The following is a 72,089-nucleotide window of genomic DNA, read 5'->3' as shown; positions in this document are numbered from 1 at the left end:
TAATTGTCTTTAGTTCTTAATTTGTAGGCTATTAGTAATTTTTTACCTGGTGTCATTGACAGATGCTTGCGTGATGGCAGATGAGGCCGTTTGAGACGGTAAATGTCTGGATTCGTGGAGGTGGTTATATATAAGATTTTTTGATCACTTTGTTATTTTAATCGCTTTTTCAATTCGTTTAAAGTGCACTCTGAATTTAGAAATGTATTTTGTTTAAGTTTTTCGTATTTCAATAAATTAATTAAATTTTTATTACAAAATCAATAAAGCAAAAATATTCACTAACCCTTGGCAGGGGGGTTGACGATGTAATCGGATATCACGATATTTTTTAAGGTGATTATCTTTCAAATATTTTTTTTACCTATCGCCCAGCCCAAAAGGGAAGTGAATTTTTTCATGAACAATTTTATGGAGACCCACACAAACACGTGTACTCAATTCCATATTACAACATGTTACCTATTAATTGTTACATATTTGTTTGCTTTTTGTGTTTTTGAGTAGACTATGGGCATAATAAACATTTCATTTTATTGAAAAACTTATTGAAAATAGTAAATTATTTGTTTGTGGTATGGCTCTTTTGAAAAAAATGCATCAACCAAAAATAATAAAATTGGCTCCTCAGTGAAAAAAGGTTCCCGACCCCTACACTGTATAAAGCTATCAAAAAGCTCCTAGATCACATCTAATTTTCCACAACTCGTGTTGTCTGGAGTGTTTTGTCAACTGGAATTTCTCTGAAAAATATTTTTTTCAATATTTTGTCAGCAGAACAATTCAAAAACACTTTAAACAACTGTACAACCCATTGAAAAGACTGTTCGTCTATCCCTCACAGCGTTGTTGTCATTCCCATCAAATATCAAAGATAAGGTCTATTTTGTGTCTTTTTCATTTATCCATAGTTCTCAAAACAACAATAATAATACAAATTTCCCACAATTTGAAACAAATAAAAATTATGTTTACAGTAATGCACTTACAGTGGAAGTCTATGGTGCACAACATTTCACCTGAATACAAATTAAAATAGAGCACAACAGTGCCCGCCTACTATACTGCTGCAATATGTCGATCGATCACGACCATGGAGACGAAATTCACTGAGATGGTTACAAGAGTTGCGGATGTCGAGAAATGGATAGTTTATCTGGTGTCATCGGAGAGGGAATTAGCTGCTATTCCGCCAGCGACCTGGAGCATGTCTGGGAGAAGTTGGAAGACTTGGAGAATCATAACCGGCGAAATAACATCAGAATTGTTGGAATTCCTGAAGAAGAAGAAGGTCGAGATATGGTGAAATTCCTGGATGGGCTCTTTCCGAATCTGCTTGACATGACAGGCCATAAGCTGGAAATCGAGCAAGCTCATAGAGTCCTGGCTCGGCGATCCGCTGAGGGAGACAGGCCCCGATCAATTCTGGCCAAATTTCTGAAATCATCCGATAAAGATCTCATGTTACACGAGGCGAGGTGTAAAGGAAGGTTTTCTTGGAAGAACCACAGCATTTTCTTGTTCCCAGACTTTGCGAAATCGACAAGAGAGAAACGTGATCGAGTCAAGGAATGCAAGAAACTCTTACATCAATGAAAGGTCGCTTTTGCTCTGATGTTCCTGGTCAAATTGAGAATAGATACTAAGGATGGCCGTAAAGTATTTACATGTCCCCAACAAGCCATGTCCTTCATAAAGTCAATGGACTGAATAAGCCATTGTGTGACACTCACGTTGCAGCCAAGTGAGCCTGACTCACTGAACATTCACTTGACTGTCCGAGGAAACTGAGTGCCTTTTTTGTTTCTTTTTGTGCTGGTTCCGCCTAGCGACTGGAGTTTGTTTTGTGTAGCAGCACTCCTTCGGGATAGTGTTGTGGATGAATCTGCACATTCTTTGTGCTTATGCCTCCTATGGGCTGGAGTTTGTTTTGTGGAGTATTTCTTGCAGGACATTGGAGTGATTGGGTTATTTGTTGCACTCATGTAACAGCCAAATGGGCCTGACTCACTGAACATTTGTTTGACTGCCCAAGGAAACTGAACATTTTTTTTTGTTTTTTTTTTTGTGCTGGTTCCACTAATGGCTGGAGCTTGTTTTGTGAAGGAACACAGTTATGTGGATGAATCTACACGTTCTTTGTGTTTATTCTGCCGATTTGCTGGAGTTTGTTTTATAGAGTATCTTCTGTTATGTAATTCTGTCTCACAAAATTTGTATAGAAACACCGGATGTGAGCAATACGACGGCAAAGTAGTCGCGGGGGCTCTTGTAGGCGTACATGTACTGTTTGAGTTTAGAGGCATGGACGCCGGTTGGCGCTCTCATGTGTGGGGTTAATGTCCACATTTTTCTTTTTCTGTTTGTTTGGTTCTGGGGGATGTTCGGGGTTTGATTGTTGCACTTATGTTGGAATGTGGTCTTTATAATCTTGTTTTTGACACACAATCAATTTTTTCTAATATGTCAAAATGTCAAATGTTAATATGAGTGAATTGTCTCTCTCCATGTGGAATGTGAATGGGTTGGGGCACCCCATAAAAGAAGGAAGGTTATTTATCTTCTTAAATATAAGAAATATGATATAGTGTTTCTTCAAGAAAAGCATCTTTCCCTTCAGGAAGCTGAAAAATTTGGGAAGATATGAGATGGACATGTTTTCTTTAGTGCTGGCTGAAGTAAGAGCAGGGGAGTCATTACACTGATAAGTAAGCATCTACAATTCAAATATCTCAAACAGATTAAAGATAAATTAGGAAGAGTCATTATTGCCCCCTAGAGCAACACTGACACTTCACAGGATGTGTAAAAATCTTGGTCTTACAGATATTTGGAGACATTTTAAGCCATCTGGTAAGGACTATAATTTTTTTTCATCAGTCCATAAGATTTATTCTAGAATAGATTTTTTTTATATTGTTGGGCCTCATGTATTTGGGCTGTGATGTTGGGCCATCACTTCCCCAGGAAAACGGCACACACGTACACGACCGTCCACGTGATGTGAAAGAAAGCAGGACTCATTGGACCAGGCCATCGGACCTTCTTCCACTGCTCCAAAGTCCAGCTCCGCCGCTCCAGTTGTCTGGCCATAACAATCTGGCCCTTGTCATTAAAATTTTCTGTGATTTGTGCCACAGTAGACCTTTTGTCAGTTCAGACCAGACGGGATAGCCTTTGTTGGCCTTGTGCACCGATAAGCCTTGAGTGCCCAACACCCTGTCACCGGTTTGTGGTTTATCCCTCCTAGGACCACTGTCGGTAGGTACTCATACTGCTGACCAGGAGCAGCCCACAAGCCTTGCCATTTCAGAGATGCTCTGACCTAGTCATCTGGCCATAACAATTTGGCCCTTGTCAAAGTCACTCAGGTCTTTACTCCTGCCCATTTCTCCTACATTCAACACGTTGACTATGAGAACTGATTGTTCACTTACCATATAATCTACCCAGACCTTGACAAGTGGCCTTGTTAGAAGATGATTAATGTTATTTGCTTCACCTGTGAGTGGTCATAATGTTTTGGCTCATCAGTGTATATTAAACAATAAATCCAGCTTGAAATTATTGGACCCCAGTGACTTGCATTGTATAAACAAAAACACATCATACATCCTTCAAAAAAATCTTTGTTTGTGTTCCACAGCAAAAAAGAAAGTCATACGAGTTTGAGACAGCATGAAGGTAAGTAAATGATGAGATAATTTCATTATTGAGTGAACTAACCCTTTAACTGTTCTATTAACAATACTTTTAAAACTTGAACTAGTTTTTAGTTGTACTTTAGTAAACCAGGAGCCTGAATTTATTATGATGAGAAAGACTGACTAAAACAAACAGCACGACTGGTGTAGTCCAATCATGAACATATGACTCTTATGAGCAAAATTATCATTCAGTCACTGAATTGGACAAGCGTGGCCACTTTGAAGAAGCTTAAATACAGTACAAGGTAGTTTTGGTTTGTTAAACATTTTGAAAAGTAATAATAAGGAATGAGTAAGTGTGTCCAAACTTTTGACTTGCAGTATAGTTAAAAGCAATTATTGGGGAGAAGCTTTCTGAAAAGTACTAAAAGAATCATTAATGGAATCGTTAAGGAACCAACAAAAATTAAGTGTATTCGGAATCTGAACCAAAATTTCTTACGATCCCCAACCAAACATTGGTTTTCAGACAAGGGAATGAGCACGTTTACTGCACATGCACGACCCAACGTGATATGCTTTATAAGTAGACAATGCGTAAGGTCATGTAAATGTCTTAAACTTGTTCTTGTTTTGTGGTCAGTTCATAAAAGTTTCAAAATAAACCAATTGGCACAGGTTGTTTTTTAGTTTTTTTCTTATTACCACAATTTCTCATTACATGTAAACACCTTTACCGGCATTCTTACCAGCTCAAGTGTTGTGCACATGACTGTTCATGTTTTGTCAAAAGCAGAAAATAACCCAATCATTTCAACCGTGTAAACACAATTTTCTTGCATGGTCTTTTTGTTAATTTTTGGTAGTTATCAATGATTGGTATGCATTTAACAGTGCTAAATGTCATGATAAACACACTCATTATACAGATCATTCATGGGCCACAAAACTACAGGTCTCTCCTTTTCACTTTTCACTTTTTATTTGTATTTTTATGTCTACTAGCTGCATTTTGTCTCTCTTCGTTTTCTCCTATTTTTCCATCACCTGAATCATCTTTCATCATCCATATGACAGAAGGTAATCAGCTATGAATATTCATGTCAGAAGGGAAGAGTTTATGATTGTCAAAACAAACGGCCCATGTGTCTATAGACAAACCATGATTAATGACATTGAGAGAGAAACAGACAGAATCTGAAATCTCAGCTGATCTTTATTCATTTCTGTTCAGAGTCAATCTGGAAAATGACAGCATACAGCAGACATGCAAGACTTTAGTAGTTAACTGGAGAGAACTGCGCATCTCAGTAACTCATAGAACATCTGCAGAGAGCTCAGGCATGATGAAACACTCTCAGGAGAAACCAGCCTTCAACATCTATACTGACTTAAGATAGACAGGTGCCAGTTGAAATTAAACAGAGCCAAGCTGCTTAAAACAATAAAACTTGACAAAATATTTTCAGGCAATGTTCAAGTCACAGAAAGCTACATAGCTAACCTGCATTATGCCACATTTAGAATTGCACGCAAGTAGGGCAAAAATAGAAGCTACTATGCAGCAAACTGACAGTTAATTAAATGATCTGTTCAACACCATAATGCGCTGCCCCACTGTGTACTGTCTACATAGGCAGCTACCTCCTAAAGTAGCACCCTAACTGAAATTGAACTTTACACAAATATCACTCCTCTTGTGAAGCATGCAAGAGACTAGCTCTCACAACTGATCAATGGAGTCTGATGTTTGCCTGTTGCTAAGATAAAAACAGGATTTTCTAATAAGCATAGAATACACAGCACACACAAATCTTTTTAAAATAGTTTAAAGAGATCAATTATTTTTTCAGTACCTTTCAGTACGGAATGAAATAATAAGGATATTTATAATGGACTCTGTATGCCATCTTGAATTAATTTTTTCATTGACCTCAGCACATTGCATTCTGGGACTGCTTTATGTGCAAAGGATACATATGCTGCTGCCTTAACATTTTTGACAAAACAAGGTGTCTTATCAGGCATCATAAATTTGCTACCCACTGGAACATATAGGGAATACGGAGTTCATTTTGGAGGACAGGGAGGGAATTTATTTTCTGAAATTGTTTTGCGTTCCCTCGCAATAAGATTTACATTCCATCACAATAGTTAACGTTCACTTGCAATAGTTTGTGTTCCCTCACAGTAAATTTTGCATTCCCTCACAAAAAGCTTTGGGTTCTTTCGCAATAGTTTGCATTCCCTTTAATACGTTTTGTGTTCCCCACCATTGTTAGCGTTCCCTCGCAATAAGTTTTGTGTTTCCCCGCAATAAGGTTTGTGTTCCATCACAACATATTGTTCCCTCGCAATGAGTTTTGCATTCCCTCACAATAAGTTTTGTGTTTCCTTGCAATAAGTTTTGTGTTCCCTCGCAATCGTTTGCGTTCCCTCTTAATAGTTTTCATTCCCTCGCAATAGTTTGCGTTACTTTGCAATAAGTTTTGCGTTTCCTTAATAAGGTTTGTGTCCCTCGCAATAAATTTTGTTCCCTATCTGTCACTCACTCGAAGTTGTGTCGATGTAGTGACACTAAGGGTCACTCTTGAGAGCCCCAAACACCTCTGCTTTTTGAAAAAAGGCCAATGGGAATTGGCGAGTGGAATTTGCATGCCACTCCCCCGGACATACGGGTATAAAAGGAGCTGGTATCTAACAACTCATTCAGATTTTCTCTTCGGAGCTGAGCGGTTATGTTCAGCGAGCTGAATTACTCTGCCGATCCATTCACCTCGAAAAGCTGTTGGATTTACGCCGCATTACAGTGGCTTCTCCCCCTCTTGCACTGGTGAAGTGCAGAGAACGCCCCTGGGTGCTTCAGCAGCTAAAAGAGTATATTCTTCCTACTAAAAGAGTATATTTTTCCTTCTTGAAAGAGTGGTATTAACGGAGAGCGGTAGTTACCTCTCCTCTTCTGATGGCCACGATCGCGGTCTTACGTGTTTGGGTGCTGCCCACGCGGAGACAGCGTTCATGGACAGGTCATGTTCTCACTGCGAGAGCGTGACCATGGCAACGTTGCGGTCGTGGTTTTTCCTTCATTAGAAGGAAAGACCACCCCAGCGGCTTCCCGCCTCGGTCCTTCTACCTACGAGTTTGAGGCCACGTCGGTTAGCACTGGGGGCGATTTGGGGACCTCAATGGGAGCCACTCCACTGGGTAACTCCCCACGGACCTCCCATTCCCCAGTATGCTCGTTTGACCCGCTGGGATGAGACCGCCGGCTCGTTTCAGGGTGAGTTTGTGACCTCATTTCGGCGCTTGCGAAGTGGATGAGCTCTCAATTGCTGCATCAGAGAGCGGGCTGTCCAGTCTGATGTTGAGGACTCTACTGGGTTCCCACCTTCGGGTGTGGTCGCCCAGTAGTGGCGGGGCCGCCTGAGACCCCCGTCCAGCACCTATAAGGTTATGTCGTCTCAGGCGACTAAGGCCTGCAGTGCTGCTGAACAGGTCACCTCAGCCCTGCATGCCATGGCTCTCCTGTAAGTGCACCAAGCCAAGGCGCTAAAAGAACTGCACGAGGGTAGTTCTGACCCGGGATTGATGCAGGAGCTGTGCTCAGTGACCGACCCCGCTCTCCGGGCAACGAAGGTCACGGCGCGGTCTCTCGGGCAGGCGATGTCCACCCTGGTGGTCCAGGAGCACCACCTATGGCTCAATCTGGTTGAGATGAGAGAGGCTGACAAGGCATGGTTCCTTGATGCCCCCATTTCCCAGGTCAGCCTTTTCGGCGACACCGTCGAGGACGTCTCGGAGGCTATATAGCACATCCTGCCCCGGCACGGCTCAAGACCCCACACCCTGTCTGCTCGTCACCAAGGGCGTCCTCCTGCAGCAACAGCACCGCTCCGCCGCAGCCCGCCCCCACGAACCGGCCCAGGCGTGGAGCCCACCGCAGGAAGCAGACACCACCCGTCTAACATCCTGCCTCAAGAACCCTAGGAAGGCTTCGAAGTACCCCTGAGATGGGTGACCCAGGGACGAGGAGATCAGCTTCTATGGAGCTGGTAGACAGACCACTCCATCCCCCGGTGGAGGGCTGGGAGGAGAATCTTTTGTTTCATTTTTCGCCGCATGCCCAAGAGGATGCGGTACCCAAAACTTCAACAAAAAAATTGTTTCTTTGTTCTCTGGGTTACATGATAGGTGCGTACGGCCGTCGTCACGACCGCTGTCCACCGTCCCATTTCGGCAGGTTTGGCGCTCCAGCGGTGGACCCCCCACCCCTGTGTGCCCAGCTGTGGCACAAACACGCCCACACCGGGTTGGCTCCGACAGACTGCGGGGACGATGTTCATCCTCCCCTCTCCTCGACTAATCTTATGGTGGGTATCAGGAGCCAGGTAAGTGTTTTGATGTCCCTGGACTCAGCATGGCCATGGTGCTTGTGCCCCTGAGATGTGGCGCCTCAGGCTCCGCCTCGCCGCGAGGCCCCACCTGCCGGTATGTCCGATGTGATTATCCCCTCGGTCCCACTCACCCGGAGTTTGGACGCGTGGCTTGCGCTTTCCAACCCATTATGACGGATGCCTCCAAGACGGGCTGGGGCGCCATATGCAATGGGCACACAGCCACTAGCTCCTGAACTTGCCCATGGCTGCATTGGCACATCAACTGCCTCGAATTTTTGGCAGTACTGCTCGCCCTGCGGAGGTTCCAGCCGTTGATCCAGGGCAAGCACGTGTTGGTCCGGATGGACAACACGGTGACGGTAGCGTACATTAACTGTCAAGGCGGTCTACGCTACCATTGCATGTCACAACTCGCCCGCCATCTCCTCCTCTGGAGTCAGCAGCACCTCAAGTCGCTACGAGCCACTCACATCCCGGGCGACCTCAACACCGCAGTGGACGTGCTGTCATGACAGGTTATGCTTAGGGGAGAGTGGAGACTCCACCCCCAGGTGGTCCAGCTGATTTGGAGTCGATTCGGTCGAGCACAGGTAGACCTGTTTGCTTCCCAGGAATCCTCACACTGCCCGCTTTGGTACGCCCTGACCGAGGCACCTCCTCGGTATAGACATGCTGGCACACAGCTGGCCCCCTGGACTACGCAAATACGCAGTTCCCCCAGTGAGCCTACTTGCACAGACCCTGTGCAAGGTCAGGGAGGTCGAGGAGCAGGTCATCCTAGTATCACCCTACTGGCCCACCCAGACATGGTTCTCGGACCTCACGCTCCTCACGACAGCCTCCCCCCCCCCCGGCGAATTCCCCTGAGGAAGGACCTTCTTTGACGGGGCACCATCTGGCGCCCGCGACCAGACCTCTGGAATCTCCACGTCTGGCCTTTGGATGGGATGCGGAAGACCTAAGTGGCCTACCACCCACAGTGATAGACACGATCACTCAGGCTAGGGCTCCCTCTACGAGGCACCTGTATGCTTTGAAGTGGCGTCTGTTCGCTAAGTGGTGTTCTTCCCGACGCGAAGACCCCCAGAGATGTGCAGTTGGATCGGTGCTTTCCTTCCTGCAGGAGAGGCTGGAGGGGCGGCTGTTCCCCTCCACCTTGAAGGTGTATGTAGCCACTATAGTGTCACACCACGACACAGTGGATGGTAAGTCCATAGGGAAGCACGACCTGATCATCAGGTTCCTGAGAGGTGCTAGGAGGTTGAATCCCTCCAGACCACGTCTCATCCTCTCGTGGGACCTCTCTGTATTCCTTCGGGCTCTACAGGGAGCCCCCTTTGAGCCCCTGGAATCAGCTGAGCTTAAGGCACTCTCTTTGAAGACTCCCCTCCTGACTGTGCTCACTTCCATCAAGAGGGTAGGGGACCTGCAGGTGTTCTCTGTCAGCGAAACGTGCCTGGAGTTCGGTCCGGGCTACTCTCACGTGATCCTGAGACCCCGACCGGGCTATGTGCCCAAGGTTCCCACGACACCGTTTAGGGATCAGGTGGTGAACCTGCAAGCACTGACCCAGGAGGAGGCAGACCCAGCTTTGGCATTGCTGTGTCCGGTGCGTGCTTTACGCATCTATTTGGATTGCACGCAGAGCTTTAGAAGCTGGGGCGGGCTGTGGCGGAGCCGGTGCAGTCACCGCAGGAGGACGCCCTTGGCGATGAGCAGACGTGGTGCGGAATCTTGAGCCATGCCGGGGCAGGATGTGTTGGATAGCTTCTGTCTGCTGGTTCACCACCGAGAACTGCTGGGCAAAGTCCTTGACGGTGTCGCCGAACAGGCCAACCTGGGAAATGGGGGCACCAAGGAACCGTGCCTTGTTGGCTTCTCCCATCTCGACCAGGTTGAGCCAAAGGTGGCGCTCCTGGACCACCAAGGTGGACATCGCCCACCTGAAAGACCACGGCGTGACCTTCGTCGCCCAGACGGCGAGGTCGGTCACCAAGCACAGTCCCTGCATCAATCCCGGGGCGGAACTACCCTTGTGCAGTTCCTTTAGCACCTTGGCTTGGTGGACTTGCAGGAGAGCCAAGGCATGCAGGGTGGAGGCGGCTTGTCCAGCGGCATCGTAGGCCTTGGCCATCAGGGACGACGTAAACCTACAGGCCTTGGACGGGAGCTTCGGGCGCCCATGCCAGGTGGCGGCGCTCTGCGAGCATAGGTGCACCACGAGCGCCTTATCCACCGGGGGGATCGCCGAATACCCCTTGGCCGCCCCACCATCGAGGGAAATGAGGGCGGGGGAGCTGAAAGATCAGGACCAGGCAGTAAAAGGTGCCACCCATTTCCTTGTCAGCTCCTTGTACACTTCCAGGAAGAAAGGAACTGGGGCGGGGCGTGGCTGTGAGCGGCGCCGCGAGCCCAGGAACCAATCATCGAGCTGCGAGGGTTCAGGGGAGAGCGGAGGGTTCCACTCTAGCCCGACGCTCGGGGCTACCGGGAAAGCATGTCCGTCATCTCCGCGTCAGCCTGTGACTAGGCAATCGTACCCGAGGGGAGGAAGCCCGATCGGGCCAGACGAGCGTGCTGGGGAATGGGATGTCCATGGGGGGATACCCGGCAGAGGTGGTCCCATTGGGGTCCCCAAATCGCCCCCCAGTGCTATCCGCGCTCGCCTCATACCCGTAGGTAGAAGGACCGGGGCGGGGAGCCGCTGGGGTTGCTTGCTTTCTTACAAAGGCAGCCGCGACCGCAACATTGCCATGGTCATGTTCTCGCAATGAGTACATGACCCATCCACGAACGCTGTCTCCGAGTGGGCAGCGCCCAGACACGAAAGACAGCGATCGTGACCGTCAGAAGGCGAGAGATAACGACCGCAACCAGGAATAACACACAAACGGAAGGGCATCTTTAAAAAGACATTCTGTGTGTGCCGCTCTTTTAGAGAAATATACTCTTTTTTTTAGAATATACTCTTTTATTCCTGCCGAAGCACCCGGGGCGTTCTCTGCAGTGCACCATTGCAGAGGGGGGAGAAGCCACTGAAATGCGCCGTCAGATCCAGCAGAGGTGAATGAACAGTCGTGAGAATTCTGCTCAGTGAGCATCGACCGTTCGGCTCCAAAGAGAAAATCTGAATGAGTGGTTGCATACCAGCTCCTTTTATACCTGTATGTTCGGGGGAGTAGTATGCAAATACCACTCGCCAATTTTCATTGGCCTTTTTTCAAAGACCAGAGGTGTTTCGGGCTCCCAAGAGTGACCCCTAGTGTCACTACATCGACACAACGTCGAGTGAGTGACAGATAGGGAACCAGGATTATGTAAAGCCCAGGGTTTAAAATGACACTGAATGCGTTATTTCAGTGTGAAAAGCCCATTAGAAAACCTATATAGAGTCTATCAGGTAAATAAAAAGCATTCATGCTCAGAGCTTAACATGCTTTAAATCACATCTAAAGATGCACTGGTCAATTTTAGCGAAAATATTATTTGAAAGTATTTTTTTAAACAGCTTAAACAGTATGACTCTCGATACAGCTACTGGCTGAATTTTGGTTTAGAGCAAGTTTGCTTTCAATTAATAACGAAAAACATCAAATGAATCTTGAAGCAAAAATAATTCCAATCATATATTTAAATAAATAGTGCTAAAAAAACAAACAAAGAATAAATAGAAGTGAGTACTTGCATTAGAGTGAGGTAAATCATGCATGCCAAGCCTTTAGGGTTAAGCTACAAAACAAAACACAAAAAAAGAGAGAGCGTTGTGAGAAGAATGAAGAAAGAAGCGAGATGAAACAGAAGATAACATGCAGAAACACATGCAGCAGCAAAAACAAAACATTTCCATACAAACCTCCAACATTAAATTGCTATGTCTGATATAAATATTTTCATTTCAACCCTCAATTTTCTTAGCTCTTTTCTGTGAAGAACAGATAAAAAAAAAACAAAAAAAAAAACAGAGTTGGCAGTGTTTGAATCTAGGGAAAGTCTCAAAATGATTCTTGGGTCATTTTTACAGTTTGATTTGCAGTTGCATACAGCGTGTGGGGACGTGACTGAATCAAATCAAATATGAATGAACCAAAAGAGCCACAGCCAGGCAGAGTGAAGGGGTCAAAGATAAGGGATAACTGTGCAATGGGTAAAGTTATGAAAGTGTAATGAGAACAGTTTAAAATACACACAAGCTCCTCTTTACCATCATTTTTTTTTTAAACACTGTGTATTCATCTTGAAGACTCTTGATTCATTTGCAATAATTTGAACTCTTGTCTTGGAACTGCCTTTTAGATCATCTTGGTTTAAAGAACATTAGAGTGTTGACCATAATTATGCCATAAACTATGGTATATAAAGGTATATATACAGCAAACATCTCAGTGACTTTGTTCTGCAGTTCTATTATGCTTTATAAGCAGTTGAGATTACAGCAGAAACAAATTGTGTATCCCTTCTGCTCTAAAATGCATCTGTTAAACAGATATCCTACTCCACCTCCTAGTTTTAAATTAATGTTTTGGGTCCAGTTAAAGTGAAACTCTATTAAAACCATCTGTGACATTTAACACAGAAAATAATTTTGGCTAGTTTCTCAGTTTAAAAAACAAACAAAATTTGCATTTACAATGAAAGTCTATGGGGCAAGGCATTGCACCTGTTTAACCAGTAAAATACACAATGTTTCAAAACATATAGTCAAAAGACTATTAAATATACTTGCTTACATACTGTATATTGTATATATATATATATATAATATACACTATATGTTAACATTATCAGACAACACTAGAGTGCTAAACTGCCTACTAACCTTGTCTGTGCAAAGCTTTATTGAATCTTTCAACTCCTGTCATGACCATGTAAAGGCTGTAAACCAGTAACTTTCAAACAATATGTGCAGGGACAAGTTTACAGCTCAAATAACACATATTTGTAAATGTAAAACTAATATAAGTGCTTTAAAACAATTCACATTTCTGCTTTTAATCCCTCTTTTAAATACCTTGCCCCACAGACTTTCATTGTACCTTCATTACTATAAACAATTTTTGTTTGGTTTTACAAACTGCAGAACAAGCTAAAATTACTGTATGAGGTTAAATGACAGCATGTCCCAGATCATTAATTAAATATGCTTTAAGTGGCTTTAAGTTTTGTTTATAAAAAGGTTTAGAACCTAAAAGTTCAACTTAAATGTTTATGTGAATGTTTTTTTCTATTTGATCACAGTTGGTTCTAAAGGAAGTGTGACTCATATCTACAGCAGGACAGCACAGTTTTGCCAATTTTAGTCTGCATCTATGGAAAAGACACAGCATGACAACAGACACTGCAGCATGATAGAGGTAATGTAACAAAGACAATACGACTCCTATAAGGTTCATTTGTAATCCACTCTTGCATTCCGCAAACCTCATATCATGCTGACTCACTGTCGCTGCCAGAAACAGGCATATCCGATGGCCACAGCATTATCTAGCCAAACTTATACAAGTGCAATACAGCAAGATGCAGCCAAAACAAATGAAAATAATAATAAAATTATATTTATTGCTGTAAAAAATGGGCAGTGAGTAGATGATGAGTATGATGGCATCTTCCTCCTGTTGTGATGCCCATGCAAGAATGAGCTCTGACCTTCCTCATGCGCACCACCTCTTTGTCCACTCGTGGCGACTGTTCGGACCACCAAAGGGTAGGAAGAGGGAAACATGCGAGTGTCAATAATACATGTTATCGCTTCCCAAACACACTCACACTTACTAGATCAGGTCTAATTATTTTACAGTCTTTAATGAATGTATGTCTTGTAGTATATTGCATGAACAAAGAAGATAACTAAACTAATGGTTTAGGACTAGTACCTTATGTTGAACAGTCTTTAAAGTCATATCACTGCTTTGTCAATTACATAAAGCACTTTCGCATATACACTGATGAGCCAAAACATTATGACCACCTGCTTAATATGCTATTGGTCTTCTGCGTGCCTCCAAAACAGAGCCGACCCACCGAGGTATGGACTCTACAAGACCCCTGAAGGTGTCCTGTGGTATCTGGCACCAAGACATTAGCAGCAGATCCTTCAAGTCCTGTAAGTTGCGAGGTGGAGCCACCATGGATCGGACTTGTTGGTCCAGCACATCACACAGATGCTCAATCGGATTGAGATCTGGGGAATTTGGAGGCCAGGGCAACACATTGAACTCTTCATTATGTTCCTCAAACCATTCCCTAACTATGTGTGCAGTGTGGCAGTGCGCATTATCCTGCTGAATTAGGCCACTGCCATCAGGGAATACCATTGCCATGAAGGGGTGTACCTGGTCTGCAACAATGTTAAGGTATGTGGCATGTGTCAAATTGATGTCCAAATGAATGGCTGGACCCAGGGTTCCCAGCAGAACACTGCCCAGAGCATCACACTCCCTCCACCGGCTTGTCGTGTTCCCACAGTGCATCCTGGTGCCCTCACTTCCCCAGGTAAACGGTGCACACGTACACGGCTGTCCACATGATGCAAAAGAAAACGGGACTCATCGGACCAGGTGACCTGGACAGGGGTCATCATGGGCACTCTAACTGGTCTGCAGCCCCATACGCAGCAGGGTGTGATGCACTGTGTGTTGTGACACATTCCTCCCGTAACTACCATTCAAATTTTCTGTGACTTGTGCCACAGTAGACTTTCTGTCGGTTCGGACCAGACAGGATAGCCTTCATGCCCTCACGCATCAATGAGCCTTGGGCGCCCAACACCCTGTTGCAGGTTTGTGGTTTGTCCCTCCTCGGACCACTGTTGGTAGGTACTCACCATTGCTGACCGGGAGCACCCCACAAGCCTTGCCATTTCAGAAGATCTCTGACCCAGTTGTCTGGCTATGACAATTTGGCCCTTGTCAAAGTCTCTCAGGTCTTTACTCCTGCCCATTTCTCCTGCAATCAACACGTTGACTACGAGAACTGATTGTTTGCTTACCATCTAATCTACCCAGACCTTGACATGCAACCTTGTTAGGAGATGATCAACATTATTCGCTTCACCTGTGAGTGGTCATAATATTTTGGCTCATCAGTGTATACAGTGGCCACACTTAAAAATGTATGAAAGTCATTGCATTAGATAACACATTATCAAAGCAAGTGGCATTTAAAGAAAGAAAGAGGTCTACTACCCAACCCAAGTCCTAAGGTAGAAGTATAACTTTGGCTTCAGGTTTGTATTTAATGAAAAATGACAGATGAGTTAGAGGCTGTTCACACAGAGCATTTTTTTTTCGATGTTAATATGCGCTTGACGAATGTTTTTTAATTTTAAATGTTGTTACATTTTCAAGAATGATTAACAATGTTTCAATAAAATAGAGCATTTTGCAACAAATTTACTTATAAATGATTAAACAATAAATACCTTTTATATGCTACTATTGAAATGAAGACTATTTGAACACTTTCTAGTTGTCAAACATTCGAAGAAATATGCTCATAGTTAATGTGATGAACCTGAGGGTACTCTGCGAGACACCAGTTGCTTAAAACACATTACAGAAATGGCTCAGAAAAGTGAAGTTAGCGCTGCAAAAGCTCTAGCAACATTTGTTTTTAGATGCCACTTGGTTTGATATTTAGACTTCAGTGTTCTAAAACTTGTTAGGGTCACTGTAGAAATGGCATTAGTGAACGTGCCTAACAAGGTAAGCCAACTGTTGTGCATGCTCTTGTTAGGTCTGGCTGAAATTTTGAGCACAAACTCATCTCTTTCTCTCCCCGTTGGTGGCCGTCACCACCGCGGTATCACATTGCCATCGTTCTCACTGGGCTACTGTCTGCAGACACTTACTGTCTCACACACACCTTAATATTTGGTATCATTTTATAGAAATGTTTAAAGAAAAAATTAATGATCTAGATTAAGATAAATTCTGAGACTCTCAGCCTAAGACACTGATGAAAATTCACATAAACTGCTTTTGTTTGTTCCCAATCATGTCACCTGTAAATGAGTAAAATGTTGTGTTGATACAACAAAGCAATCAAAAGTTATAACATTACACAAATAATTTACCCTAGTGTCCCAAAACATCTCTGTACTATGTCCAAAAGCCTCTCCAAACAAATAAAACATAATAATTGTAAAAAAGAGCTAATTATACATGCAAATACAACAATGACTAAAGGTATGCTCTCTCTCCAAAGCAGGCATGAGTAATGAGATCTCATTCAGTTCCATTCTGCGTCATTTGAGCCATCATTGAGTCTGAGTCACGTACTTGGCGCCATCTCCTGGTGGCCATATGTAATTAGAGTAAACATTCCTATCTGCCCATATTTAGATGACTGCCACCTCTGGTTGCAGCAGTCTGAATCCTTACATGATTGATTTAGCATTCCATGACATAGGACAACATACTACATCATTACCAATAAAGTCATCAGATCCAGGAAATCATGAAAAAAAACAACAACAAAAAACTAAATCTAAAATAAAATATGCATTTTAGCCTATTCAGTTAAGTGCCGAAGTTTGCATAACCCTTTTGTTTTTATAAGTTTCCGCACCCCTTTCATAATGTATACAAATAGCCTATAGGAGATCAAATATATTTTGTATGTAGTATGTAGCTACATAACACAAAATTGACTCTTATTCACACAAATCATCCTGTTCAAAAGTTTGCGCCCTTTTGTTCTTCTTGTGTTACCTTCTTGAGCGTCAATACTTTTTTGCACCTTTTGTAATAGAGTCCCTCAATTGTCCCAAGTGTCAAAAGCTGTATCACATCAAATAGCCACTGAAGAACTCAGATGTACAGAGGATGCTGAGAAACCAAATAATTGTGCATTATTTTGGGCGGGGGTCTTAAAAAAAAAAGTCTTAAATTTAGCTTCATAAAACCTGCAGAAACCATGTTATGTGCTGTGCACATTGTGCTTCGTGTGGATTATCTAATGATCTGTGCATCTGTTTACATTGTGTGTGGGCTCATTGTAACGATAATTGCCTCATCTAAGTAACTGTATGTGAAATTTTATATTCCATTTATGTTTCTTGAAGTTATAAGCAAAAATTTGTATTATCAGCAACACCTGTTTACATGTAACATGTATGTCAAAGATATTTACTTAGCAATTACACACTATATTTTTGTCTGTGAGTAAAACAGAATAGGCTGGTTGAATTCTACTCTGAGAGCTTTCCATCAACATACGACACATGGCTATTTGATTAATTTGATGTTTTTACTGATTACAATAATGTGTGCAGTGCAAAATTATTAATCAATTATCTAAACATAACACTTCTGATTTGTCTACAAATTGCAAATCATTAAAATTCAAATACTACCTATTTTGTAATGGTCAAGATTATAGTTATTAATATTTGGATAATTATTTTGTTCTCAGCGGGCCAAGGGTTAAAGCAATGCAACTGGATTTCGATGAGAAACAGACCACAATGTAACTAGTTTTTTTACTACAGATTTTGACATCTGCAGTCTTCCATGATTTGAAGCATGATTGCACCTCCTCTGAGTTATATTTTGGTTAGTTTCTCACCCAGAACCAATCGTATTTCTTCAAATCACTTTATGCAGGCTTTATGTCCTTTTTGGAGCTTGAAAGTTTCGGACTCCATTGACTTACATTGTATTGATAAAAACACATCATATACTTCAAAATAACTTTGTGTTGCATATGAAGAAAGTCATACGAGTTTAAGACAGCATAAGGGTAAGTAAATGAGAGAATTATAATTTTGGTGTGGACTATTCCTTTAACAATACTGAGTACTATGTAGACAAATTCAGAAAAATTCTGTTTACTTTAATGAATTAATCAAGATCAAATGAGGCTCCTCCCTTTTTATCAGAAATGCATTATACATTTCTTTAGCCAATTTCACAGCCTTCTATGATTATACTAGAGCAGGGGTCGGCAACCTATGGCATGCGTGTCGTGGAGGGGTAATCACTGGCACACCAGTAATGGTGAAAGAAGAGTAGACTATTTTATTTATATAAATTACGCACCTGCATTCCAGTCTATATCTTGATGTAATCCTTCCTCATGATCATGCAGCGTGTTTTCATGTGCTGAATGGGAGGCTAAACAAAATGTTAAAACGTGACGAGTCTGCAGTATACCAAACAGACTCATGCAGCGCGTGCAAACCATTCGCGCATCACGAGCCGGCAGCGCTTCACTTTCAGTTAATCGCGTGAGTAAACGAGCCCGCTTTGCTTAGGTCAGACTGCACAGATGACAGCCTACATTCTGTGTTTCAGTTGTTTCTTTTTGCTTTCAGAACAACATGTGATGTAATAAGGAAAACACCACTATTAATCCTTGAGATTTCCAACCCAGCATACAGGTACACCCTCCTTAAACCATAGTCACACTCAAAATTACATTAAACGTTTAAAAGAGAAAACATAAACCCACATCGTGGGGTTCAAAAATCTGAGTCTACTCAAAATATACATTAAACCTGGAAATAATGTTTTAGGATTTTGCAGGTGCGATTCACCGAAAAGGGCTAAATAGTTGATCGGCTTGTGATGCGCGAATGGCTTGCACGTGCAGTGCGAGTCTCATCACACTTTAATAGTGTTTAGGGTCTGCACAGCCATTGACCAGCAAAATAAAAAAATGGCACTCCATGTCAAAAAGGCTGCCGACCCCTGTACTAGAGACTGATATACTGTAATTACTGGATGTAAACACACAGTTCATCCAGATATTATTAAATAATTCCAGAGGTGATTCATATAATCCAATCATTTCTTTCTCCATGTTTGACAGCGACAGAACAAGCACTTTTCAGACCTAGCAACAGTAACCAAGGGGGTGGGGCTTAGCGTATGTGTATGTCACTTTATGGTCCGTGCGGGCGGCGGATGCCACCACTGGGGAAGGGGCCACATCGTTCGGGGAGATGGGAGACATGATGGGAGCACTGATGGGATGGGCATTCTTATCTGGACATTTTTCAAATGTCTGAAGAAGAAATCAATAAGTACACTTTTAATTAAGTTTAACTTTTAACACCAGTTGGCAATTTTGATTGCATTCTGTCTGTAAACAAGACACTGTTGCTCGACTAGTTTACCCGACTGGTAATAGAAGCTTGAAACAGTTTGTTGGGTAGCAAACCTGTAGTTCATCCCAGGATTGTCAGTCAGTTGCAGATAAAAGGTTTATGACAGGAAGTTAAAAGTGACCCCAAAAAAATGAATGCAGTTTGGTTACTGGAAAGATCAAAATCATGGTCGCCACAGTTATGTATAGAAAATGTAAATGTCCTTCAAGCTGCCCAAACAAACCTGTTCTAGTGTTAGAATTATACAATAAAGAGAAAAAAAGTTTAGGTATTTGTTGCACGACTCTATTGCCAATATACAAAGCTCAGTTGATGTAAGGCAGACATAAAGTTTGTACTTTCATACTAAAATATATATTGTTTTTAGGAGCAAAGGAAGAAGAGTGACCTGTGGCGAGATGGGTTACTAAAAGAGTGCGGCTCAAAGAGCACTTAGAACAAAACCATCTTTTCCTACCAGAGGTAGAGAGAGAAGTTTGGCCCATTGCTGCATGGGACACGCTTAACTCGTAAAAAAACACATTGAAATGCACTATAAACCTATTTAAACTGTTTGCAATATAGGCTTTTACTGTCAAAGCTTAGGCTATTTTAAGCATTTTACCCAAACGGCTAAAACATTATGCAAGCTGAGATTTGTTTTGCATAAAAGCTGTGAGAGCTTTAATTTCTTTTCAAGTGACATTTCTTCATGTTCAGCGGATTGAATTAGTGGTGATGGCAGTGAATCTAAGAACATTATGTGTGATTATAAAGGCATTGGGAAGACTTCTTATTTTAAAGTAAGAAATTATGTGCTCAATTTATATATTAGAAGTCTAGCATCCAGCAAACCAATGACAGGATGAAGATGAATTTCTTCACAGAACGTCTTTTTAAAGACGCATCTTTTTAAAGATGCCTTTCCGTTTGTGTGTTATTCCTGGTTGCGGTCATTTTCTCTCAACTTCGGACAGTCACGATCGCTGTCTTTCATGTCTGGGCGCCACCCACGCATAGACAGCGTTCATGGATGGATCATGTACTCACTGCAAGAACATGACCATGGCAACGTTGCGGCCGCGGCTTGCTTTTGTAAGAAAACAAGCAGCTCCCCACCTCGGTCCTTCTACCTACGGGTATGAGGCCAGCGTGGCTAGCACTGGGGGCGATTTGGGGACCCCAGTGGGACCACCTCCGCCGGGTATCCCCCCGCGGACCTCCCATTCCCCAGCACGCTCGTCTGCCCCGATCGGGCTTCTGGATGAGTCCGCCGGCTCGTTTAACGGCGAGTTCGACCTCTTGTTCGGAGAAGCAGCAGACATAGGCTATCCGGCACATCCTGCCCCGGCGCGGCTCAAGATCCCGCACCCCGCCTGCTCATCGCCAAGGGCGTCCTCCTGCGGTGACTGCACCAGCTCCGCCGCAGCCTGCCCCTTCGGCACGGCCCCGGCGTGGACCCCACCACAGGAAGCAGATGCCACCCGTCTCATGGCTGGCCACCAAGAACACGTGGAAGGCTTCGAAACACCCCTGATACGGGCGAACCAGCGACGACAAAACCCACCTTGGAGCTGGTAAACAGACCACTCCATCCCCCGGTGGAGGGCCGGGAGAAGAATCTTTTGTCGCTTTTTCATTTCATTTTGCCGCATGCCCAAGTGGCTACGGTACCCAACAGTTCAGCAAAAGAGCGATTTCCTCATTCCCTGGGTCACATAACTGGTGTGCACGGCCGTCATCATGACCACCGTCCACCTTTTCACCCTTGCAGGGTTGGCGCTCCAGTGGCAGTCTCCCTGCCCCTGCGCGCCCAGCTGTGGCACAAATCCGCCCCCGATGTGACAGTCTCCACAGGTTGCAAGGACAGGCCTCTTCCTCCCCCATCCCAGGCTGTTCCGGGGGTGGTCACAAGGAGCCAGGTAAGTGCTTAGATGTCCCTGGACTCAGCACGGCCACAACATGGTGTGGCACCTCGAGCTCCGCCCCGCCGTGAGGCCCCACCTGCCGGTACGTCCGACGAGATTGTCCCTTTGGTCTCCCTTGCTCAGAGCTTGGATGCCTGGCTTGTGCTTTCCAATCCGTCGCGATGGCTGATCTGGACTGCCCGACTCGGCTACGTGATTCAGTTCGCCAGGCGTCTGCCCAGGTTCAGCGGCATCCACTTCACCTCTGTGAAGGACGAAAACGCTGCTACCTTAAGCGCGGAGATTACTACCCTCCTACGGAAGGAAGCGATAGAACCTGTCCCTCTGGCCGAGATGAAGAAGGGGTTTTACAGCCCCTACTACATTGTACCGAAAAAAGGCGGTGGGTTGCGGAAATCTTGGACCTGTGAGTACTGAACCAGGCTTTACACAGACTCTTGTTCAAGATGCTGATGCAAAAATGCCTTCTGGCGAGTGTCCGGCATCAAGATCACGAACGAGCACACACAGTCGGTGCTGACCTGTTTGAAGGCGTTCAGACAGAAAACAGCAGTTCCACTGAAACTCTTTCAGAGGCTCCTGGGGCATATGGCATCCTCAGCGGTGGCCACTCCGCTCGGGTTGATGCATATGAGACCGCTTCAGCACTGGCTTCCGACTCGAGTCCCGAGATGGGCATGGCTCCAGGGCCGATCTGTCACCACCTCTTCAGTCCTTGGACTGACCTCACATTTCTACGGGCAGGAGTTCCCCTAGAGCAGGTCTCCAGGCACGTCGTGGTCACGACAAATGCCTCCAAGACGGGCTGGGGCTGTTTGCAATGGGCACACAGCCACCAGCTTATGGATGGGCCCACGGCTGTGTTGGAACATCAACTGCCTCAAGTTGCTGGCAATTCTGCCCGCCCTGTGGAGGTTCCGGCCATTGATCCAGGGCAAGCATGTGTTAGTTCGGACAGACAACATGGCAACGGTTGCATATGTCAACCGTCAAGGTGATCTGCGCTCCCATTGTATGTCACAACTCGCCCGCCGTCTCCTCCTCTGGAGTCAGCAGCACCTTAAGTCGCTGAGAGCCAGTCACATCCCGGGCGACCTCAACACTGCAGCAGACGTGCTGTCACAGCAGGTTACCCTCAGAGAGTGGAGGTCCAGCTGATCTGGAGTCAATTCGGACAGGCACAGGTAGACCTGTTCGCCTCCCAAGAATCCTTCCACTGCCCACACTGGTACGCCCTGACCGAGGCACCTCTCGGTATAGATGCACTGGCACACAGCTGGCCCCCTGGACTGTGCAAATATGCGTTTCCCCCAGTGAGCCCACTTGCACAGACCCTGTGCAAGGTCAGGGAGGATGAGGAGCAGGTCATCCTGGTAGCACCCTACTGGCCCACCCAGACGTGGTTCTCGGACCTCAAGCTCCTTGGGACAGCCACCTTCCCCCTGGCGAATTCCCCTGAGAAAGGACCTTCTTTCTCAGGGACGGGGCATTATCTGGCAACCACGACCAGACCTCTGGAATCTCCATGTCTGGCCCCTGGATGGGACGTAGAAGACCTAAGCGGTCTACCACCCGCGGTGGTAGTCGCGATCACTCAGGCTAGGGCCCCCTCTACGAGGCGCCTGTATGCCTTGAAGTGGCGTCTGTTCGCTAAGTGGTGTTCTTCCTGATGGGAAGACCCCCAGAGATGCGCAGTTGGATCGGTGCTTTCCTTCCTGCAGGAAAGGTTGGAAGGGTGGCTGTCCCCTTCCACCTTGAAGGTGTATGTAGCCGCTATAGTGGCACACCACGACACAGTGGACGGTAAGTCCTTAAGGAAGCATGACCTGATCATCAGGTTCCTGAGAGGCGCCAGGAGGCTGAATCCCTTCAGTCCGCACCTCGTTCCCTCATGGGACCTCTCTGTAGTTCTTCAGGGTCTACAGAGAGCCCCCTTTGAGCCTTTGCAGTCAGCTGAGCTTAAGGCACTCTCCTTGAAGACTGTCCTCCTGACTGCGCTCACTTCCATCAAGAGGGTAGGAGACCTGCAAGTGTTCTCCGTCAGCGAAAGGTGCCTGGAGTTCGGTCCGGGCTACTCTCATGTGATCCTGAGACCCCGACCGGGCTATGTGCCCAAGGTTCCCATGACCCCTTTTAGGGATCAGGTGGTGAACCTGCAAGCACTGCCTCAGGAGGAGGCAGACCCAGCCCTGACATTGCTGTGTCCGGTGCGCACTTTATGCATCTATTTGGATCACACGCAGAGCTTTAGAGTCTCTGAGCAGCTCTTTGTCTGTTTTGGTGGACAGCGGAAAGGAAGCGCTGTCTCCAAGCAGAGGATCGCCCACTGGCTCATTGACGCTATAACTATGGCATATCACTCCCAGGACGTTCCTCCCCCGGTAGGGCTACGAGCCCATTCTACCAGGGGTGTAGGGGCCTCCTGGGCCTTGACCAGGGACGCTTCTCTAACAGACATTTGCAGAGCAGCAGGCTGGGCAACACCCAACACCTTTGCGAGGTTCTACAATCTCCGGGTGGAACTGGTTTCATCCCGTGTAGTGGCACACACAATCAGGTAAGTCTGGGACAGCCAGCCGGGTGTATCACTTGCGCATAGCGCCTTTCACCTCCCCTGAGCTGAAGACGTGTGCCGTTATCTCCCAGGAGTGTTCACAAACTGTGTTCCCTGGTTGATTTCCTCCGAGCCCTGTGGCAGACAAGTTTTCGGAGAGACTCACTGCCGGCCCAGTACACGTGCTAACTAAAGCAGGTGCTCTGCATGTGGCGGTTCCCTGTAGGTAACCCCATGCAATGTATATCTTCCGCTAATTAGTTTCCCTGTTGGCAAACTGCGTCTTCCTTTGGCAGGAAGTCTCCATGCTTGTAGTAACTCCTCCCCCGTAGGGTAGGACCTACCATGGGACTTCTCCACATGGCATACTTCTGACATAGCTCAGCAAAACCATGTGACGTATTTCCACTTAAATACTGCCCCCTCTCCGCGGTGTCCTCCCCTTGTCCTCTCCTTGGGAGGGACACCCCCCCAACTAGACCTGGTCGGCCCAGTCGGTTACTCCCCCTTTTTTTTTCCACTCCCCAAAAAAGAGGCCACGACTGGGCTAGCCCGTCTCTATCCTTTGGGTAGTCGACTTGTCCCAAAGGGCCATTCGACACTCATAACAGTGTTGGGGGAGATTACATGTCAGCCTGGTGCGCTGGCTACGAGGCACACAGTGGTCTGCCCGTCACACACCGCCAGTTCACGTAACACAGTTCAGCCAGTTGCGGCGTTTTATATAGGGACCCCTAGTGTCACTACATCGACACAACGTCGAGTGAGTGACAGATAGGGAACGTCCTGGTTACTTGTGTAACCTCCGTTCCCTGATGGAGGGAACGAGACGTTGTGTCCCTCCTGCCACAATGCTGAACTACCCTCTGAAATGGCCGGGACCTTGTCTCGGCTCCTCAGCATAAAACCTGAATGAGTGGTTGCATACCAGCTCCTTTTATACCCGTATGTCCAGGGGAGTGGTATGCAAATACCATTCGCCAATTTTCATTGGCCTTTTATCAAAGACCAGAGATGTCTCAGGCTCCCAAGAGTGACCCCAAGTGTCACTACATCGACACAACGTCTCGTTCCCTCCATCAGGGAACGGAGGTTACGCAAGTAACCAGAACGTTTTTCATTTACGTCATTCACAATGGGATTGTAGTTCATTCACTCAAAAAAATGAATTAGTACAGTCTTGTACCTTAATCTCTTTTCTGATTTTCAAATGTTTTTTTTGCTTTTTCTTGAAATATTGTATTTTATCTCATAGCTGGTTGGATTGGTTAAGGGATTTTTATTTAAAAGGCCATTTATTTAAGTTTTTTTTTTATCCTTATGGAGAAAATGATTTATTAATTTTTTTCCCGGAACCACAGCATTCACTATTGCACTCTATTGAAAAAGCAAATGTAAAGAATAATGCAAAATGAAATGACATAGATATTAACATACCTCCATCTAAGCTACGGGATGCCCTCTTACAAGCTGAGCACTGAAAATGGGTCAGTCATGGAGCTGGCCTGATGGGTCTGAGCCTGAGTATGCCCGCTGTAGCGAAACTTTGATCCCAGAGCCAGGAACTTCCTGGGAGTGGTGGCCACCTCTGTGGACGTCAACCTGAGACAGAAGAGATTGTTTACATCTGATAATGTACGAGTACTAATATCCATTTATAAAAACAAACAATTAACACTTGACCTCCCACATTTACATATCAACGCCTAATCAGTATTCAGCAACCTGGCCCTCACTGATGACCAACTGTGTGCATTATCCCAGTACATGGAGGTCAGCAATCATAACAGAGGTCATTACATAGAACTCTTTAAGGTACAGTAGCAACTACATCCTGTTTAATTCGATGAACAGAAACACACATTGTGTTTTTTCAATGTGTCAGAATGCAATTCATAACATAAGGCAAATATGTATTGCGTTTCAGTGTAGTATAGTGGGCATTAGCATAAACTTTCTTCTACAGTCAGCTTTCTCTTTCAGGTGAACTACTGGAATGGTACTACAGACTTTTGAAGGTGACTCAAAAAGGTGCACTGTTAATGGTGCATAAAAAGACAGCACGATGGTCATGTAAACCTAAATTATTATTATTTTTTTTGTTGTTGCAAGAAACCTTGACTGATATTATATGTGGATAATAAAATGCTACAGAGCAGGTTATGTCCCCTTTAAATAAGTGAATATGTCAAATGCATTTGTAAGCTAATGTATTGTTTGGTATCCATACCTAAAGAATGTGTGATGCTCCACGCACACTTTCCACAGTTTCTTGTCAGCCTTATAGTTGGGCAGTTTAAAGTCGATGGCGCTACTGTTATATAAAACAAAACATATACATGTAAATGTACAGTGGTGGCCAAAAGTTTGGAATAATGTACAGATTTTGCTCTTATGGAAAGAAATTGGTACTTTTAATCACCAAAGTGGCATTCAACTGATCACAATGTATAGTCAGGACATTAATAATGTGAAAAATTACTATTACAATTTGAAAAAAAAAAAAGTCAGAACTTCTTAAACTACTTCAAAGAGTTCTCATCAAAAAATCCTGCATGTGCAGCAATGACAGATTTGCAGATCCTTGGCATTCTAGCTGTCCGTTTGTCCAGATACTCAGGTGACATTTCACCCCACGCTTCCTGTAGCACTTGCCATAGATGTGGCTGTCATGTCGGGCACTTCTCATACACCTTACAGCCTAGCTGATCCCACAAAAGCTCAATGGGGTTAAGATCCATAACACTCATTTCCTATTATCTGTTGTCCAATGTCTGTGTCTCTTTGCCCACTCTAACCTTTTCTTTTTGTTTTGTTTTTTGTTTCAAAAGTTTCTTTGCAATTCTTCCTATTAGACCTGCACCCCTGAGTCTTCTCTTTACTGTTGTACATGAAACTGGTGTTGAGCGGGTAGAATTCAATGAAGCTGTCAGCTGAGGACATGTGAGGGAGGTGTCTATTTCTCAAACTAGAGACTCTGATGTACTTATCCTCTTGTTTAGTTGTACATCTGGCCTTCCACATCTCTTTCTGTCCTTGTTAGAGCCAGTTGTCCTTTGTCTTTGAAGACTGTAGTGTACACCTTTGTATGAAGTGATTGACAGACGAGTTTCTAGAGAAAGCTGTTAATTTTTTGCCATTTTTGACCTTATATTGACCTTAAGACATGCCAGTCTATTGCATACTGTGGCAACTCAAAAACAAACACAAAGACAATGTTAAGCTTCATTTAACGAACCAAATAGCTTTCAACTGTGATAAAATGGCAAGTGATTTTCTAGTACCACATTAGCAATTTAGCATGATTACTCAAGGATAAGGTGTTGGAGTGATTGCTGCTGGAAATGGGGTCTGTCTAGATTTGATAAAAAAAAAAGACGTGATGGTGCTGTTATTCACATCAGTAATGTCCTGACCATACTTTGTGATCAGCTGAATGCCACTTTGGTGAATTAAAGTACCAATTTCCTTCCGAAACAGCAAAATCTGTACATTATTCCTTCTTGTACATATAAAAAAGATCAGGAATTAATATTTTGCTGTTTATTTTTACAGAATTTTGCAGTTGATTTCTCATTACAATTTAATTTATTTATTTATTTATTTTTAATGTAAAATAACTTTGAAGTTTATATGGATAATATAATAAAATAATTGTTAAAACTGAAGAAATAAAATAAGTAAATATGAAATAATTATTGTTAAATATTTTTAGAGTCTCTTTATTGTTTTAGTTTATTTTTACATATAAATTAAAAATAAATGTTTTTATATATATATTTATATATATATATATATATATATATATATATATATATATATATATATATAATTAGCTTTTAATGTCTTTTGAGTTTTGTTGTTGTTGCGTAGATGAGATTTTATCTATTAATATTCCAGAAAATATCTAAAAAAATGTAAGGATAATGTAAAGAAAATGTTTTCAAATATGTCATAAAATTACATTTATTCATTTAGCATAATTTTTGTAAAATTAATGTTTAAAATCATTTCAGACTTCTCTCTTCATGTTCAAAAACAAAACAAATGAAATCCTTCATTTAAAAAAAAAACAAACAAACAAAAAAAAAAAAAAACCTAGCATGACCTGAATAAATTCAGTTTTTCATAAGAATAAGCCGTGTGTGTTTAAGTGTGTGCACACATACGTCAGACGGACGGATCTTGATAAAGCAACTGCTGCGTTTGTAGGAGACTTTGAGAACTTTGGGCCAGGGGAAACGATTAATCCTCATTTTGTCTTTATACACCATCAGACCACTGGAGCAAACCCCCAACATTATATCCACCCCATCCAGATCCTGAGAGAAATCATGGAAAAGGCAAATGCTCATTACAGATATCAGTTCTTGTCTTGACCAATCACAGATCAGGTTTTCAAAATGTTTGTTTCTGAAATCCAAATTATTTTTGGAATTGAATACTAGAATACTGCTTATTGCATACTATACATTATATACTGTGTATTACATACATTTCATTTTTTATTTTTTAAGTAGTACGTGAAACGGTATGCATTTTGCAGAATTTAGTTCAGTGAGTGGCCTGAATCTCAGAAACATACTGTATATTATTACTTTGTGTTTTTAATTTTTGGTGGTTCAGACAAAAATGAGTTGAGAAAGAAATAAAAAAAAAAAATGTGGCTGATATTACTTACAGTTTATTTGTCACACATGGAAATAGAAGGGTTATGTTTAGTGCATTGAATTGCTGAATACAGTATTACATGTACAGTACTGTGCAAATGTCTTAGGCACATAAGATGTTTCACAAAAGCATTTGTCTTAAGATGGTGGATTATTTCTTCAGTTTTAGTGTGTCAGTAGGAAATATAAATGTTAGACTCCCAAACATTACTTTTGCAAATAGAAAAGATTAGAATAGAAGAACAGGGAGCCCTGCAACAGATGTCATGGCCCCCACAAAGCCCCCCACTGAACATCGTGTCTGTCTGAGATTACATAAAGAGACAGAAGCAATTGAGACAGCCTAAATAGATAGAAGATCTGTTGCAAATTCTCCAGGAAGCTTGGAACATCCTCTCTGCCAACAACCAAGAAAAACTGTGTCCAGGTGTACCTAGGAGAATTGGTGCTGTTTTAAAGGCAAAGGTGGTCACACCGAATATTGATTTAGCTTTTTTTTTTTGTTTACTGGTCTTTGTATGACATTAAGTGATAAATGAAAACTATTTATGTCATTATTTTTGAAGACATCCTCACTATGCAACATTTTTCACAAGTGCCTAAAACTTTTGCACAGTACTATAAACATTGGATATTGCAGAAATAGTACGAGTAGTATGGTAATATGCCATTCCCAAACATAGCCCTAGAATTTCAACAGTGGTTTTGTAATCACACATCTCAACCACTAAGGGGAGTCCCTGCCCTTTCTTTAAAAATAGTGAAATCCATAATTTATTTAAATCATGGCTTGATGCAAACAGATTGACCTGGTTTCAGCAGCTAAATCTGAGCATTGACAGGCCACACAATGCTTTTAGTCAGGATAGACACAAGCACTCTGCTCATGTGATACATGAAGTACATTTAACTCTTGTGTCAAACTGATATCTTTATGACAACTGAAATTCATGACGTTACATAAAGGAGGAGCTTTTTTCAATGCCTGGAAAAGACACTTTGTCCAAAGTCTGTAACTGCAGTGTGTAATTTAATGCATTTTAAATCACTGTACACTGCTGCAGTCTTTAAAATATAGTTCTATATTATTAATCATCTACAAATATGATGAACCTCTACTGTTTTTAACCCCTGTGCTGTGTTGACATTTTTACCTAATTTGGTGTTCCTGGTCAAAAATGTCCTGCCTATTAAAAATTGCTTATAAATCTCTCGTTATTCTATATTATCACTAAATATTAGATTAGATATTTTTGTTAACTTGTTTCCTTTCAATTAGCACAGGTTTTGTATTTCATTTTGGAGCTTATTGATCGTAGGCCTCATTTACCTGAGCTTATGCACCTCAGTTTTTGAGTGAAAAATAACATTATTTGTGGATAATTTTGCCAGTATTGAATAAAATATGAAAACATTCTGTACTATTTAGCACACTAGTGTGTTTTAATGTTGAAAGTTTGTTTTGAAATGCTTTTATTTTGTACAAAATGGCACAAATTCACACTTGTGGTGTTCCCGGTCAAAAATGACCTGCCTATAAAAATTGCTTATAAATCTGTCATTATGCTATATTATCACCAAAATGGCACAAAGTCACACTTGTGGTGTTCCCGGTCAAAAATGACCAGCATTGAAAATGAATGAGGGAGATCAAAAATAAGAGAAAAATTGAGTGTTCAGGAGCATGTTCATGTTCACATATGTGCATGTGTACTTGCAAACATAAAGTCCTCAGACCTGTGCACACACACATACACACACACACATGCTTAATAACACACATGCGCGCACACACACACAAACACACACACATGCTCACGTACACGCACAAACTCTTTTGAGTATTACATGCTTGATTACATTTTTCATTACATGAATTACATGATTAACTTTATCCTACCCTGAACTGCATCCAACATCTATTCATCCTTCCAACATTACCACACACACATACAAATACACACACACACATGCACGCACACACATGTTGGTGCAGCTATCATTATGAGGACTCTCCATAGACATAATGATTTTTATACTGTACGAACTATAGATTCTATACCCTAACCCTACCCCTAAACCTAACCCTCACAAAAAACTTTTTTTTACTATGGTGCATTTTTACATTTTCAATAAAACATCGTTTAGTATGTTTTTTAAGCGATTTGAATTATGGGAACATTAGAAATGTCCTCATAAACCACATTTATAGCATAATACCCTTGTAATTGTAGTTTGTCACCTTAAAAAAAGTCCTTGTAAACCACTTAAACCTGCCACAGTGACCCCTCTCCAATAGAATCTTTCTTTTATAATCATTCTTTCATCAAGAATTGTGTGTTTCAAATGCAGAGCACACATTTGCGAGGCACATGCAAAAAGCTATTGTCAGTCACGTGCATGAGGACACAAAACCACCAGGTGTTCATTGATTTGGTTTGTTGTTGATTAGAAAATATAACAGAAATTTGAACAATGTTGGTATTTTTGTTCCATGAAATTTTCTTTATATGACAGTGTTAATGTGTAAATAGGTTTAGGCCATGTGTGTGTTTGTGTGTGCGTGTGCATGTGTGTTAGTGCACATGTGTGTGTGTTAATGTGCAGGTGCACTGGTCCGAGGCCTTTATGTTTGCAAGCACACATGCACATATGTGAACATGAACATGATGAACATGTTCCTGAACACAACATTTTTCTCTTATTTTTAATCTCCCCCATTCATTTTCAATGGCCGGTCATTTTTGACCAGGAACACCACAAGTGTGACTTTGTGCCATTTTGTACAAAATAAAAGCATTTCAAAACAAACTTCCTGTTTAAACATTAAAGCACACTAGTGTGATAAATTGTACAGAATATTTTCATATTTTATTTAATATTGCCAAAATTATCCAAATAATACAAATAATGCTTTTTTAACTCAAAAACAGAGGTGCATAAGCTCAGGTCAATGAGTGCTACGATCAATATCAATAAGTTCCAAAAAAGAAAAACAAAGCCTGTGCTGATTGAAAGAAAACAAGTTGACAAAAAGATTGAATCCAATGTTTGGTGATAATATGGCATAATTAGAGATTTAAATGCAATTTGTAAGAGGCTGGTCATTTTTGACCAGGAACACCACAAGTGTAACAAGGTGAAAAAATTCTAACATTGTGACATCTTTGGGCACTTTTAACAGCATGACAAGAATAAATGTTGAAGGGATAGAAAATTATCTCATCGTTTACTAACCCTCATGCCATCCCAGATGTATATGACTTTCTTCTGCTGAACACAAACAAAGATTTTTAGAAGAATATTTCAGCTCTGTAGGTCCTTACAATGCAAGTGAATGGTGGCCAGAACTTTGAAACTCCAAAAAGCACATGAAGGCAGCAGAAAAGTAATCCATAAGACTCCAGTTATTAAATCAATGTATTCAGAAGCGATAGGTATGATAGGATGATAGGTGTGAATGAGAAACATATTAATAATAATGATTAAGTCCTTTTTTACTATCAATCTTCACTTTCACATCTTCTTCTTTTGTTTTTGGTGATTCACATTCTTTGTGCTTATCGCCACCTACTGGGCAGGGAGGAGAATTTATGGTAAAAACAGATTTAAATATTGATCTGTTTTCACCTACACCTATTATATCACTTCTGAAGATATGGATTTAACCACTGGAGTCTTATGGATTACTTTTCTGCTGCCTTTATGTGCTTTTTGTAGCTTCAAAGTTCTGGCCACCATTCGCTTGCATTGTATGGACAAACAGAGCTGAAATATTCTTCTAAAAATCTTTGTTTCTGTTCTGCAGAAGAAAAAACAAACATCTGGGATGGCATGAGGGTGAGTAAATGATGAAAGAATTTTATTTCTGGGTGAACTATCCCTTTAAAAATCTAATTTCATTTTCTCATTTTTTAACACTCAATTATTATTAAAATTTTCAATTATTATTAAAGTTTTTGCCAAAAAAAAATATCAAAATATTTTCTTTTATTGTCTTATATTTGTAGGAATTGTTGATATAAGAACCCTGTTACCCATTCTGGAATATTATTATTATTATTTTATTATTTGTAAAATTTTATTTTAAACTTATTTAGAAAAGTATTTATTTATTATACTATTTATTGAAAGTGCTCTCTGTTGATATACTGTACCTTTGCCTTGTTGGGCCTCATGTATTCGGATAGAAGACAAAGGCAGGCCTAACACAAGTCGTAAAACCTAACTCAGCCCCCACACATTCCATGTCGTAAATTTTACTGATAAAAATCGCGCCAAAATCAAACAAAGGGAGTCCAAAACAGACTACAAATCCATGAAGCCTTGCTCACTAAAGGATCGAACTCTCAACTCCTATTGGATGAGGCACACAACAGAACGTCCCTCAAACATGACATCATCAGGAGTTGAAATACCTCTGAAATGTTTCGTAAGTTGCTTCCAGCGACTTTGTTCACCGAATATAGACATAGGTTTTTTGCTGCTCTACGGTGCAACCTCGTGGCACAAGGAAGTAATGTCCAACTTGAAACTGTAGCCATACAATCTCCATCTCGCTGGACGAGTTGAGATTACTCTGTGTTCAACCAAACACTCTAACGGATCCGAAGGAGACTGCCAAGCAATTCGCATCTTCATCCGTTTGCCTACAGAAGTGAAGAGATTAAAGATTTCTCTTCCATCTTCAATCAAGTCGACATTTCTGAGTTCTCCGCCAGCCCGCCGAGAATCAACACCATACCGCCCGCTGACAATCAACACCCGTACCGCCCGCCAACAGAGCGAGGAAACGGCCTCCCGTCATCACACGAGCCTCAAGGAACCGGGTCAAAGTTAAAGGACGGAGGAAAACACATTCTACTTGTGTCCTCATGCGATTCAAGTAAGAGGTTACATCTGGGCAGAGATAGAATGTTATAGTGTGTTATTCTTGTGTTTCAAGGTTTTCTTATACAGTTTACGGACCGCCATGTCCGCTCATTATTAATACTCAGGGTATTAATTATCACGAATTTGTTTTGCTGTATTGTGGTCCAACCAAATTGGATTGTTGTGCAATTTCGCCATGGCGGGTGAGACAGCAACTGAGTTCATCCACTAAATAGTCAAAGTACTGTTTACGAGCCGTCCACCGCGTCTCTGAGCGATGAACTAAACAGCTGCTTTCTCTCCCACGATCGCGAAATCAGCTTTAGGGCCGACATTTCTCTCTCTCTCGTACTAACCACACACACACACACACACACACACACACGCAGGCACGCGACCCCTCACAAACATTCTGGCACACACTTTGGCTCGTAGATAGCTTAAATGCTAAAGCCCAGCTTTGTCCCTAAGCTATCGTACAAGCGGATATACGCGGTAACTGGTAGACGCCATCTCCGCCCCCATTCGCGGTCATATTCCCTGGCCGGAAGTCTCACGTGACATACTCTCCATGAGAGTCACGTCCGCTATTTTGTGCGCGTCCCTCCTTACACACACTGTCACACACACACACCCTATGTGTTATAGAATTATTTTTATTTCCATATCTAATCATATCACTGTTTAGTTTGTAGTTGTAAGTCGGAAGTTTATTGACTGCATTGTATTAATTATTAATTGATATTACTGCATAAATAAACTTTTGTTTATATTACAAAGAGAAGTGTTTTGGTTTGTTTTGCATACGCCTGTGTCATGCTGACGGGATGTCAGTGCTCGGATTCAAACCTTCATTCATTGTTTTTTTTTTCCCGAAAATCGATATTCTTCGGATGTCGATTTTCCTAAGAAAACAATCTAATATTGAGACTGTTTTACTATTCGGTTATTAGTCCCTGATTTCAGGGTGGTGCCCCGTCAATGTTAATCCTTATTAATATTCTATTGATTTTTGATAATTGATAATTATCTTTGATGATTGAATTTGAATGGTCAATAAGCTAGTATTAATTTTAATTAATGTTTCATCGTTGTTAACAATTAACGATTATCTTTGATAACTGTTGATTTAAGGATTAAAAAAGCTAACATTGATTCTCATCAATGTTCTATTGATTTTAATAATTAATAACTATCTTTGATAATTATTAATTATTGCTAATAACCAAACTTGCTCCTAAACGTAGCACACTACATTTACTGGAGCCCCATATGAGGTTTTAATGAGTTAGATTCAATTGATTAATTTAAATATTAATTAATAACTACAGAAATAATAATTAATTATTTCTGATAGTAACACTGATCTAAACCACAAGTAAAGCCCTACAGCCTGGTGGAGGTCAAGCCCGTACATGGCAAGTTTTTGTCATCATATCAGCTTGATCTGGACTCATAGACCTACAGAAAAGCATCATAAATTTATAAACACAAGGTCTGTCTCAAAGAGGCTAAAATATCCAAACTAACTGTACAGTTTTTCAGCTTTTCATGAACAGTTGTTTGTTAAAATGCAGTATTTCTACGGCCACCATGAGTCTTTTTTTGTATGTGTGATTTACTGCTTTGAGTTAATGAACCATGATTTCTATGTAAAAACATTTGTACACAGGTTTTACGCACTGTTGGTGACGTACAGTACAGTGTTACTGAATGAGACCCACTGTTTTATCATGATCCATCACTAATGTCACTTGGGAGCTTGTGCCACCCTTAACATGAATCAAAATTATCACCATATTGCCAACCAGAATCTGTTATGATCACCTGTAAGTGCGGTCAAACTCTATGACTTTCTCCTCGAGCTATTGTGTCTGTCCTGGGATCAAGTGAAACTCTTTGGTGTAGTCGGTGCCATGGACCGCTGGGTCGTCCTTGCCAAGTTCAGACTGCAGGGTGTATGAGCTCAACAAAGCCAGGATCTCGAAAGAGCAGGGCAGGCGACCGCTCTTGACGACAGGATTTGCTGGAACATGTAATATACAGTTCAGTTTAAAACTACATGAAAACAACAGAAAAAGGAAAAGATGATGTCAGTGTGCTGCCGTAATTATTCAGAGTAAAAGGGCTTTTGTAATTTACAAGTGTGATAATGAAACTGTCTAGAGAATAACTTGCACACTTGGTAGGTAACAGCAGGAGACTCGCCATTTTATTAATGATTTTTAATCTGGCAAGTATTGGAGATTAGAATTAACATCAATGAGCAATGTATGTGTCTGGATTTTGACATAAGGGACAGGGAACATTAAAAGTGTGTAATTTGTGCACCACTAACATCACAAAATGGAAGTGATATCAACCTGGTGATGTCCTCTGATAGCTGAGCTGGATCGGGAGGGTAAAACTTCACATTGAATGTGAAATCATAGTTGGTGCCTAGACAAATACAAAGATGAAGATTTAAAACAGAGATGACTGCAAAGATAACTAGATTTGTACAATCCCTGCTACAAAGACCAGCTTAACCAGCATGCAATTCCTAGGCTTGTTAGTGGTGGTCTAGCTGGTGGACCCACATAGCAATGCTTTTCACCAGCAAAAACCTAGCTGGTGAAGCTGGTTGTCCAGCATGGTCTTTTTTATGAAGCTGGTTAAGCTAGTTTAAAAGCCTGGTAGGGTTACCAGAATACCAGCATCCCTTGCTGGATGACCAGCACCCAAAACACAACATAAGCCGGTGACCAGCAATGCTGGTCTTTTTTAGCAGGGATTTCTGATGAAAATGTGAGTGGTGTTTGTTTGTGCAAACCTCGCTGCCACAGTGCTAGAGTGTAGTTGTATGTCGGGTGTCGCATAGCAATGCCCTGCTATGATGCTGCTAAGGGATTCTTTGTGGTCCTAGGTGATTGTTACAGTTTTCTGGGTGGTTTCTAGGGTGTTGACATGTGGTCACTATGGTGTTCTAAAGTACATGGTTGCTAAGGTGTAACTAAGGTGGGAGCTAGGGTGTTCATGATGGTTACCAGGCATATCTCAGGTAATATGGGTGGTTGCTAGTGTGTTCTTGTTGGATCCTGGGGCGTTGTTAGGATGTTTTGTGTTGTTGCCAGGGCATTGCTATGCGGTCGCTAAAATGTTCTACAGTACATGGTTGCTAGGGCGTTACTAAGTGGTTACTATGATGTTCTGTTAGTTGCTAGGCGGATGCTAGGTTGTTCCTGGTGGTTGCCTGGCATTGCTAGGGTGATATGGGTTGTTGCCAGGGCATTGCTATGTGGACGCTAAGATGTTCTACAGTACATGGTTGCAAGGGTGTTACTAAGTGGTTGCTAGGGTGGTGCTATGGTGTTCCTGATGGTTACCTGGCATTGCTAGGGTAATATGGGTTGTTGCCAGGGCACTGCTTTGTGGTCGCTAAAATATTCTACATTACATGGTTGCTAGGATGTAACTAAGTGTTTACTAGGGTGTTCTGGTAGTTGCTAGGTAAGTGCTAGAGTTTCCCTGGTGGTTACCTGGCATTACTAGGATGATATGGGTTTTTGCCAGGGCATATCTATGAGGTCGCTAAGATGTTCTACAAAACATGGTTGCTAGGGCATTACCAAGTGGTTACTAGGGTGGTGCAAGGGTGTTTCTGGTGGATACCTGGCATTGCTAGGGTGATATGGGTTTTGCCAGGACATTGCTATGAGGTTTCTAAAATGTTCTACAGTACATGGTTGCTATGGCATTTCTAAGTGGTTACAAGGGTGTTCTGGTAGTTGCTAGGTGGGTGCTAGGGTTTTCTTTGTGGTTACCTGGCATTGCTAGAGTGATATAGGTTGTTGCCAAGGCGTTACTAAGTGGTTTGTTTCTGGAAAAAAAATTATTTGGTTATTTTAAAAAACAGTTTCAGAAAATGTGTTTTATTAACTAGTGTTTTTCAAGATACAATCTGAAACAGTTTGTCAGTGTATTTAATGAAGTTTGTGGCAATTTCACCAACCTTTAAGACAACCTTGGGAAAAAAATGTAACAGGGAAGGACATTTTTCATAATATACTGAATAAATATATTTTTATTCAAAGACTTAAGGGTTGTGATATGAAATATTTACAGCTAATTATCAAGGTATGAATTCACCCAATATTGATGAGTGATATGAATTTTTGTCCTTATTAGTAGCGTAACCACCCATCCATGATTTTCCTGGACAATCCCGGATTTTGATTGTCTGTCCTGGAAAAAAATTATCATTATTATTATATAAATTATTATGCAAATTATCCTGGAATTTTAGCATTTTCAGATGTTTATGCATTAGTATTGCTTGTGGGAGGTTAACAGACTGTTTTGTCTATTTAACCCCCGCCCCTCTACGAATATCCTTTACGTAGCATATGTAACGTAACTATTTTGGGAAGGTTTTTGGCGGTTTGGTTAAATCGAAGATGCTGTGAAAATGGGTGGTGAGACAGACGAAGAGCATAGTGAAAAAATAGGCCTATAAAGTAAACATCCAGGCAAAAAACTGAAACGTTTTGCATCATACAGCAAAGAATGAGAAAAGGACGAGCGTTACGTTGAATGGTTAAGGTCTACTCCACATGATCAGTATTCGGCGATGTGCCAAATTTGTCCCACTAAAATTAGTGTTAAATATGAAGGGAGAGGGGCTATTGATGCTTACACGAAAAGAGACAGACATAAACGTCTGATGAAAGAGAAATGAAAATGAACAATTACAGCGTTTGTAACAAAAAAAGGTTTGTCTGAACAAGACAAAATCACAGTAGCTGAACTGACATTTCAGCATGGACATTCATTTCTGAGTTCAACATGGACATAGCTATCTCTCAACTGATCGTGCTGCAAAGGTCAGTGCAGTGATTTTTAATGACTCAAACATTGCCACCAAAATGGCTTGTGGGCAAACTAAAAGCGAAGCTCTTGGGCAAAATGTCTTGGCTCCGTATAGCCAGAGGAACTTATCAGAGGAACTCAAAACCACTGCCTTTTTCGGAGTGTGTTCAGGCACATCAAACTCTGGTAATGTGAAACTTTTTCCATATACTGTTCAGTATTTTAAAGAGACAGAGGGCATCATTTATGGTCTGTTTGATTTTTACGATGATTCAGATGAGACGATCAATTTATCAACAACTCATTGATATTACAACACGTAATGGGTTGTCTGTTAGTAAGACCAGCACTTATGGCATAGACAATGCATCTGACAATTACAGGAAACACAACTCTTTTTATCAGAAGTATAAGGACCTCAATCCCAAAATTCGCAAAGGAAACTGTAAATGTCATGTTATACACAACACACTCAAAACCGCTAACTGAGTACTGAGAGCAGCAGGATTTGATGTGGAAGCATCTGTTCTCAAAGTCTATAGCAAGTTTTCATGCTCTGCAAAGAAAGCTGAAACTTTGAGAGAATGTTGCGAGTGCACCTCGACTCTGTACAAAGACATATTGAGACACGTGCCTACACAATGGCTCTCTTTTGCCTGCCATTCAATGGATTCTAGAATGCTTGCCAGCACTAAAGTCAAATTTTCTGTCACTGGGCCCGACTGTCCAGCCATCTTCTGGAAGTTCATGGCTGGGTGTGCTGATGCTGATGCTGTGGAGAGCAGTGAGAATGCAGCTACAATCTCTGAAACGTTTTTATTGTTCACGCACAACATAATGCAGGAATTTGATTCTGCCATTCGAAAGCTGGAGACAGACTGCATCAATTTTTGATCTTCACTCCATAATGAGCCATCTATGAAACCAGCTCATCTCTCTTCAATCTGACAAGTTCTATGGAGCCAAAATCAAGATTGCACTGAGAAGTCTTCGGTCAAGAGAACAAGAACATTTCAGAATGCTGGCTGACAATTTCTTTATCAGAGCAGTTAAGTACTTGGAGGACAACTTTAATTTTGAGGACTCACTGTTGATCAAAGTAAACTGTTTACATCTTGATGGTGCCTTACTGTGGAACGAAATAGAGAGCCTAGCAACAGAACATGACCTTGGAATTAATGAGGACAAACTCTAACATGTTGTTGGTGTACTGAATGAGGCAATTTCCTTCATCCCCAAGGATGCAAGCCCAGAGAAGAAAAGAGCATTAATCTTCAGCTAAGAAAAATAAGCAACGGAATTATTCAAGATTTTCTCGTACATCTCTTCAATTCCTGTGGCCAGTGCTTACTGTGAATGTGTGTTTAGTCACATGGAGCATCTCTGGTCTGGCCAAAGAAATAGGTTGTCGGGGGCTTGGGTAGCTCAGTAGTAAAAGACGCTGGCTACCACCCCTGGAGTTCGTTAGTTCGCTAGTTCAAATCCCAGGGCATGCTGAGTGACTCCAGCCAGGTCTCCTAAGCAACCAAACTGGCCTGGTTGCTAGGGAAGGTAGAGTCACATGGGGTAACCTCCTCGTGGTCATTATAATGTGGTTCGTTCTCGGTGGGGCACGTGGTGAGTTGAGCGTGGATGCCGCAGTGGATGGCGTGAAGCCTCTGTGGCAACACGCTCAACAAGCCACATGATAAGATGCGCCGGTTGACGGTCTCAAACACGGAGGCAACTGGGATTTGGATTGAGGCAAATCACTATGTGGCCACAAGGACTTAAAAGCACATTGGGAATTGGGCATTCCAAATTGGGAGAAAAGGGGGGAAAAAATCCACCAAAAAAAAAAAAAAAAAAAATAGGTTATCATTGTTAATGGTGAAGTCAGAACTTCAGATACACCTTAACTTCAAAATATCTTGTGTAGAATTCAAGAGGGACATTTTTGATGTCCATCATTTGTTGAGGGACAGAAAGACCTTCTGCAGGCAGCAAAAGACAACAGAAAGTACACATGAAAAAGAAGGTGTGGAAAGTAAGCAAAGATAGATTTTAATCTATTCTTCAAACAGTAGAGTAGGCCACAAAGAATATTATAGTACAGATAGTGTGTCTGATCTATAGCAGACTTTTAGTAACCAAATTATTTTTAAGTCTATTTAATTTTAACCACTTTATAACAGTAGTAAATGCAATCATCAAGTGCATGTTGATATCCAGTGTGTGTTTAGTGAAGGCATTCCACCAGATGTGTGCAAGGCAGGAGGTGCAGCAGGAGCATCATATTCGTGGAAGGTGTTTTCAGGATTTAGGAAGTTTAGGAAGAAAAGATTGCTCACTGGAATATGTAAATGTTTTAATGATTGATTACTTTTCTCTTAATTGGAAGATAATTTACGTAGATGTTCATGATTCTGTTCTTATGTCCACTGAAGCTGGGATTGTTGTCAAAACATTAACATAACATTTTAAATCTAAAAAAGTTTTTAAAGCTAACAATTCATGTTACAATAAATTTGTAAAACAATTCTCATCTGTATAGAATTAGACATAATAAAAAGGCTTGAAAAATGTGAAAGTAAATTTTTTTTTTTTTAAATGATGCTCAAAAAAATTGGTTATGGAATGGCCTTTGTGTTATTACATTAAACTAGTAGGTAAATTATATTACATTTATATATAATAGAAGTATCAAATAATTTTTGTTAATAAAGGTTGTGCTGTTATGTATGTGATAATTTACTTATTAGCTTAGTAAATATAGGCCCTGCTGGGGATAAAAACAGCTTAAGCCAGCCAAAAGTTGTTTGCTGGTCTTGGCTATAGCCACCATAGCTGGTCTTGTACACCAACTTACAGTAGCTTAGCTAGTTAGAAGAATTAGCAACGGAATGTTAAGCAAGACTTTTGTGTCTTTAGATTGAGTTGTTAGCTTAGCTAGCCACATGCAACTTAACACATAAGAATGCAAGAATTATCCAATGAATGTAAAGCAAGACTTGTGTCAGTCACTGTAGATTGAACTGTTTGCTTTGTTAGCAACATGCTATGTAACGTAAGAACATAAAAAAATTAGCCTGTAAATGAGTGAACACAAGCAGGGTTGCAAACGTCCTGGTTACTTTCGTAACCTCCGTTCCCTGATGGAGGGAACGAGACGTTGTGTCGATGTAGTGACACTAGGGGTCGCCCTTGGGAGCCCCAAACACCTCTGATCTTTGAGAAAAGGCCAATGGGAATTGGCGAGTGGAATTTGCATGCCACTCCCCCGGACATACGGGTATAAAAGGAGCTGGCTCGCAACCACTCATTTAGTGCTGTGCACCAAAGCAGACAAAGAGCTGCTCAGAGCTTCTAAAGCTCTGCGTGCGATCCAAATAGATGCATAAAGCGTGCACCGGACACAGAAACGACAGGGCTGGGTCTGCCTCCTCCTGGGGCAGTGCTTGCAGGTTCACCACCTGGTCCCTAAAAGGCGTCATGGGAACCTTGGGCACATAGCCCGGTCGGGGTCTCAGGATCACATGAGAGTAACCCGGACCGAACTCCAGGCACGTTTTGCTGACAGAGAACTGCTTGCAGGTCTCCTACCCTCTTGATGGAAGTGAGCGCAGTCAGGAGGGCAGTCTTCAAGGAGAGTGCCTTAATCTTGGCTGACTGCAAAGGCTCAAAAGGGGCTCTCTGTAGACCCTGAAGAACTACAGAGAGGTCTCATGAGGGAACAAGGCACGGTCTGAAGAGATTCAGCCTCCTGGTGCCTCTTAGGAACCTGATGATCAGGTCGTGCTTCCCTAAGGACTTACCGTCGACTGCGTCGTGGTGTGCTGCTATGGCGGCAACGTACACCTTCAAGGTGGAAGGGGACAGCCTCCCTTCCAACCTCTCCTGCAGGAAGGAAAGCACTGATCTGACTGCGCATCTCTGGTGGTCTTCACGTCGGGAAGAACGCCACTTAGCGAACAGACGCCACTTAAAGGCATACAAGCACCTCGTAGAAGGGGCCCTAGCTTGAGTGAACGTGTCTACCACCGCAGGTGGTAGATCGCTTAGGTCTTCTGCATCCCATCCAGGGACCAGACATGGAGATTCCAGAGGTCTGGTCGCGGGTGCCAGAGGATGCCCCGTCCCTGAGAAAGAAGGTCCTTCCTCAGGGGAATTCACCAGGGGCTGTCGCGAGAAGTGTGAGGTCTGAGAACCACGTCTGGGTGGGCCAGTAGGGTGCTACCAGGATGACCTGCTCCTCATCCTCCCTGACCCTGCACAGGGTCTGTGCAAGCAGGCTCACTGGGGAAACGCATATTTGCATAGGCCAGGGGGCCAGCTGTGTGCCAGTGCATCTATGCTGAGGGGAGCCTCGGTGAGGGCGTACCAGAGTGGGCAGTGGGAGGATTCTTGGGAGGTGAACAGGTCCACCTGTGCCCGTCCGAATCGACTCCAAATCAGCTGGACCACCTGAGGGTGGAGTCTCCACTCTTCCCTGAGGGTAACCTGCTGTGACAGCGCGTCCGCTGTAGTGTTGAGGTTGCCTGAGATGTGAGTGGCTCACAGCGACTTGAAGTGCTGCTGACTCCAGAGGAGGAGACGGTGGGTGAGTTGTGACATACAACGAGAGCGCAGACCGCCTTGGCGGTTGACATATGCTACCATTGCCGTGTTATCTGTCCGAACTAACATGTGTTTGCCCTGGATCAACGGCCGGAACCTCCGCAGGGCATGCGGAATTGCCAACAACTCGAGGCAGTTGATGTGCTAATGCAGTCGCTGACCCATCCGGAGGCTGGCGGCTGCATGCCCTTTGCAAACAGCGCCCCAGCCCGTTTTGGAGGCGTCTGTCGTGACCACGACGTGCCTGGAGACCAGTTCTAGAGGAACACATGCCCGTAGAAATGAGAGGTCGGTCCAAGGGCTGAAACGACAGTGACAGACTGGCGTGATGACCACGCGATGTGTCCCATGGCGCCATGCCCATCTCGGGACTCGAGTCTGGAGCCAGTGCTGAAGCGGCCTCATATGCATCAACCCGAGCGGGGTGGCCACCGCTGTTGGGCCTCATGTATTCAGATAGAAGACAAAGGCAGGCCTAACAGGGTCGTAAAACCTAACTCAGGCCCCCACATAACAAGTCATAAATCTTACTGATAAAAGACGCACCGAAATCAAACAAAGGGAGTCCAAAACAGACTACAAATCCCATGAAGCCTTGCTCACTAAAGGATCGAACTCTCAACTCCTATTGGATGAGGCACACGACAGAACGCACCTCAACCATGACGTCATCAGGAGTAGAAAAACTCATATTATGAATGAGATTTGCTGTATTGTAGTCCAACCACATTTGACTGTTGTGCATTTCCGCCATCGCGGGTGAGACCGGCACACTGAGTTTATCCATTAAAGAATCAAAGACCGCAGGACAGTTTACAAGCTGTCCACCGCGTCTCTGAGTGATAAACTGCTTTCTCTACCATGATCGCGAAATCGGCTTTGGGGCCGTCACTTAATTCTCTCACTCTCTCTCGTACTAACCACACACACGCTCTCACACACACACACCCTCATGTGTTATAGGATTATTTTGATTTCCATATCTAATCATATCACTGTTTAGTTTGTAGTTGTAAGTCGGAAGTTTATTGACTGCATTGTATTAATTATTAATTGATATTACTGCATTAATAAACTTTGTTATACTTCAAAGAGAAGTGTTTTGGTTTGTTTTGCATACACCTGTGTCATGCTGACGGAATGTCAGAGCTCGGATTCAAGCCTTCATTCATTGTTTTTTCCCAAAAATCAATATTCTTCAGATGTCGATTTTCCTAAGAAAACAATCTACTATTGAGAGTGTTATACTATCTGGTTATTAGTCCCTGATTCCAGGGTGGTGCCCCATCAATATTAATCCTTATTAATATTCTATTGATTTTTGATAATTGATAATTATCTTTGATGATTGTTGAATTTGAATGATCAATAAGCTAGTGTTAATTTTAATTAATGTTTCATCGATGTTAACAATTAATGATTATCTTTTATAATTGTTGATTTAAAGGATTAGAAAAAGCTAACATTGATTCTCATACATTTTCTATTGATTTTAATAATTAATAATTATCTTTGATAATTATAAATTATTGCTAATAAACAAACCCGCTCCTAAACGTAGCACACTACATTTACTGGAGCCCCATATTAGGTTTTAATGAGTTAGATACAATTAATTAATTTAAATATTAATTAATAACAAAATAAATAATTATCAATTATTTCTGATAGTAACACTGATCTAAACAACCAGTAAAGCCCTACATAATAACTGGTGCCCCCTGTGAGGCATCCTACGTGCCAGGTTCGTCACAGTGTGTATGCATAAGAATCCAAAGTAATAATTTCAAAGTTTGGTTCTGTTTGACAATTGACTTCTCACAACTTGCCAATCATAAGCCAGTGTGGTGTGAAAGTGCTCTTAAGAGTGAATTAGAGGTTGGTGAATTTACTATAGTCTGCTTAAAATGTGCTGTTGTTATTTAACTCCTAATGCTTTAATCTAGATGTTACAGAGAGATGCCAAGTCACTTCATTAACCTCTACCAAAGAGAGAACGCAGTGAAATTTGCACATTACATAACAGTAGACCGTAAGCCACAGGTTGAAGCCTCTCACCTGTGCATTCATGTTAGCATTATAGAAACTGTAAAACAACAAGCTATCAGAGCCACTGTGTCGCAAGAATTTTTACTGCCCCAGTAAAATGAGTCACCAATCGCCCCGCGTGACTGGAGCTGAAGCTCCACAGAGGACAGTCGACCCAGCACTGCAAGATGTGGTCGCTGCTGTCCTCCGTCTCTCCATAGAGGAGAGAGATAACCTTAACGGCTACAATATTAGTCATTGTGATGAAGCATTGTAGGAACTAGTTGATTATGTCAACAACCCGGTTGGGAAGCCAAAGAGCACAATCCTGGACCTAGTGGGCCAAATGTTCCTTCTTCATCACCGCAGAACCCAACTGCAAACCGCAGAGCACCAGGCCCAGCTTGCCCAGCTGCAGAGCAGCTACAAAGCAGTGCAGAGGGAAAATCTCAACCTGCACCAAGAAGTTAGGTGCACCCAAGCTGAGAAAGTCCAGGCACAGGAAGATAATGCCTGGATGGAGGAGGAAAACAAAACCCTGCGCAGGCAGCTTCAAGCTGCCCAGCTAAGAGTAGAGTCAGATCAGGTAAGTGCAGCTGAAACGCACAGCACAACATAGAAGAGGGCCCCCTCTTTAGCGGTACGCATAGAAATGTGCCCCTGAGAAACCCAGGGACACACACTAGGAGCCGAGCTGCCCCTAGTGGTACAGTCTCTGACTTTGTACTCCAAGACACCTTTCAACCTCCTCCAGCGGCCCGCTGGTTGGATGCAGGTGCCCCTCCTTATAGTTGCCCCCCCAGTCAGTTTTCAGTCATGCCACCTTGCATTTCAAACCGACTGATTCCATACCATGGAGGGAGGACAATTATTTCCAAGCCCAGAGTGGTGTAAGTGGCTCGAAGATCCCATTAGCCAGGGAGCTGTACGCAAACCGTGGTCCACCCCCACGCGTCGACTGGACTCCTACCCCACCGCGAAGGGGAGGAAGTCGTCCTCATCACTATAGCGATCAGAGTGACTATGGTGTTTCGGATGACTCGGACGACCCGTGGTCATACCGACGCCAAGGCTTGCGCATCCGACAACTCGAGTCCCTCGCAGGGGACATAGAACGCTTTGACCCAAGTAATCAAGATTCAAACATCGACAGTTATCTTAGGGAAATTGAGCACTGCCTGGTTGACTTGCCTGTGCTTCGTCGCATGTAAACTCAAGCTCATATGGAAGACCACGGTAAGGAGAGTCCATGCATTCATGGAAACACTACCAACTGGTACCCGAAACCGCTACTCAGCGCTGTGTAAAGCCCTACGCGAGGAGTATTCGCTGTATATCGACGAAGCCTCCACTACCATAGCTGCTTTCGCCATCACCCAGGAGAGGCACGAGCCTCCGCATGAGTATTACAGAAGCCTGAGAACCATGTACTTCCAAGGAAGTAACACACCAGATCTGGAGGAGGAACAAGCTTTCAAGTGTCTTTTCCTTCACAACCTCCACGAATGTGTGCAATATGACATCACGATGCACTGCAGAACGGGTAACCCCACTGTACAGGAAATCCTCTGAAATGCTTGCGGCATTTCCAGCAACTTTGCTCGCAGTGTGTCGATGCAGCTTATCGCTGCTCTCAGGGTGATTGGTGACTCATTTTACTGGGGCAGTAAAAATTCTTGCGACACAGTGGCTCTGATAGCATTATAGAAACTGTAAAACAACAAGCTAACATGAATGCACAGGTGAGAGGCTTCAACCTGTGGCTTACGGTCTACTGTTATGTAATGTGCAAATTTCACTGCGTTCTCTCTTTGGTAGAGGTCAATGAAGTGACTTGGCACCTCTCTGTAACATCTAGATTAAAGCATTAGGAGTTAAATAACAACAACAGCACATTTTAAGCAGACTATAGTAAATTCACCAACCTCTAATTCACTCTTAAGAGCACTTTCACACCACACTGGCTACACCGGTACAACCAGTAAAGCACCGCCGAGGATGCCATATGACCCAGGAGCCTCTGAAAAAGTTTCAGTGGAACCACTGTTTTCTCTTTGAACGCCTTCAAATAGGCCAGCACAGACTGGGCGCACTCGTTCGTAAGGTGTGCCATCAAGGAGACTGAGTCCACACCAAACCGAGAAAAGAGATGCTCTGAACCGGGAGGAGCTTGCTCTTTTCCCTGTTGACCCGAAGCCCTAGTCGGCTGAGGTGTGAGAGCACCAGGTCCCTATGTGCGCACAACATATCTCGAGAGTGAGCTAGGATTAGCCAGTCATCGAGATAGTTGAGAATGTGAATGCCCACCTCCCTTAACAGGGCAAGGGCAGCCTCTGCGACCTTCATGAAGACGCGAGGAGACAGGGACAGGCCAAAAGGGTGGACTTTGTACTGATACGCCTGACCCTCGACTGCAAACCGCAGGAAGGGTCTGTGTCGAGGAAGGATCGAGACGTGGAAGTACGCATCCTTCAGGTCTACCGCCGCGAACCAATCTTGATGCCGGACGCTCGCCAGAATGCGTTTTTGCATCAGCATCTTGAACAGGAATCTGTGTAAGGCCCGGTTCAGTATTCGCAGGTCCAAGATTGGCCGCAACCCACCGCCTTTTTTCGGTACAATGAAGTAGGGGCTGTAAAACCCTTTCTTCATCTCGGCCGGAGGGACAGGTTCTATCGCGCCCTTCCGTAGGAGGGTAGCGATCTCGGCACAAGCGTTTTCGCTCTTGACCAAGGTGAAGTGAATACCGCTGAACCTGGGTGGGCGTCTGGCTAACTGAATCGCGTCTGGGTCGCCCGTCTCAGGGGCGCTTTGATGACCTTCGTGGGTTCTTAGGTGCCGGCTGTGAGACGGGTGGCGTCTGCTTCCTGCGGTGGGCTCCACACCGGGGCCAGGCCGAAGGTGCAGCGGGAAGCCCTTGGTGACGAGCAGACAGGGTGTGGGATCTTGAGCCGCACAGAGGCAGGATGTGCCAGATTGCCTCCATCTGCTGCTTCACCATCGAGGACTTTGCCCAGCAGTTCTCGCCGAATAGGCCCGTCTGGGAAATTGGGGCAACAAGGAACCGTGTCTTGTCGGCCTCGCCCATCTCGACCAGGTTGAGCCAAAGGTGGCACTCCTGGACCACTATTGTGGCCATCATCTGCCCGAGAGACCGTGCCGTGACCTTCGTCACTCGGAGGTGATGCAGTTCCTGCATCAAATCTGGGGCGGAACTACCCTCATGCAGTTCTTTCAATGCCTTGGCTTGGTGGACCTGCAGGAGAGCCATGGCGTGCAGGGCAGAGGCGGCTTGTCCAGCAGCGCTGTAGGCTTTAGCCGTCAGGGATGACGTGAGCCTACAGGGCTTGGATGGGAGCTTAGGGCATCCGTGCCAGGTGGCAGCGCTCTGCGGACATAGGCACCGCAAGCGCCTTATCCACCGGGGGAATCGCCGTATAGCCCCTGGCCAACCCGCCATCGAGGGTAGTGAGAGCGGGGTAACTGCGGAATCGGGGCTGGGCAGTAAAAGATGCCTTCCACGACTTCGTCAGTTCCTCGTGCACTTCTGGGAAGAATGGCACTGGAGCGGGGCGTGGCTGCTTTGAGCGGCGCCGTGAGCCCAGGAACTCATTTTTTTCTGTTTTTCTTTCTTTTGTCTTTTCCACACTTGAATCACAGAGAAAGAGAAAGATTTCTGCACACTGCCTCACAAATCTAACTCCTAACAGAAGAAAAATAGAGAGCTTGAGAAGCTGTAGAAGCACAAACACAACACAGAGTGGTCTGAAGACAAAAGACCTGATGATGCACCTGTGCCACATCTATTTATAGCCCCTGGTACTGGCACATTCTGATGATGTCACCAACAGAGGCTATAAAGGTTCTAGTCAATTTCATTGACATGTTGCACACATATTCACAGCTGGTCACTTCTAAAGACGTTCCCATAAGCGCTTAATCAAGCGCAGCATTAAGTATAGCTTTTGACAGGGAACTACATACACAGCTATATATATATATCATTTCTCTGTATTTACTATTTATAGGTATGTGTTTGAGTAAACTGAACATTTTTGTTTTATTCTATAAAGTACTGACAACATTTCCCCCAAATTCCAAATAAAAACATTGTCATATAAAACATTTATTTGCAGAAAATATCAAATGGTCAAAATAACAAAAAAGATGCAGTGTTTTTAGACCTCAAATAATGCAAAGAAAACAAGTTCATATTCATTTTTAAACAACACAATACTAATGGTTTAACTTAGGAAGAGTTCAGAAATCAATGTTTGGTGGAATAACCCTGATTTTCAATCACAGCTTTCATGCGTCTTGGCGTGCTCTCTACCAGTCTTTCACATTGCTGTTGGGTGACTTTATGCCACTCCTGGAACAAAAATTCACGCAGCTCGGCTTTGTTTGATGGCTTGTGGCCATCCATCTTCCTCTTGATCACATTCCAGAGGTTTTCAATGGGGTTCAGGTCTGGAGATTGGGCTGGCCATGACAGGGTCTTGATCCGGTGGTCCTCCATCCACACCTTGATTGACCTGGCTGTGTGGTATAGAGCAGTGTTTTCCAACCACTGTGCCGCAGCACACTAGTGTGCCGTGAAAGATTGTCAGGTGTGCCGTGGAAAATTATCAAATTCCACAAAATAAATAAATGCATGAAAAAAAAAAATAATAATTTCAGTGATCCAAACTCCTCACCTTTCGGAGAAATTCGCCGTTTTGAAACCATAATCGGTCACTTTTGTGTCTTTCACATAACTCGTGTCAGCGCTGCAGAATACATTGAAGTCTATGAAGTGACGCCACTTTACACCAAAGTGTTTTTCACACACACGTTTTTGCTTCACCAATAATGTCTTTGAGAGTACTAAGCAACAAGAAATATATAAAAACTGTCCAAATTTGTAAAGAGACATAGAATGTCTCATAATTTCTTTTAATTAAATATTACCTTATCATTTACGAATATCAGACACCCCAGTTATTGAACTAATTTAAATTCACCAAGAAAATGCTTAGACCTAAAAATAAATGAGTCCTTTTATTACTTTCTGCTATCAAAGCAACTGATCATGGTTATGATATTTTTTTCTCTCTTCCAAATACATGTTTTCAATGTTTATTGTGCACACCTCCTGCTTTTTTACGTGGGAAACTCATTAAATCGCCCCTCTGTGACGCTTTCTGCAACTCTTGTCATGTGGAGGGCAATGGCGCCTGATGCTGGCGTTGAATGGAGCGTTGACGCCTCAACTCAACTCATGTGAAATGCACTTTACAATGACGAAAGAACATTATTGAAACTCAAAATTATTATTTGTCTATTATTGTGGTCTTTTCTGATAAAAGCCATGCTTAGCAGTTTAAATAGGCTACTGTAGGAAAATGATACCTTAGATCTGCTTTGTGTTTATAATTCTTATACTGAAGTCAGTAGATTTGTAGCCATGCAAGTTTTAATAAAGGAGAAGGTAAGGACATTATTGAAACTCACTATTATTAGACTATTATTGTTGTCTTTTTGGATGAAAAATGATGCTCAGACTGAAGGAAGACTATAGATCTGCTTTGTTCATTTAATGCTTAAACACTAGTCTCTTGGTAGATTTCGGTCATGAATGACTCAAAATGATTCACCGACTCACTCATAGCACATAAGACGCTCATTTGTCGCCACCTAGTGACATTTCCAGAAGGGGTCACTGAACTAATCAGTTAATGAAATTGAACAAATTTGTGAAACAGAAGCAAGCCTCATCAAAATACTCTTTATTTTGCAGCTAATTCTGCACAGTTGTAAACTTGAATAAACTTGAATCACTAAAATAGCTGGAATTTGTGCTTTTAACTTATTCTTTAAAAAAAATATCCCCAGAAAAAATGTTCGTGGACCAGTGATTGTTTTACCTTTTTCGCCCCTCATGAGTTTGCATCCCTGTAATTTGTTGTGGCATTGCAAGAACAAATCTACAAATTAGAAAACTAGCAAATTTGTTGTTTTTTTCATTACCCATTTAGCACTCTTGCCACCTGTGACCTCACACAGCGTAGCCTACCTATGTGACTTTCTTTTTTTTTTTTTTTTTTGCATAGCCGAATTTCAAACATTACAAGTAAAGATGCTACTAAGATGGACAGAAAACATGGACAAGTTCTTGAAAAGGAAAAATATTAACGATGGTTAGCTTATGTGGGATAGTGGTGTGCCATAGAATTTTTTAGATGTAAAAAGTGTGCAGTGGCAGAAAAAAGGTTGGGAAACACTGGTATAGAGCATTGTCCTGCTGGAAAAACCAATCCTCAGAGTTGGGGAACATTGTCAGAGCAGAGGGAAACAAGTTTTCTTCCAGGATAACCTTATTTGTGGCTTGATTCAGGAGTCAATTGATTTATTCATCCCATCTTGTAGGGGGATGATTACATCAGCTCACCTAAACACACAGGTACACACACACACACACACACACACTCCATCATCCCCTCTTATGCATCCACAACAGATACACACACTATAATCCAATTATAGATTTCTACACACACACAGACACACTCACACTTTATAACAGTTCAATGCACTCTGACAGGAACAGGAAACACACCCACAAAACAACAGTGTACAAGCTTGCATCAACTAGCTCATATTTTCCTTATCTTCCACACATACACGTCAGATGGTGCGGAGGTGACAGATGGTGGATGTGTGTGTTGGGGGAGGGGGGCCTCAGAGACAGTGAAAAGTGGACATATGCATGATGCTTTGCCTCTGACCTGACCAAGACCCTCAGAGACCCTCTATATAGAAGTACACACAATTATTGACTTCAAGTAATCCATATATGAATCACTTTTTAAAGGGTTCCTGATCAGGTTTCATTTGACACATCAATTCAGGCACTGCAACAACACTACTAATCAGTAGCGACCAGTGTAATCTGATTCCCAAACTTATGAGTTGGTTCTTTTGAATTTACAGCGCAAAAAATAAAGTGCGGCCAGTATAATCAGATTCCCGAAAGAATGACTCTTATGAGCCAGTTCTTTTGAATCTACAGTGTGAAACACACAGCATGACCAGTGTAGTCTGACTGCCAAACGAATGACTCTTATGAGTTGGTTCTTTTGAATCTACAGTGCAAAACACACAGCAGGACCAGTGTATTGTGGTTCTCAAACAATGATGTCCAAAAGACTTTCATCATGTCCAATTTGAAATGAAATAAGAACTGTTATAATAACTGCATTTCTTATTTCCAAATAATTCTTCATTAAAGAATGAATTCTTCATTACATATTGGAAGTACTAAAAGAATTGTTAATGGAACCATTAAGGAACCTGAATCGTTAAGTGGAATCGGTATCAGAACCGGAATCATTTTGAATTCCTTACAATTCCCATCCCTAACTAAAAGGTACAAAATATTTAAAAGCCAAGTAAATGATACTGGATGCCATAAGTATGTTTGATGAAATTAAATGTACTGTATGTTTATGAAACTACAGCTAAAATACAAATGGAACTGTAAAATATCCTATAATGTCAGAATGTCAATGCATGCTGCCTTTTTAAAATCCACACTATGCATCTGCAGTCTACCTATTGCTGTGTTGTAAAACACTCAAGTCTACACAAAAGAACACTAAAACAAATTACTATAAAATTAGACTCAATTAGAAAAGGCTCATTTTGTTATGATGGGATCAGTCAGACATTATGTTTACAAATCAACAGAACTTTGGCTGAGATTAGAGTGCGTTTGCGCTGTCCAAGGTAGCCAGTGCTGTGGAGTGTGCCAGTATGTTAATGTGTGAGTTTTGAACCCATGAGTTTGAGTATATGATATGAGGGGTGTTAAGTTCTGTTTGGCTAAATGCCTCTGAGAGATTGCACGTAAATCTGTAAGTATGCATAATATTAGACTCATCTTTAATGCACAATTTAAATATACATGCATTTTAATGCTGTAGAGCACTAACATGAGCTTTAGGCTTTATCTAGAAAGACATAAGGCTTTTGTCAAAAGTAAAAGAGAGTGAAAGAGACAAGTAAGAGGTAAAGAATATTATGGGTGCTGAAAATCTAAATTTCAAAACCCAGGAATAACAGCTCCAGCACTAGAACACTGCTCTCTGATTGGCTGCCAGGGGCGGGAGGTAAAACAGAAAGTGGGCACAGGACGGCGTACGCACAAGCCCACGGAGTCATTTGATGATGACAGTGCCAGTACACAGATTTACACTCACACACATATATTTACAGATGCTGAAACACAAACTTGCCACTTTCACCACATCTTAAAAGGACAGTTCATTTGAAAAAACAAAACAAAACAAAAATTCTGCCATTCACAATCAAACCTGGTCATTAAAGTCAAGATGTCAATTATGATATCTTTTGAAGATTTTAAATATCAGTCTGTTCCTCACACAAATGTATCATATGGCTTTAGAAAACTTTGAATTTAGTGCACAAGTAGTAAGGACTTTTTATAGTACTTGTACAGCCTGATCTCATTAAAATTACATGTATGTGGCAATATTTTTGCTAAATAATATTAAGTGGTTCATTAAACATATCACAGCAGTTCCGAGGTGAAATGTCCACTGTGTGGCACTAAAAGTAAGTTAAATATTCTACCAAACAGATGATGTTTTTAAGGCTTATGCTATATTAAGTTTTAAATCAACAAACCCTTCCTCCCTACCCTAAACCTTACACCTAAACCTATCCACCTTCTTTTGCAACGCGTAAGTATGCAAGCGATTACATTTCTGTTGTCAGTAGCCTCAATGTAAATAATTAGAAGGATATACCAGCATAAAGTGTTGTGGGCTTATAAACTATCACACAAACACAGAATGTACAGCAGATTAATATGCTAATGTTGGATCATTTTGTAACGCCCTGTTATGTTGAAAGATAAGGTGGATAGTGTCATGAAAAGCATGAATGATGAAGCGACTACGTCATTTTGTAGTGCTTCTATGAAACTTTCTGCTCACATGTCGGCTTTGCATCGCAAGTGCAACGCTCAGTTGAGCTAAAGGGCAATTTGATCACACTTAAATAAGCTCGTAAATGTAGTTAGTTATGTAATGCAAACGTTAAAATGTATCGTAATACAATACAATACACTTTCATTATTGATTTGTTTCTTACACCAACCTAATTTTGCTTCAGAAGACATTAATTGATCGACTGGAGTTTTGAGGATTACTTTTATGCTGCCTATAAATGACTTTTGGACCGTCAAATAGCCAGCAGACTGATGGCACCTTTTTACTTTCCTTGTATGGACAAAAAGAGCTGAAATGTGCTTATAAAAATCTTAATTTCAGTTCTGCTGAAGAAGGAAAGTTTTACATATCTGGGATGGCTTAAAGGTGAGCCAATCATGAGATTTTTATTTTTGTGTGAACTAATCTTTGACTGAAAATTTTTTTTTTTTTTTTTTTTTAGCTTTATTATTCCATTATCTTGGAAAAAAAGCAGTGTGAGCATTCTCCAAAACAACTTATTTTGTGTTCCACAGGTTTGGAACAACCTAAACCTACCAATAACCAAAATAATGACAATTGTTTTTGCTGAACTTTTCCTTGCATGCTATCATGTATCATGCCATATATTTTCATGCCCCAGTGCTACCCCACCTCGAATCTCACTTACACTGTTATCACACTCACAGTGACACCTTCAGAAGATGGCGACAGTAAACAACAGGGAGACAGTGAGTAAACACTGTAGTACAGAGGCTGAGTGCTGTGGGCTTTTGTAACTGGATGCAAAAAGTGAGCTTAAGACTGGAAAGCCGCTTTAAAATGAATCAGGCTCCTGTGCAGGATTAGATAGAGGCTATCTCTATCTCTCTTTCTCTAGATGTACTGATGTAGCGAGAGCAAGCAGCTGGATCTCTCACTTCCTGTCTTTCTGCTCAACCTGGGCTAGTGACAGAAACTGGCTGTGAATGACACAGAAAACTCTTGCCTCAGTGACCCCAATGTATGCTAAACAGAAATGAGAATTAAAATGTGTACAGCACATTGAAATGCAGGGAGGTGGTATGTTTCAACGAGCCTGATCTCATGAAAATTTTGTGATTGTGGCGACATTTTTTGCAAAGTGATATTACATGGTTCATTACACACATGTCCATTGTGTGGGGCTAAAAGCGATTTGTTGTTCTCCCAAACAGATGAGGTTTTTAAGATTAATGCTCTACTGAGTAAATCAACAAAACCTACCTCCCTACCATAAACCTTAAACCAAAAGTGTCAGAAAAAGCAAATATGAGATGAAAAACACATCATTTTGTGGTGCTTTTATCACACTTTTGGCTCATGTGTCGACTCACGTGCTCGTACCTCGGTTCAATGCCCTATGAGTTGATGAGAACTTCATCGCAGTCAAATCAGCTTGTAAATGTAGTTGGTTATGTAATGCAAATGTTTAGATGTATCACCTTACAAATCATGTATTGTGTGAGGGAAAGTATGTGTTTATGCAGTGTTAATTTGCAGTTTTACTCTTGATTTGTGTAAAAGTGTATAAAAGTAATTGTTGTTTCACCTCCAGTGTTCATTTCACCAGGAAACTGCTGTGATTCATACAACAAGCCAGGTAAAAATAACTTTGCAGTAATGAAGGTATAGTAACATGATTCCATGAGACCAGGATGTTTTCGATAGTTTTTTAATGTTAAAATTCTGTCTCGTATCCCAGCATTTTGTGCTGAGGCAACTGTACTTTATAAAAAGGCAGTTATAGATTGACTTCCTGAAAAGTTTAAAAACTGTGGCACTTTCAGCTTTGCTCTCTTTGATTGGTCCAACATGAGAACTTCTGGCTCAACCAATGGCATAAGTGGGGCAGACAGTGTTTGGAGTGTTTCGGAAACCCATTGATAAACATTCCTTAATGGAACAAAATTCTAATCTCAAGTATTAAACTTTGGAGCTTAACTCGTCCCATATCGTGTACTGTTGCTTTTCTAAGGAATCGGACTTGTGATTTTTGCCTGGCAGACCATAAAATGGGCAAAAATATCCCATAGACTACATTGAAGGAGGGACCAGAGGCATATCTAGGGACCAGAATATCATAGAGACTCTTCTGACTTGGGTCAGTATAAGCAACCGCCGAGCAACCTCCTATTACACGTTGTTATTTTTTTTCCCAACTGTGTTCCTGCAGATCCCGCCATTGATACAATCAGACTTCAGATGATTGGTTGATAGTTGAAAATGCATCACCAGCTTGATGATGCCTTCTGATTGAATGGTTATCTTGTGTGGTTATTGATAAAGAGTCTGTTAAAGAGAAGTATTTATACTATGTCCAGGTAAAGTGCACAAAAATGTGAAAGATGGAGGGAATAGATGAACAAAAAAAGATGTAATTTCATATCTTTTTGTTGATCATTCCATAAATGATTGTTTCATACAGTATAACTTAAATTTTTGGCAAAAAATGTATCCACCTTCAAGATTATTAAGGTATCAGGGTGATATTATAACTTCTGGCACATTGCAGTTCCAAATAGTTCCAAAAGGATAGTTCCAAAATGTAACTATCAGCACCTATTATTTTGTAAAACCGAAACAAACCCGTAAAAACCTTCGTTTTGGCCAGATTTTGTTCTAAATGATGTTACACTTGTTAGTTAATTTCAGAAGATATGAGCATTCAAAATCTGCAGTCTCTTCCGGCTAAAAAGTCGCTCCATTGAGAGTGGAATATTGACTGACATTCAGAAGTATGAAGGTGATCCGATCGCCCAAAATCACTCACGGATCTTCTTCATCCGAATGAAGAAGATCTCTGAAGGATCAAACAGATCACCCAAAGTGCATCTTAAATATACAATCTCGAAATTCATTCCCAAACTCATGCACATAGCAATGGGAAAGTTTATTTGTTATAAACTGTCATCAAACAAAATGAAAGAAGGGCTTGCACCAGTTTTTTGCATTGATTTGCTCTAAATTAAAAAAAAAATTTAATTATGAGAGTGCAGGCAGGGAAATGTGGGGGATGTTTTATCTTATTTTATTATTATTTTTTGTATCCTGCTTCCCAATAACTTGCTCTCCTTGTGCACTCTCTCTGTATTTCATTGGCTTTTGCTAAAGTCCCTTTCAAGGCAAGTCAGTCCACTCGTCGGTCATCTTTGGTACGCTCCCGGGCAGCTATTTTCTATAGATACAAGCGACATAGAAGTACAGCTCCTATCTACTTATGGGGAAAAAGAAATCTCTGAAACAGTTGGTCAAGATTACTATCAAAGAACATATTTCAAATTAGCAGTTAAATCTGACAACAATGCTATCATAAATTGTGCTTCTTTAGCTCTGATTATGCTAAAAAAAAAAAAGACATTTTTCAGGCAGGTCCAGCTAATGCACATGTAAGTTCTCCATGGACACAGAGCAATGTCTGACAGTCAAAAATTTGTGTAATTAATTATCAGTAATTTGAAATAAGTTAGCATAAAAAAGCAGAACCACCAAACTGTCAGTCTCAGTGATGTGGTAATAGTGATGCTTACCTTACTAAACACCACTAACAAGAGGGGAAATGGATTCAAAATGTGATTATTGTAATAGAATGCTGTTTGCAAACTTCAACGCAGATCAGTGAGTATAAATAAAGAGCAAAGGAGTTTTTAATTGTATAAATGTATATTATAGACTAACATTTCAGGTGCAGTGGTATGGTAAACTCACACACTGTGATGAGAAATCTATGGATTTCTAATTCATCATAACCAGTCATGCATCCACAAACACACATACAGATGTGATGTACCCTGATGGTGTGTTAAACTTCCCTCCCAACTGAAATGCTGCATTATATTACATACCTGGCCCATTTAAGAATATACAAACTACAGAAAAGACCTTTAGGAACTGTAACTGTAGTTTATTTCCTGCAGACAAGGGAATGTCACTTGCGCCATAAGCATGCATATTCCCAAATGCTTTTGCTGTATGTCAGAACAATAACAAAGACCACATGCGCGTTCAGAAAATCACATCAGGGAGAACATTGTTCAATAATAGAGAAAAGACGCTTTTTATTATGCTTCTCTGTTTTCCCCTTTTTCATAAAATGACATGGAAAGGCTTACAGCACTTCATTTATAAATGGGCTTTGACTGCATATCACATTTGAATGGGCGCAAACTGTGGGCAAAGCACAGAAACAATAAACTGAAGGCAGCTATTACAATAACATGCCCTGTGGGTTTTAATCAGGAGTGTAAAGTCTCCAGGACTCAATGCATGTGATTTGTAGACTTCACAAGACAATTCATCTTTAAGAAAGATCCAGTTTACAGGGCCAAGATATTATAATATCAGCTGTGCAGTTCTCAAATAGACTCGTGGGATACACATAGGATGACAGAGACAGCAAAATGTTGTGCTTTTTCTTTCTCAGAAGAACACAGTTCATTAATTTACCAAAACATAATGTATAATTTAGAAAAATGAAGAAAGAAAGAAAGAGTATGGGGAACGAGGTAATTTGAGCACCTTTTAATATGAGGTGAGGTAATCTAATTATCCAACTCATATCAAACCACGTAATAACCGTGTTATTCACACCGACCTCTAGGTAAAAATGTTTAGATAGGAATTTATCATTGTGTTTTGTGAAGTACACCTCTATGAAGTAGCCTAAACATACGCTTCATTGTAAACCTTTTGAGACCATTTCCCACGCAACGACTGAACGGACATAAAACTCATCTGAAACGCTCTTTCTAGAGTCAGTTTAAATAAAAGTACATTTTCTCAGTGTAAATCAAACATTTACTTGTGTTGAACCAATCCACGCAATTCATACAGACTAATCCCCAACAGTGCACAGAAACAAAAACAATAAATCACAGCACTCATCAAATGAATGTAAATGGTTCGCAAGTTGGATCATCACGTTTATCCCAAGCGGAACGAAACTGACAGTCGCGGGACAGCTCTGCCTGTACTGGGGGTTGGCAGACCACAAGTTAACATCCTGGCCTGTCCATCCTCCTCACCTGAGGGTAAGTTCTGTTCAGTGCCCCACAGTTCATAAATGACCCCTTCTTCATCCAGTCACCCTCACCAGCCCAATCACCTCATGCAGCACCTCTGCTCTTGTTGATTCAGGCTCTGCTAGCAACTTCATATCCCTGTGGGATATGAAGTTGCTCCAGACTACAAGTTCCACTAAAACCCTGTTCTGCACCAATGCCCATCTGTTCGGTGGATGGCGAGCTGCTGAGCGGAGGGGTGATCACCCATCAGACGGACACTATTACCCTCCAAGTAGGGTCTCATCACACTGAAACCATCTCCTTCCTCATCCTTGAGAGCTCCATCACTGTACACCCAGGGGTCACCTGAATTATGGCATTGGCATGGCCCAAATACTGGTGGCCCAACATGCTAGTGGAGATAATGCAATTTGTGAAGTCCTTCCCCGAATGCGCTAACTCCAAGGTTCCACGTTCTCTCCCCTCCAGGAGACTCCAGCCTCTCCCTGTGCCTCAGCATCCCTGGTCCCACATCGGCATGGACTTTGTGACTGATCTCCCTCCGTCTAACCATAACACCTGCATCCTTGTGGCAGTGGATTGGTTCTCAAAGGCCTGCCGGCTTATTCCATTCAGAAAGCTCCCCACATCCCTGGAAACTGTGGAAGCCTTGTTCCACCACCTCTTCCGCAACTTCGGCCTGCCTGAGGACATCGTCTCTGACAGATGTCCCCAGTTCATTTCCAGGGTGTGGTACTCCTTCTTCAGTCTCTTGGGGGTCTCTGTCAGCCTCTCCTCTGGCTATGACCCCCCAAACCAATGGACAAACAGAACTGACCATCCAAGAAATCTCCTGATTCGTCCGAACCTACGGCCACAAGAATCAGACGGAGTGGAGTCGGTTCCTCCCATGGGCAGAGTACGCCCAAAACTCCCTTTGCCATGCCTCCACTGGACTAACTTTATTTCAGTGCGTCCTTGGGTTCCAGCCCCCACTATTCCCATGGTCCGGAAAACCATCTGATGTCCCCACCGTGGATCACTAGTTCAAGGAGAGTGAGAGAACGTGGAACGATACCCATGTCCATCTCCAGATGGCTGTCAGACGTACCCAACATCATGCCAATGCCAGATTGTCGAAGGCTCCCATCTACCACCCAGGAGATCTGGTCTGGCTATCCACCAGGGATATCAGTCTAAAACTCCCCTCCAAGAAGTTAAGTCCCCGTTATAGTCAAGTCATTTTTATTTGTATAGCACTTTTCACAACACATAATTTCAAAGCAGCTTTACAGAAAATCATGCTTTAACAGAAAATGAAACTGTAATATCTATAAAGTCTTAGAGTCATCATTGTGTAGTTTGATTAAATATGATTGTAAATTGTGTATTAAAATAAATAATTAAATTATAATTGTATTTAGAACCACAGTGAGCAAGCTGAAGGCGACTGTGGCAAGGAACACAAAACTCCATAAGATGTTGGTTAATGGAGAAAAATAACCTTTGGAGAAACCAGGCTCACTGTGGGGGCCAGTTCCCCTATAGCTAAACAGCATGAATATAATGCCAATATTAGTTATTTGTGCGCAGTGCAAGTCACGGTTTAATTTTTTTTACCTATGTAAGTATTAAGGGCCAGTGTTTAAACAAAGATTTTGTATGAACTGTAAGATGAATGACTAATGTCTTTGAAGTCCATCCTGGATTAACTGCAGAAGTTCACATAGATGCATTGTCCTTTGTTAGTTGGCTGATGAAGGCTTTTGTTGGCAATGAATTGATAGTCTATGTATTCCATTCCAAGAGTGTAGTCCATCAATAGGCAAAGGTGATGCAGGCAGAGATCAATGAGTTGCATCGTAGTTCAACCAGCAAGTCATTTCGGTGAGGTTCGGTTGGGTCCATCCTATGTCCAAGGTTCAGGCAGTAGCATATGAACTATCCGATGTCTTACAGTTGGTGTTGGCATCAGTTCATCCTCTGAAGTCCATCGTAAAAGACTGAAGTGATGTCTGGCTAGCACTGGCTGTAGTTTGTCTTCATCACTCAACAACACGTAGCAGTGGAGTCCGACACCAAGCAGGAACGGTGCTGGATCTAGTCAGCTATATGAACCCCGAGGTTGAGACAGGGTAACAAATAGAATAATATTAGCGTAGATGCCATTCAGTTTATTGGTTCTGGCAGACCTAACTAAAGCAGCCTAATTGTGAGTTGATGGATAAATTAGGTGTATGCCTGGCTAAATAGATGAGTCTTTAATCTAGACTTAAACTGAGTGAGTGTTTCTGCATCCCAAACAGTGTTAGGGAGACTATTCCATAGTTTTGGAGACAAATAGGAAAATGATCTACCACCTTTTGTGGATTTTGATATTCTAGGAACTATTAACAGGCCACAATTTTGTAATCATAATGAATGTGATGGAATATAGCATGATAGAATGTCATTTAAGTACTGTGGAGCAAGACCATTCAAAGCTTTGTAGGTAGTTAACAGAATTTAAAAATGAATACGAATGTAACAGTGATAAAATGGGGCTAATATGATCCTATTTCTAGGTTCTTGTCAGCACTCTGGCAGCTGCATTTTGAACCAATTTAAGTTTATTTATTGAAATGTTCTATCACGCTCTCTCCGGTCCCTCACTCATGCACCTCTTAGATCTGCCTCTCCAGATTACTAGTCCAATTACCCCATCATCATCCACACCTGTTCCTCATTCCCAGTAATCAGTAGTCTGTGTATTTAAGTTCCTTTGTTCATTCAGTCCTTTGTCAAGTCTTTTTTGTGACTACTCCCTTCCATGTTGGCAAACAATTTTTGACCATCTTTATTCTCTACACACCGTGACTGTTCCAATGTTAAGACCTCTTTGTTTTATAGGGTTGCATGCTTTTGCTGTTGGAACAAACGGGTAAGCAAAAATTATATTTGCTGTGGTCTCTCATTCACCACTATACAGTGGCACAAAAAAGTATGTGAACCGTTTGGAATTAGCTGGTTTTCTGCATTAAATGGTCAATGTGATATCATCTTCATCAAATTCACAAGTATAGACAAACACAATGTGCTTAAGGTAACCACACACAAACCATTATAATCTTTCATGTCTTTATTGAACACATCCAATTAAACATTCGCAGTGCTGTGGAAAAAGTGAACCCTTGAATTTAATAACTGGTTGATCCTCCTTTTGGCAGCAACAACTTAAACCAATTGTTTCTGGTAGCTGCGGAATAGACCCGCACAACATTCAGAAGAAATTTAGCAAAATTTTTCCTGACAGAACTGCCTTAGCTCAGCCATATTCTTAGATGTCTGGTGTGAATGGCTCTCTTAAGGTCATTCCACAGCATCTCTATTGGGTTAAGGTCGGGCTCTGACTGGGCCACTTCAAAAGGTGGATTTTCTTTTTTGAAGCCATTCTGTAGTGGATTTACTTCGATGTTTAGGGTCATTGTCCTGCTGCATCATCACCCAACTTCTACTGAGCTTCAGCTGGCACACAGCTACCCTGATATTATCATGTAGGATATCTTGGTAAACTTAAATTCATTTTTCAGACCAGACCCCAAAGCAGCCCCAAATCATGATGCTCCCTCCACCATACTTCACCGTAGGGATGATGTGTTCATGTTAGTATGCGGTGCCCATTTTACGCCATAAGCAGTGCTGCGTGTTCTTCCCAAATAATTCAACCTTCGTTTCATCAGTCCACAAAACATTTTCCCAGTAGCGTTATGGAGTGTCATGGTGGTCTTTGGTAAACTTCAGGCACGCAGCAATGTTTTTGTTGGAAAGCAGCAGCTTTCTTCATGGTTTCCTGCCATGGACACCATGCCTGTTTAATATTTTCTGCAGAGTAGACTCATGAACAGAGATGTTATCCAGTTCCAATGATTCTTTCAAGTCTTTAGCTGTCACTCTAGGGTACCTTTTTACCTCCATTGAACATTCTGTGGTGTGCTCTTTGAGTCATCTTGGCTGGACGGCCACTTCTAGGGAGAGTAGCCACAGTACTAAATCGTCTCCATTTATGGACAATTTGTCTAATTGTGGACAGATGAATATTTAAGCTCTTCCAGATAACGTTGTAACCCTTTCCAGCTTTATGCAAAGCAACAATTCTAGATTGTAGGTCTTCTGAGATCACTTATTTTTGAGGCATGGTCCACATCAGCAGATGCTTCTTGTGAATAGCAAACTCAAAATGTTTAAGGGCTCTTTATAAGTCAAAATAGCTCTAACCCACACCTCCAATCTAATTTCATTAATTGGATGCCAGGTTTTGCCAAATCCTTTTCAAATGCCTTTTATGTATACATTTGACTGTTTGACTGAGACTTGTCCTAGACTTTCAATACTAAACTATGAAAATCCATTATTAAAATACAAATTAGTACATGTTTAAAATGATAATCTAAACAAAGAGTGAAATAAACAAAAACCATTTCAATATTTACTAACTGAAACAATTTTTCAAAAATCACAATTTCCACCACACCAATCAATTTTGCCCCTCAAAGTTTTTTTCAAAAGATAGCATGTTTAACAAGTCAACAAAAATGAAAGGGCATGCTTATGAGACAAGTAATATTTGACATTAAACAAAGGAAAATAAAGTTAAGTATCATTTGTGAGCAGAATATTTTTACTGTGCATCATTTCTAATCCAGCTAAAATTATGCCAAATTAAGAAAAAGTGTAAAAATCTAATTTATTTAGGATTCATAAACGTTTATCTATGAATTTTGCCTTTGAAAGACAAAGGTGTCTACAATTTTTTTTATTTTTTTTTTTTTTTATATAAAAATTGTAATTTCCATCAGCATTTCCACTACAAAATTCTATTAACCCTTAAATGCATACCTCCGGTCTTTAGTGACCAGGAACCTCATTCCACCACCTGTACCTCATCCATTTTTTGGAGTTGTGCCCACACCACTTTAGTATGACTTTCTTTTCTGAATAGTGTAACAAAACAAAAAAAACAAATGTTTTCTTTTTGCAAAATATTAATCAGCCGCGGCCCATTCATTTAAAGTCTAGGCCTTCAGTGTGATTCATGCCATTAAGAAAACACAGTTTCACAATGAATAAGACACTCTATGCCTTTGGGCATCATACATTATGTCGCAGCTAACTAGTAATACTAATTGACATTTTAAAAACACGTCCACGCACAAAAGCCAAAACTTGAAACGACTCTTAATGCTCAAGCAAGCCTAATTTTAACTGCAGCATGACTGTTTGTGAAATGAACGTCTCCCGAACAGACATTCAAAAATCATAATTTTTCATATGAATCTACCAAGGAGGTCTTTAATACCTGGGAAAATCTAATAATATTTGCGATTTTAAATGTTGCTTGCAATACATTTCGTTTTGTCAGGGTACACGGTTATGCTGCATTCCGTTTAAGTTGGATGTGGGATATTACTAATTGATATCTCCGACCATAAATACATTCCATTCCCCGATATTCGGAAGACAACGTTTAAGAAAACAAAACTGCAATGCTCCCGTTATCTTAGCAGGGGTTTGACTCTCATTAGAGATGTCTCCTAGCAACCCAACTGATAAACAATGCTGCAGCGCTAGCTGATTATCAAAGAGATTATAATGTTTTATACACCTGTTTCTGCAGGCGTTTGTTAAACAAGCTTTAATATCATGTAATGTGGAAACGAACTCATTTATCGATATTACTTAATAAAGTGAATGTTTATCTCTTACTTTGTATATCTCCCTGAGTGTCGACATGTTTGTGTGACATCATGCCCCTGCATCTCAGCGAAATCGGAGTTGAGAATTTCTGCACGAGCCTACAAGTTGTAATTCTGACTTGAAGATGCATTCCATTGCACTTTTCCTAGTAGGAAGTTGTAAAATCCGACTTTCCGAGTTGAGTGGAATGCAGCACTACTCTTCAAAACTGGATCCGACACTGAATGCCCAAGCAGCCTAATTTATACTTAGAAAACTCCTGATGTTGCTATAACAATGCAAAAAGCACTTACTAATTTACTTGAAGTGAAAATCAGTCCTCCTTTCCTGTTTAATTAATCAATCGCACGATCATGCAGAACAAATCCATTTAAATCCATATGGATCTCTTTCTCAATGGCAATAACTGCAGTGATGACAGCCAACTCATCAGCAAGATCTCGCGCTCTTCGCTTTCAAATTATGTACATCACTTAAAGTGTGATTGCGTCACTCAAGGCCAGCTAGAAGGCCTCGACCGGGACATATCCTAAAGATCACACCCACCAAGAACAAAAATCAATCTGATTGGCTGGATGAATCTGACTGTAGTTGCTCATTCATTTGCACTGTTGAGGGATTCTGAAGAAATTCTGAAGGCCTGATGGGGTGGAGCTCAAACTCACGTGCTGCTTCGGCATGCAATTTGTGAAACAGTTGTCACACTTTGCTTGTAAGCATCAAGGAATAAATTCTGACTGGATAAACTTTTGTTTTTCTCTATTTGTAGATTAATTAAGAGTGGAAAGCGATTAAAAATACATAGGCAAAAAGGTGATTGAGAATGAAAGGATGAAAAATATTTATTTGGCATGTTAGGCCAGCAGAGAAGGCTTTGCTGGCCCTGAAAATTAGCCACTGATATTAATGTTTTATAACCGCTTGATTACCAAAAGTGTATAGGGTCATTAAAGATCCAAGATATGTAATAGTGTAACTTTTTTTCTTGTGCTTCTATAAGTCATATTTTTATAATTATTTCATACCTATAAGTTTACTATCACAGGATATCTATTTCTTTGTTTATAACAAGATAAATGAGTACTAAATTAATACAAATGACTACAAAATCATGTAGATTTTCTGTGTGACAGTGGTGAATTATCAGTATCCCATATGCATGTACACATAAATATTATACATGCTATTTCTCTCTGGTGCTGATGTGTCAGTGATTGACTTGATTTACACTTGACATTGCTATTTTTTTGATGAAGAAACAACATGGAAGTAAACTATAGCAAGTGTAACACATGTACAGTATGATATGGCTATTGTCATTTTGGTGTACTACTGAAATTATGTAAGTTGTGCATCTATTCAGAGTCAAAAACTGCATGAGAAATACATATGTGTAGTTTGTGTAGATGGTGTGTTATTTTAGCTCAACATGCGTTTGACAGCCAGTTGCTTCTCATGAAATTTCAGTGTGGAAGTAATGAATCCTGTTCTAGATTTTGTTGCCTCATCTCTTTGATGTATATAAAAAAGAAAACATCAGAATATATTCTTATTTTTACTTATTGTCTTGGAATTTTTTTTTTTTTTTAATTTGACACTATCTGGGCATTTTGTAGATCCATTTGTGACAGATATACGTGCCGGGTCACTAAAGACCAGAGCACATATGTAATAATGTTTGGCGACACATGCATTTAAGGGTTAAACAAAATACAGAATTTGAGATGTGCTGAAGCCTGGACATGATATTGTGATGGGAATTTTCAGGACTTTCAGAAAAGTAAAAATATCCTGTGATGTATGTACATGCACTGTTGGACATTGCTAGTAGAAAAAAGTGAGTGTGTGAAATGTTTTATGAAGACTTTACTTTCTAGAAGTTCACAGTAATTAAAGGACCTGAAATTAAGAAACATCCATATATTCATATTTGAATGTTACTTAAGTTAAAGTAAATAAGAAGAAATAATAATTTTAAAAAAATAATAGTAAGAAGAAATATGAATAGTACACTGATGATAGTGGACGTTAGATGTTAGTCAGTTCAAAGGTTGTTAAATAATACTAAGAACTGAATCATTTCTAAGAACTGAAATATTGTATGCTGTATTAAAGCTGTGCATCAAAATAAAATAAAAATACATCTGAATGTCTCAAGATATTGAAAAATTAAATATTTGTCTTAATCTAAATCATCTTCATAAATGTATTTAGTTTTTTTTTTTTTAAATCACATCAGCTGGCAGTGTCTTTCTCTGGGTGTGTTTTTGAGTTTCATTGTCTGCTATTGGGATGATGTTGTGTTCTGACTGGCTGTGCTGTTTGAATGTTATTCATTCTGAGCTCAAGCCACTGGCCACCTGTTCCTCCATTTCTACAGTTCACTCTCTGCTGCCATCTGCTGATGCTACATAAAACTACACCAGGGCTCATGTCATTTTCTGTTTTAATCTTAAATTCTCTATATAAAGCAAATAAAACTATTACATTAAACTATTCTGTCTCCTTTACTAGGATATATATATGAGAGAGAGGTACTCTTATTTAACTAAAGTTGCATGAGTCATGCTGAAGGGGCTATTAATAAAGCAATATCACATGAGAAAAAGTCCATCTGTTAGCACAGCTGTGATTCATGCCAAAGGGGCAGAGTGCAGCAGGTAATTACAGCCGTGCTAATAGATGGACAATACAGAACGATTGTGTGATATTGCTTTTATACGACAGTTTAAGGGAAAAGTAAATAAGTAGGGTAAAAATAAAAACTGTCTCAAAAAAAAAAAGCTCATGTTTGTGGAACTACTTTTTAGTCCAAAAGATGTGCCCACGCCTCAGTTACTAATTAGAAATCCACACTTTAGAACTAGCAACGACAGCTTGGGCTGTTTTTAACAAACTGTCTACACCGTACGTCAGCTCCTTGAGGCTATTGACACTGGATGCATCAAAACGAACGTTCTAAACCATCTATTTGTCTTGTTGGCAGGAGTAGCGGCAGTGTGTGCAGCGTAAAATGGCCGTTTACTATTGGTGCGCAGCTCCGCTCGCATCTGGTGAAGACAGCGTTTAACAAGCTATTGAAGAAACAAGGACATGTGAGTGTATGTGTGTGTGAAAGAGAGAGAGAGTGACTGAGTGTGTGATTACCTTCATTTGTTACAGTGATGAACAAGCTGCAGCTGTAAGTTTAACTCTATTCTTCAGCTATAATGTGATAGTAATTCGCTCCGATCATGGAGTGATGTTGCCATATCCTACAAGTATTTCAGAAATGTTAAAGTATTTTTTGTTGTTGGAGACAAAACATGGAGAAAGCCAGTTTCATTCTTGTATATTTCTTGGAGAACTCTTATTGACACTGACACAAAGCGTTCTCTCCTCCGCCAAGTTGAAAGTTTACATCTGTCTTTCAACTTGGAAACTTGCATCTGGTTGATGCCCTGAGCATGTTTGATTACTCTGTTTGTTGCGACTCTCAGCTGTGATCGGCAGTAATGCTGAAGCTGTTAGTTTAACTCTATTTCTCAGCTATAGTGTAGTACTAATCCGAGCGAACATGGAGTGAGAGACAATTCCAAATTACTAAAAAAAACAAAAAAAAAAAAACAAAAAAAAACTTGCACACTGACACACAAGACGGTCTTTTCTCGCCACCTTCTGGTTTATATCTTTAATGTCATAGGGATGAATGAAAATTCACACATCTACCAGCTCTTACACATCTGCACTGCTCTTACACGTTAGTTTAGAGCACCACGAACACAAGCAGAGTAATACAAACGGTAAAGTGTCCCACTGCTGATGGTGTGAGCTATCAGCACTCTAGGAATGCCTCTCGTCCAATCAGATTTGAGGACTGGAACGTGTTGTATAAAGGCTTTAAACCTTATTCACAGTAGCACCATCTTTGATTTTTGACTGGAATGAAAAATTAGGCTCTTATGGGATGGAACTCCCATCTCTTCAGTGACATGCACTTTATAAATCTATCAAAAAGCTCCTAGATCACAATTCATTTTCCACAACTCAAGTTTTCTGGAGTTTTTTTTTTTTTTTTGTCTATCCTTCACAGCTTCATTGTCATTCCCGTCAAATATCAAAGATGGTGCTGCTGTGAATAAGGTCTGTTAAGCCATTGTTAAATATGCTTTTGGGTTTATGAATATAGTTCCAAAAATGGTCATATTCTCAGGCACCATTGTAAACCTGATAAAACTAGACTAAATGTCTTTGGTCATTGAGCCAACATTTGTATACTAATAAACTATCTGAATTATGAGTGCAAGAACATTTAGGCAAAACGTCAATGACGACTGGTCATGAGACATGTGAGAACCAATGGTGACATGAGCGCGTTTACATGCACATTCTTTCACCGATTATGCTTAATCAGCCATTAACGCATGTGTTCATGTAAACACATTAAACGGCTTTCCTTTATCGGTGTAAGGTCACAAACCTCTTCAGAATAAAGATTTATTTGCATGTAAACACCTTTACTGGCCTTTACTTCTCGGCTTTCCAATGTGTTGTGTACATGTCTCTTCCTGGTTGGACATTAAAAGCAAAGAATAGCTGTGTTCGACTTTATGCAGCACTGAGCAGGCCGATCGGCACCGGACGGTCATGTCTAGAAGGTAAGCTGCGAGAGCCACTTGCAACATTCACACACTGTGTTAATTGTGTTTTTTGGGAGTACTACAGAAACCCTACACCTACCCCTAAACCTTACCCTTACCCTAACCTTAACCCTACCACTAAATCTAACCCTAAACCTAACCTTAGTAACAGTGAATGAGACTCTTGCGAGACTTAGGCAGCCGGGGTGTTACCTTCTAGTCATAGCTGCTCGGGCCGGACTTTAAGCAGTGTATGTTGGTTTGAAATTTTGTTAAGAGTTTAGACGGCACCACCGCCACGTCACCATGACGTATGCCATCGAAGTACAGCGAGACCAGTTTGAGACCAGCTGTCACGGCTCCGGTGAGTTTGTCTGTTTGTTCTGTTCTTGTTATTTCTCACCCTTATGTTTCCAAGGCACTGCCAGCATGCATGATCAGTGTTTCCATGGGAACACTGATTGTCCCAAATGGTGGTCCCCCATTCACCAGCCCTTCCTCAACAGAACATCCCTGTTGCGCTTCATTTCACGCCTTCTCCACGGAGCTCCGCCGAGTGTTTGATCGCTCGGCTCAAGGTCGGGAGGTGGTGAGGGTTTTATCCAGACTGTCCCAGGGAGATCTGCGAGTCTCAGATTATTCAATCAAGTTCCACACCCTGGCTGATTCTTGTGAATAGAACGATCACACCATGTGGCACTGGTTTTTGTATGGGCTTTCCAACGACATCCAGGACGAAATCTATCCTTTGAATCTGCCTCCACGCTTCAATGATTTGGTGGATCTGGCCATCCGAGTAGATCAACGTCTGGCCCTACACCATCAACGCCGCTCTCCACCCACCCGGGCGGCTAGCCATCCAACCCAGTCCAATGCTTTGGCCAGGTCACTAGAATCACGGCCCGACGCAGAGCCCATGCAAGTCGGGAGAACTCGGATCACGCATAAGAAGCAGCGATGGCTCGTTCAAGGATTATGCTTTCATTGTGCCTGGTCTGGTCATTTCTCCACTTCCTGTCTGGTAAAAGACACTGCTCATCAGTAGGAAGGGTGCTACTGGCGAGTACAACACCCTTGGACAAAGGCCCTGGATTACGCACACTTCTCCCGGCCCGGATGCGGTATGGATCTACCAGTCACACGGTCTCAGCCCTGGTGGATTCTGGAGCCGAAGGGAACTTTATGGACATCGACTTGGCTTTTGAACACCGGGTTCCTATGGTCCAGTTGGATGAACCTATCGCCGCCCACACCCTCAGTGGCATGCCCCTGTCCGTCATCACCTAGTCCACCAAACCAGTCACCTTCGTCTCTTGAAATCATATGGAGCAGTTGTCCTTTTACCAATAAAGAGAACAAAATCATCTTGTAAAAATACCTCTAAATGAAATTCACTGAATTAAAGGGAAAAAAATACTTTTAAGTTTAATTCAGTAAAGAAATTCACTGCAAAAAAATCCTATTGTTATCATAGTGTTTTTGTCTTGTTTTCCATTTATAATGGTCTAAAAATCCTTAAAACAAGATACATTTACAAAATATAAACACAAGATATTTAGACTTGCTTTAAGAGTATGTATCTTAAATATAAGTGTATTTTGTCAATAAGTGTTTTGTTTTTTTCACTTGGTTATACTTCTGTGAGTGCAGTAAAGACAAAATATACTTATATTAAAGATCTATCCTCTAAAAGCAAGTCTAAATATCTTATATGCTGCTTCTTAGGTGAATGCATCTTTTTTTAAAAGGATTTTTAGATATTTTTAAATATTTGTATTTTTAATATTATATTCAACATTATCAGGTAATTCTTTTGCAGTATAGCTGCTAAAGTAACTGTATGCTGTTTTAAAGGAGTTTTAGATATTTATATTGGAAAACAAGCCAAAACAAATCAAGAATGTATTTTGTTGCAGTGTATAATGGGGTGAAGACTACCCTCTCTCACCTTTCTGTTCACTTCAATCCATCTTTAACTCACAAAAAAAACAAACTCTAATTAATAAAGCTGCGTATTGCCAATTTTCTTCACGAAAATAAACAAACAGTGACACATATTATGATTCAATAAGTCGCGAGCCATCAAATCACTTTTATTGTCACACAGCCATATACACAAGTGCAATAGTGTGTGAAATTCTTGGGTGCAGTTCCGAGCAACATAGCAGTCATGACAGTGATGAGACATATACCAATCTACAATAAACACAAAATTTACACAACGCAATTTAAAATCTAATATACACATATTTACACAACATAATATACAAATAATAACATTATACAAATAATACATTATACAATACACACAATATAGAATACACATTATACAATAAAAAAAATAGTATATACTAGTATATATAAAATGTACAGTTGGATGTATTGTACTGTATTGACATTCAGGCTGTCGGCTGATAGTCAGTTGCCAGTGTGTTGTTAAGAGAATATAATTTATGACAGTCCAGTGTGAGATAAGATTAATAAAGTGCAGTGCTGATGTATATTGATCGTGAGAGATCAAGAGTTCAAAAGTCTGATTGCTTGGGGGAAGAAGCTGTCTTGAAGTTGGCTGGTGCGGGTCCTGATGCTGCGATACCGCCTACCTGATGGTAGCAGTGAGAACAGCCCATGGCTCGGGTGGATGGAGCCTCTGATGATCCTCCGAGCTTTTTTCCATCACGTTATAATCTAGCTGCATTAAGCGTGCACGCTTGAGGACAAGCTTCCCCGCGACAAAGTGTGCATCAGCCGGGTGCAGTTTTAATCTCTCCCCCTTAGGGACACTTTGCACAACTCATAGAAGAGGCGCTGATCGCACAGAGAAATGCCAGTTTCTGAGTTTGTAGTTATTTACATGATCTGCTTCCGTATTATTTGAACTTTAATAATGCTATAACGCATTACATATAACTGCATTAAAGATGTAATGCCAGGGTGTTTCCTTTAAAGACGCTCGACATGCAAGTTTTGCTTCAGCAGAGCGGCAGCTCCGGCTCCGCTTATTCCACAGCAACAGTGCTTCTTTATTTGGCCCAGTGACGAATAAGGTTTTCAATTGACCAAAAATTAAAATAGGTTAAAACTGCACATCAAAGTA

The 72,089-nt window shown here is 41.6% G+C and overlaps 1 pseudogene; it reads right to left on the bottom strand.

The window, feature by feature from the left end:
* Positions 1-18,877: 18,877 nt before the first annotated feature.
* On the bottom strand, positions 18,878-56,498 carry LOC127424786 (protein 4.1-like; annotated as a pseudogene).
* Positions 56,499-72,089: the final 15,591 nt, after the last annotated feature.

Source organism: Myxocyprinus asiaticus, chromosome 34, assembly GCF_019703515.2.
Source record: "Myxocyprinus asiaticus isolate MX2 ecotype Aquarium Trade chromosome 34, UBuf_Myxa_2, whole genome shotgun sequence".
Lineage (NCBI taxonomy): Eukaryota > Metazoa > Chordata > Actinopteri > Cypriniformes > Catostomidae > Myxocyprinus > Myxocyprinus asiaticus.
The sequence above is the reverse complement of the archived record's forward strand: the minus strand, read 5'-3'. Positions and strand labels throughout refer to the sequence as shown.